We start from the raw sequence: 72,089 nt of genomic DNA on the forward strand, positions 1-72,089 counted from the left end.
ACCTAATAGAGATAAAGTTGACCCTCACTTCAAGGCCATTCTTAGCATACCACTATGTAATGTTCACATATGCACATTGCATGGTCTCTGTTGAATTATTGACAAATTGGTATTTTTGTATATTGGATTTGCTTGGAAACTCCGTCCCGAAAAAAATAGAAAGGATGCTCTTCAAGCATTGGAAAAAGTGTTATCCGATATAGGTCTGCATGGAGGTGATGTTCATATCACAAAGGATTTTAAAAAGTCTACCAACGGTAAGGAGGTACCAATCAAGCCCTCTATTAGTGGTTTTAAGGCAAGAAGATTCTTGTCTCGACCCAAACACAGTAGTAAGCAAGTAAGGCAAGGTAGAACAGTTTCAAGGATTAATTATGGATTGTGGAAGCAAGTCCATAATGCCGTGAAAGATCATGAGGCAGATGGGGAAGCACGAAATGTGAAGGCAGAGGTGTGGAGGTCTCTTGATCAACTCTTCATGTTCTGTGACAATGTAACATGGACAAAGAGTGATTACAAGAACTTTGAAGAGGCAATTAAACATTTTGGGAAGTCAATGAAAGACGCGTGGATAGCCTGCAATATAACTCACTACATGGTAAAGTTCTGTCTTCTTCTTTTACTTAAGTGTGATCCTCTTTTTTTTTATAACTTACTCTGCATTCTTATGTCTCTGTGAAAACAACATATCATCTACAACCACCTTCCCTATTTTGTCAAAAAGTATGGATGCCCAGCAATTTGGTCTACCCAAGGCATGGAGAAATGGCACGTAATGCATTTTTCAGACACACACAACACTACGGAGGGAGTCAAAAGGCAAATAATCTAAAGAAAGTCTTCCAATGGTTTTACCGAGGCATTCTACCCCACAGAGGCTGCATGCTACAAGAAAAGTTGCTAGTTCCAAAGTCAAGCTTGCTTTTATTCTAGCCCAAAAGCAAAGACGAAGACAAACTTTGGACAATTCAATGGCAGCAGAGAGACATAGACAATGGAGGGATTCGAAGATATTTAGAAACCATAAATGGACAAGTAAACATGAATAGCAGTTTGTAACTTATTGGTGTTATGTCCAAATGTTTTCAAACTCAATCAATAGATTTTTATTTTGTGGAACAAGTGACTCTTGGTGTTATGCCTATATGTTTTGAGACTCCATCAAAAGTATTTCTTTTGTGAAACATGTGATCTATATTAACAAGCATCAATACATCCATGAGCTACACACAAAAAATTCAATCAATACTACTTAATTATGCTAGACACACTATGGATCCTTACCAATAAGGTACTGAGTGTCAAATGCTTTTAGAAGCTACTGAGTGTGAGAAGAGTACTGAAGTGTCGTACGGTGATGGGACAAATGCAAAAGGGTACTGATCGTCCGTACGGACAAGGAACTGATAAGGATCAAAGACTCTGTACAAATCAGTTCAACTTCAACATAATGTTTGTGCTATATTTGATGACTAAATCCTATTACTCCCAGGGCCTGCCAATCGGAACTCTCTTTTTGATCTTGATTGGACTCTTTTTCTTCCTTGTTGGCTTGATGTCGACTGTCTGTTTATCAATGCTTGCCTCTGTTGCTTGTCTGGGAGGGGTATCCTTGTCTTCAACTATCTCCACGTGTTCTTCTTCTTGGATTGTGTCACCTGATGCAATCATGGGTGGCTCTCGAAACCTTATGAGCTTGTGTTTTCCATAGCCCTCCAGACATTTGGGCTCCTTAACACCACATGCTAATGCATAAGAAGTGTAAGACAAAAAGTAAGAGGCCCTAGAGGCCTTCTTATTCACATAATCCCCAAATATATCTATGGCAGACAACCTCTCTATTAAAATGATCTTTTACTTTTGCCATGAAAGATCATGTCCACCTAAAACCCTAGACAAACATTTAAAGAAGTAAACAATGGCTTCTCCATTGTTGCTCAACTGCCTATGGTAAATCAAGATCTTAGCACTGCCTAGATCATGAATATAATGAGCTAGGCTTGACATTTTACCAAACCCAGCCGGCCTGCTTCCACTTGTTCTCTGGAGAAATGTGTCATCCTCAATTTGTATAGCTGGCACATATCAAAAGATTGGAGTGAGACAATACACAACTACAAAACATTTAAACACAAGATAAAGTATTTGATTTGAAGTAACAAGATCATACCCTCTCATTTTCATCAGCACAACAAGAAGTTCATCTTTCCAAAGATTTATTCCTCTCCCCTCCAGTCCAGCCTCTTCTTTAAGATTTCCCTTATAGTGCTGAGAGATTCATAGCTTCCTGTGTGAGTTGGAAGGCAGCTTCATTTGGCTCTTGGAACTTTTCAGCCTCTTTGAAACAAATAGTAAGGGCCTCTGCAGGATCAAAAGTTGTTTCCAAAGCCAGTAGAGTGAATGGTCATCCTCTATGCCAACCACCTTGTCAAGCCTTGAGGCCTGGGCAAGGGAAATGGCATAGTCCTCCCTCAAATTGAACATACACTCTATATCATGGAGGAAAACATAATCTTTACCACCAATCAAGACACCTGGAAGCATGGGCACTGCATAGTTGCTGCTCTGAACATCAAAATCTTCTACTGGCTGTGCTGCTCTAAGAGTTTCAGTCCTCAGTTGAACAAGGTCAAGAGCAGCCACTTGCAGCCTCTCATCCTCGAGGTTGATATCTTCTTCCTGCTCTGCCATTTCTGTTGCCATAAGAACATCCTCTTTTTCCTCTGCTTCAGATGTGTCTTCTTCTTCAGCCTCCTGCCCTTGCTCTTCGAGAGAGTGCTGATGGAAGACAATTTACATAAGGAATGATATGGTTTCCTCAAGCGCTCTACACTTTCTGGTGTGCAAGTTACAGTTGAATTTATATTCCTCAGGAAGGCTGTCAAATCTTCTATTCACATAGTACCTCAGCCTGTCAATGGAGACAATATGATTTATATGCACAAAAACCTTTTTACCTTCCACAATTCTTCCTGCCTCTGTCAGTTGTGAACTCCCTGTTGAAAATACTTGTGGTATATGTGGAAGTTCCTCTGAGCCTTGCACTTGTGAAGAAAGTCAAATAGGAGCAAATCTAGAGATTTGTCCTCTTCTGGTTCCTTTTGTTTTGAAAGGGAAGACTCAGCTTTCTGCTCCAGTCTCTTCCTTTTGCCTGAACAAAAATTTATATATCATGAATTCTATATGCTGACATATGCAATCAGGGAATGTATAGGATATCACCAAACAACTCCCTTCATGAGCACACATGACTCACCTGGTGACTGCTGTGGTCTAAGTATAGTAGCAGAAAAGTCCAGCTTCCTCTTGAAAGGAGGGGCTTGAGAATTAACTGTTCCAAAGCAAAAACTTTTCTCATCATCAAGGAAGAAATCCCCAGGGCCAAAGAAAGCAAAACAATGAGGAAGAAGTGAAAACCAAAAGGGACACAGGAATTTGCAAGAAAACGCGATGTAGGGCCATTTGAAAAATGTCAAGTACTCTCCTCGCATTTTGTTGCAAATTCTCCATTTCTATTGATATCCATCTCCAATCAAATGCTAGGGTCATCTCACAGATTCCTGGATAGTAGATGATACTAGGAAGAATTCCCCAGGGCCAAAGAAAGCAAAACAATGAGGAAGAAATGAAAACCAAAAGGAATATAAGAATTTGTAGGAAAACGCGATATAGGGCCATTTGGAAAATGTTAAGCACTCTCCTCGCATTTTGTTGCAAACTTCTAGGTTCTATTGATATCCATCTCCAATCAAATCTTGGGATGATGTACCAAATTCCTAGGCAATAAGATTCAAGAATTCTATGGATGGAAGAAATATATATCAAAAAACATTGAAAAGAATATAGATCTTTGACCTTTCTTTTCCTTTTCCATGCTGTTGGAGTTGCACTGGTGAATCTTCTGCTCTCTTCCAAACTTGAGCTGCAGCCTAGGTAACTTGGAGATCTGGCAGTGGTAGTAGTCTTCAGGCAGGTTGTAGTCTGGATGGAGTGTGTTGGGTAGGAAGGGATCAGAGGGGGAAGGAAAAGGATGATGGGAGGGTGCTGGCAGGGATGAAAGACGGGGAGGGAAGAGTGGTTATGGATCTAATTATGAAATCATGATTGGCACAAGCTCCAAGGCAAAAATTGCCATTCACACGTGCCAAGTTTCAAACTCCAAGAGATCTGGGTCCCATCCACACGTGTGAAAAAACGACTCCATTCCACACGTGTGGTATTTAGTAGCTGCTTTGTTTGTATTTTGCACTAATCTTTTTCCTCCTGTTTAATCTCTCCTGTCTTGGTCCTTCCCTCTCAGCTCTCTTGCCTCTCTACCTCCCTACTCTGCACCATCAGCATCCTGACCAGCAGCACAGGTTCATCACCAGCACAGGGTACTCATCACCAGCACAGCACACCTACAGATAGCTTCCAAGTCAGTAAGACTCTCTATATCCTTATCTTCTTGTTTAATAGTATATTAGGATAAGGTACTCAGTGATGTGATGTAGCTTAGATATTAGGATAAATATTATATGCATTCCTTAGCTTTTTCCACTACAACAACAAGCAGGAAGACTTTTGAATTGGGCTGGTTGATGAGTGAGAGATTGATCACTTCTTGCCTTCCATAGACTCAATCCATCCTGCACCAAGTTGCAAACATAGTGAAATGACTGAAGGCATGTTCCAGTATGCTGCCTCATGAATTTGCAGGAAAACGCGAGGAGAAGGCTTTAGGAATTTTAAACAGCCGAAATCGCATTTTGTTGCAAATATAAAACTGTTGCTTCATCCACCCCTATCATTGTGATTTTGTGTCTTTCCAAGCTATCCATGGCTGTACACTCCTTGCATAAACTCAATCCATATTGTATTTAGTTGTAAAGACAGAGAAATCACTGTAGGAATGTAATAGCATGTTACTTCAGGTATTTGTAGGAAAACGCGAGAGTGAGCTGTTAGGAATTTTAGACTGTCGAAATCGCGTTTTGTTGCAAATTTATAAATGTTACTTCATCCACCCCTGTCATTGCCTTCTTGTATCATTCCATGTTCTCCATGGCTGTAATCTCTTTCCATTGCTTTGTATACAGCTTGTCAGAGTGATGGCAAGAACCAAGTCAACTGCAAGGAGTGCTGGCAAGGGGCCAAGGCTTGTAGCAGCAGCAGCTGGGGCAGGTATCAAGGAATTTAGTGTGCCTCCAAAGGGAAGAGTTGCACATGGCAGGAAGGGGAAGCCAATGAGCCTGCTCCAGCAAAAGGCCAAGAGATTGAAACATGGTGCAGGTGTGCTAAAGGAGATCAGGAAGCAACAGAAAGCTATAGGCTTTGCAATCCCCAAGGCACCTTTTCAGAGACTAGTGAGAGACATATGTGATAGTTGGCACCTTGGTTTCAGGTGGAACAGGACTGCCATTCTTTCCTTACATGAAATGGCAGAGGATTACTTGGAGAAATATTTTGAAGATGCAATGCTGGTAGCAGCCCATGCTCACACGGTAACTCTGATGGGTGGCCAAAGACTTCAACACTTTGACCAGAGTGAGATGGAGGTATGACAAGCTGGTCCATCCTATGGAATGGCAGGACATCAAAATGAGAGACATATTATTAATTCCACCTACAAGAAAGTTGAAGGTAGATGAGGTTAAGATTGTTGAAGTAACCCACTCAAAGAGCACAGAGGGAAAGCTGCTTATGAGGAGTCACTGAAGCAGCAAATAAAAGAATCCAAATCTGTTAAAGATGTAGAGACTGTACAGATGGAGCTGCAGATACAGAGAAGGTTGCAGGAGCTGGGCCCTAACATAGTTGTCCATATTGAGGATGAAACTTCAGTGAATAATTTTGACTTGACAAAACCATGCTTGGCAGCATTGGCTCATAAGAATGAGTATTGCTCAGATACTATCATTCTTGCAATGCTCTAGTAAGTGTCTTTTATTTTACATTTGTTTGCAAAACAATCCTTCTTGTACCTCCTTTACACCCTACCCTAATTATTGTTTGGTCCAATGCAGCATGATGGGGTGAGAAGCTGGCTTAACCACGCTGTACAGCATACATTTCATATTATTGATCTTGCCATTTCCTTCAAGTTAAGAGATGCAAAGGAAACTCCCATGGATATTTCCAATTGGTTCACACACTGCGATTTTGATGTTGTCGATGTTTTGCTACTTCCATACCATAACAAGTATGTGGGTGACTGCTTCTTTTGGGATTTTTCTTTAAGATTGAGAACTCTTGTAGCTTTTGATTTCTTAATACTTTTTTCCTTACACAGTGACCACTGGAGCTTTGCTTCTATTAATATCCAACAGAAGCAATGCTTTTTATTCAACTCTCTTAAAAACACACATAGAGAGCTGAAATTGTAAGTGGTGTGTGTGCTATTTTTAACTTTAAACTTCATTATTTTGATTTAATGCACACTAACTGAATTATATGTATTGCAGTTGTATTAGAAGGCTTCTAGATGCATTGGATCACTGTCCTCCTAATGTCAATCTTTTGGATTCAATAGAGCCAATAGATTTAGAGGTAGAAAGTCGTTCCCTCTACTGATGTCTATTTTCTGCTATGCCTTTGAACTTATTGAATAATTTTATTTTGTTCAGATATTAATAGTTTCTAACATATCTTTCCAACTGTACAGGCACCACAACAAGATGATTCAAGTAGCTGCAGACAACTGGAGAATAAAAAAAATTGTGAACTATACCATGCCAGTATTACATTGAAATAATGATTTTTTCTATTATCCCTTAAAAATCCTCTATTTTTTGAGAGATTGGAGCTTCTCTCTCTCTTCAACAATAGTTGGAGCGTTCTTCTCAACATACTAAACCAATTGATTGGTTGGGGGCTTCCTTCTAAGATAAAGAAGCAAGTCAAATCTAGAGGTAAGAAGTAATTTCATGGTTTTCATTAATATTCTCAAAAGATTTCACTTGTCAACCCCTCTCAAGCTTGAGAAGTTTCAAATTAATTGTTTTCAATGCAAATCAAGCTTTCTATGAGAATTCTAATGATTGATTACAAAAAAAAATTAATCTTTATGCTTAATTAGGATGCTTTTTATGTATATCTCTCTCTCCCCAAAAGAATAGTCATTCCTATGACTAGTTCTTTATCAAATGGATGCTGCTCATTGATAAATTCTCAATTCAAAAATCAAACTCTATGCTAGTTAAGCTAGAGGTTAAGAAAATAGATTTTTTAATGCTTTTATGATAATAAATTTATGGTAAACTTGTGATTTAATTCCATAAATTGGATTTAAGTCTAAGGGTAGTATTCTATCATAATTGTATTACAAAGTCTTAATCTTTTTAGAAAAAGTGAAAAGTATCGGTAATAGCAGCAGCAAAGCTATGGCAAACTTTTTAGAATATAATACATAGCTCATTTTTATGCATAATGTGAAAAGAGGACTTCCCACCATATTCTAGGATTGGTCATCCTATGCTAAAAGAATGATCTTCATCACATTCATGGAAAACTAATTTTTAGTGTTTATGCATAAATAATTAATTTAAGAAAAGAGAAATTTTTGGTAATTTTATTTTTATGCAAAAAGAGAAATTTCCATGATAATGGAGATCCATGTAATTAAATGGAAAAATATAAATTTTAGTATATTAAAATAAAGAATAATTTTAATTAAAGAGAAATTTTAGATAAATTTATTCTATGTATGAGAAAATTTAAATGATAAAAGAGGAATTCCCATGACATTTGGAATTCAATCATTTAAATGGTAAAAGTAGAATTCTTGGCATATTTGAATTAATGGATATTTTTATTAAAGAAAAGAGGAATTTTAGAAGGAATTCCCATGACATTTGGAATTCAATCATTTAAATGCAAAAAGAGGAATTCCCATGATATTTGAGATCCAAGAAATTAAATAGTAAAAGAGAAATTTTTAGCATAATTCAAATTATGAGTATTTATTAAAAGTAAAATTTTTAGCATAATTCAAATTATGAGTATTTATCAGAAGTGGAATTTTGAGCATTATTAATTTTATTGGAAAATATGGGTAGAATTGATTTTTGTAAATCCCATGAATCTTTTACTCAAAAGGAGAATATTGAATATATTTCACTTGAGAAATTTGAGAAAGAATATGAAAATATCCATCGAGAAAAAGTACTAGACCAAGAAATTGGCAGAAATTTAGAAAAGTCCCATCGGTGTCAAAAATAGAAAATGTTACTAAATGTGAATAGATGCGAATGCGATGTGATAAGATGTGAGTGGATATGATAAGATGTGGTGTGATGTAAATGAATGTGGATGGGATGTGAGGTGATGTAAATGGATGTGGATGTGAATGAAGAGATGAGAATGAGATGTGAGGATATGTGAAAGGATGTGATGAGATGTAAATGGATGTGGATATGGATGTGAAAGGATGTGATGTGATGTAAATGAATGTGGATATGGATGTGATGTATTTGGATGTGGATGTGGATGTGGATGTGGATGTGATGTAAAGGGATGTGGATGTGAATGTGATGAGATGTGGATGAAATGTGATGTGATGTAAATATATGTGGATGTGAATGTGAAGAGATGTGAATAAGATGTGATGATATGTGAATGGGTATAATGTGATGTAAATGGATGAGAATGAGATGTGAAGTGATAGATGTACATGTGGATGAATGGATGGATGTGGATAGATATGCATGTGAGTGAATGGATGGATATGAGTAGATGTGCATATGGATGAATGGATGGATGTGGATAGATGTGCATGTGAGTGAATGGATGGATGTGCATGTGAGTGAATGGATGGATGTGAATAGATGTGCATGTGAATGAATGGATGGATGTGAATAGATGTGCATGTGGATGAATGAGATGAGATGTGAATGGATGTGATGAGATATGGATAGATGTGGATGTGATGTAATGTGGATGGAATGAATGAGATGTGATGTGGATGAGATGTGGACGGGATGTAATGTGGATGGAATGAATGAGATGTGATGTGGATATAGATGTGAACGTGATGCAATGTGGACGGGATGTAATGTGGATGGAATGAATGAGATGTGATGTGGATATAGATGTGAACGTGATGCAATGTGGATGGAATGTATGTGATGTGATGGGGATGCAATGAATGTGATGATATCCGAAAGGATGCGATGTGATGTAAATGGATGTGAATGTGATATGATGATATGTGAATGGATGAGATGTGATGTGGATGGAATATCTGTGATGTGATGTGGATGTAATGAATGTGATGGATATGAATGGATGTGATAATATGTGAATGGATGTGATAAGATGTGAATGGATGTGAATGTCACGTGATGTAAATAGATGTGAATGGATGAGATGTGATGCGAATGGATGTGATGTGATGTGATGTGGATCGGGGTAGATGTGAATGGATGAGATGTGATGTGATGTGGATCGGGGTAGATGTGAATGGATGAGATGTGATGAGGATAGATGTGATGAGATATAATATGATGTGACTAGATGAGAATGGATGAAGGATGATGGGAATACATATGATTGGATGTGGATTAAGCAATGTGAATTGATGTAGAAGAATGTGGAATAACGAGAAATGATGTGGAACAATGTGGAAAGATGAGAGTTCGTTAGAAACTGTATTTATGACCTATTTTTAAATGACTGTTTTATGTCAAGAATGCTGGGGAAGCATTTTGACCATCTTGTAAATGAGGTCGTGTGGAGACCTAAGTGATAAAGTTGCAACAACTGACAGAGAGTCAACGGAGGCATAGCAAGGTTGGCCGAGGTTTTGACCAACCTCGGTTCGATTTAAATGGTGAGCTTCCGGTACGGTGGATGAGGGACCAAGGAAGCGGCCTATGAGTGAAGTGCTAGGTGACTTGCTGCCTGCGAAAGATCCTAGAGGGTGCTGACTGTTGAAATTTGAGCATAATGATGAGCTATGGTGGATCAAACACTAGAATCAACATTATTAACAAAGTGATTAGTAAATGATTAAGACGTAATTAGTGAATAATTAGCAAATAGATTAATGTAGGCATGGATACTCAAAAACCACCAAATTCTCATTAGGGCTATGCCTCAATTTATAGAGTTTACATCAAGCATCAAATCCCATTGATTTCTCCATGATTCACTCCCTGAATATCTCCACCTTTTGCCTGATTCTCTCCACCTCTTCTCTTTTCCCTGAATATCTCCCAGAATATCTCCACACTCCTAAATTCTCTCATGCTACCCTTTATTCTCTCCCAGTAGATTCTTCTCACCTTTTCACAGGTTCTTTCACAATTACATCTTCTCTTTTACAGCCTCTATCCAAGAGCTTGTTCCCACACACACCCTATTCACTTGTATTTTCAACACCTCCCCTCAAGTGAATAATCCTAGCACACCTGGACCCTGTATCAAGTTTCCTTCTTACTTGATAGCCCGCGACCAGTGCCTCAAGTCCCTAAACTCCATAGTCCTTGACACTCTCTCTCTCTATGTGTCCAAGGCTACTATAAGTGCCCATGACCTTGACTAAAGTGCTCACACATACATCTACCACGTGGCCTACATCATCAGTGGCTCAGAGGTGGTTTTACTTTATTGGGGCAGGTTACATTGGGTTGTGAGCTCTCTCTCTCTCTCTCTCTCTCTCAGAAAAGATGATCCGACTCCACTTCCCTTGGAGCCTCCATGAAGTTTGCCGATGTCGTTCCTTCTTCACTAGGTTTGCTGTAGCAGTCTCTCGCCATGTGTCCTGGCTTTCCACATTTGTGGCAAGTGAAGGTCCTCCCTCCTACTCTGCCTCTTCCTCGTCCTCGTCCTCATCCTCGAGAGAATCCTCCTCGGGTGAAGAATGCTTTTTCCTCTCCTGCTGTTGAGTCGAGCCCTTTCTTCTCTTTGCCTCTGCTCTCTTGCTCTAGTAGAGCTGCTTCTATCTCGTATATCTTCAATTCCGGTACATTCTTTAGTGTTGCTACAATGTTTTCATAATCTCCTTTGTCCACACTCTTCAGAAGTACAGCTAATGCTTCATCATCTTCTACCTTTTTGCCAATAGCTGCCAGCTGTTGCTTAATGCTTTTATATTTGTTCAAGTGTGTGATTAAAGGTTCACTTTCCTTCATGTCCAATTTGTAGAATTGCATTAATAGATTTATCTTGGAATTTTTTGCTTGTGTACCAAATAATTTATTGAGTTCATCCCATGCATCTTTTGCCCACTGTATCCCTGTGATATGATGAATGATTTCATCATTTAAACTGAGTGCAATAAGTCCCAATGCTTTTTCATTCCTGCTCTTCCACTCATTTTCCTCTCTCTTTGGGCATTCATCTCTCCCTTCAACTAATCCCCACATATTTTTCCTCATCAGCAAATACATGGTTTTTGTCTGCCATGTATAAAATTGTTCCCCATTAAATTTGGCTATTTCCTGTGCTGAACTCATGGTGATGTGAAGGGGGTCTTACCTCTTGATCCAAATTCAAGATTCAAGGGCAGTGTCTACCCTTTTACAACTCAATCTGGTGTTTAATAGATGATTACAACAATTTTATCAGCATAAAATCACCAGAAATTACACTAAATTAAGGGTAACCAATTTGTACGGGATGGTTGGAGTATTAAACTAACTCGGATTTACAATCTGAAGCTTTAGGGATCTGTTTTAGATACCTAATGGTTAATTTGAACCCTCAATTGCACCAAAATATAGTGATTAGCACTGATTAATCGTTGATTAGCAAATTAATGCTCTGTTTTGTGTGCAAAAAACAGAGTATGCGGGGAGTCCAGATCTGGTGCCTTCCACTTCAAATGAGCTCAAATGCTTTCAAAGGCATCAATAGCAATGAGTCTAGTAGAGGATTAAGCCAAGAAACACAAGATTTGACCAAATAATGAAAGCTTAATCTCTGTTTTACCAAAGTCACCTGCAGATTTGATGAAGAGCTTTGATCTCAATGTAGGCTTGATAAAATTGAATTCTGTCTTCACCAGCTTGTAGAGCATGCTTGATTACCCCTTGGGCTAGGAGGAATTGAAGCAATTTGATTTGAGCAAGGAGAAATCTGCAGATTACTCAGAAAAAATGCGCAGACTAAAATCGTAAATTCTCCTGAATGCCTTCGCGGTTTGCAGCGCCGTCTTGATGTGCTTGTAGCCAAAGGAGTTGGCTAGCTTGTGTTAGAATCTTGTGCCCTAATTTAGAGTGTGCAAGGTGCTAGAGATCCTCCACCACTGGCTGGGGGTGAAGGGGAGAAGTGAAAACTTACTAAAAATTTGATTTTTTGCTAATTATCTACTAATCCTCATTAATTAACTAATGGGCTCATAAACCTAATTGATTCTAGGCATGGCTCTGATACCATGTTGAAATTTGAGCATAATGATGAGCTATGGTGGATCAAACACTAGAATCAACATCATTAAAAAGTGATTAGCAAATGATTAAGACGTAATTAGTGAATAATTAGCAAATAGATTAATGTAGGCATGGATACTCAAAAACCAGCAAATTATCATTAGGGCTATGCCTCAATTTATAGAGTTTACATCAAGCATCAAATCCCATTGATTTCTCCATGATTCACTCCCTGAATATCTCCACCTTTTGCCTGATTCTCTCCATCTCTTCTCTTTTTCCTGAATATCTCCCAGAATATCTCCACACTCCTAAATTCTCTCATGCTACCCTTTATTCTCTCCCAGTAGATTCTTCTCACCTTTTCACAGGTTCTTTCACAATTACATCTTCTCTTTTACAGCATCTATCCAAGAGCTTGTTCCCACACACATCCTATTCACTTGTATTTTCAACACTGACCATACGGTGCTCGGGCTCTGGGTCGCCGAAGATACCCACACGTGCATCGAGGAAGAAAATGGAACAAGGTGTTAGAGTTGTTTTCTGAACTCGGCATGGATTTGGTTGATTGACCTTGCTGGTCCTCAATGGATGAGTCCATGGCTCTTTTATATGGATCTATTGGTTGATCTTGCTAATCTTCAATGGAGAGTCTATCTGGATTTTTATAAGTGAATATATTTCTAGGTACTATGAGCTAGGAACTATTGAAAAGGCCCCTGAGTGAACAGGTGGTGAGCGTTCTAGTTGCCAATGATGCCATAGGTACACCGATGAAAGAATAATTGGAAATCAGAATTCAACGTGGATATTTTGGAGGATTATAATTAATGATACTATGGTTTCATTAAAAGATTGTTTTACAGACAGCTGAATCTGTGAAAAAGGAAATTTCATATTGGGTGTGTAAGTGGTGTGACTATCTTGAAGTTTGCATGAAGCACCGGCTAGGGGGGCTAGGAACTCTTTTTCTTAGTACCCGAGGCAAAACATAACCAAATTCCTAAATGGATCCTATCACTACAGTGGTTGGTGGGTGATTGGCTAACCCATGGGACCTAGGCTAGACTGATGGATCCCTAAAAGGAGACTCAATTCTGTTATGGTACGATAGATGAAGTAAATCACGGATAGTCTTTGTTCTATGGAAAAGAATCAACGGTTGTGCCTCTCGATGAGGAAGAAAGCATTGGTCTCTATGATCCAAGTGCAAGTCTTTTCCTTGATTTGATCATGTGACTTATGGGTTTGGTCGGATTAGTTTGGTTAGTTAAGGTTCTTGACTACATTAGAATAAAAATATCCTAGAGGAATCGCTCGTACTCTCTGGGTGAGGGAAGTTTTTTCGGGTTCAGTTTTGGAAGAACCGAGGGATTAGTCTCTTGTCCGGATATCCGTGGGTGGTGGGCGAGGCCCCGAAAGAGAGGCTCTGCCCTGCGCAAGAAGTGCTACTTCCACTGCTAGCACCCCTGATTTTGTTGCGCGGAGGGGGCAGGGATCTTTCAGCTAATATTTGAGAGAATTGGCTAAAGTGGATCAACCAAGAAGCAAGAAATGTCAAAAATTTATGAAGTACCAGTAAAAGATTGTAATTGTGTGATGAAATTCATACAAATTGATATTCAAAATAAAAATTCATAAATTGGTAATTGGGTCTTCAGATGGAAGTACCGCAATTGTATGGAATCCCTGACTTGCTTGAGGCCTAGATATGATGGTGTTTACCTTATAATTCTAAGGACCGTGACTACCCGTATATACCGTGGGTATAGCTGCAGCTCTTTACTGACAATATATACGAGTAAATCTAAGACCTTGAAATTATAAGCAAAAATGCTATCCAGACGATAAATTCGAATGCTGGTTGATATGATTTTTGAATTATGGTTGAGAATTGATGAGTTGATTTGGATTCTGATTGAAAGATGATGATTCCTGAATTCTGGTTGAAAGGAGATAAGTTGAACAAAGCCACAATGAGGATGAATGGGACGAATCCCAGTAATGATGTTAATAACTGGAATGGCGATAATGACTTCAACAAATCACTACGAGATTAGTGGATTGTGCTGACAGATTGCTGTTGTTTGACCTTTGACCTAGTGGATCTAATTAAGGGATGACAAATTGAGTTGCATAACTGAAATTCCCGTGGAGGAATGTTCAGATGGAATTCAAGCTCGATGTCAGCTTGTGCCAGTTGCACTATGTGCTGGTGTGTTAGGTCGTAGCATGTGTGAGACATAAATGACTGTGTCCAGCTGGTCATAGTTGTGTGGACAGTAGCTAGGGTTAGCTGTGTGTGGACACAACACAAGTAGTGTGTTGTAGCTTTTGGATTATGGCATTATGCATTGTGTGAGATGGGACATGGCTTCCCTCTATGGCTAGGGTTTGACTAATACATTAGGGTTTGCTCCTGTGTGTGTGTCTCCTCTCCCTCTACCTATTTTTCATCATGGTATCAGAGCTTGGTGCTCTCTATTAGGGTTTATGAGTGAGTGAGAGAAGAGGGAGAAGAAGCTGTGGAGCTTGCCATTGGAGCTATGAAGCTTGGAGCACACCGATTTTCACTAAATCTGAGAGCTTGGCCTACCGAATAAGGAAAACTAAACATCCTTGAGCGGATTGCATGTGCAAAATCACAAACAATATCAGATTTGAGTTGCCCAAAGCAAAGAAAAATTTTTGTTTTGCAAGCTTGATATTGGTGAATGTATGATGCAAATGGTTGCAAATCTGGCAACGATTCATGTATCTGGCAATAGGAATGTGTTGGAAACTCATGTGCAAGCCCTAGAATGATTTTGGAGCAAGCGTGATGCATTGAAGTGATTGGAAAAATTCTATTTTGAAGCCCTCACAAAAACAATGAATAGAGGATCATTTTTTATGCAATCGGAGCCGGTTTTTTGCAAAATTCATCATATTGATGGCTTGGGTGCATGCCTAGGGGTGTTGTCAACTCCCATATATCATCATGAGCCACAAACAACTCCCCAAATCCACCTAATTGCAGGTAGTGCAGCCTGGAGGCTAAAACAGGGCAGAATTTACCTCTTTTTGCATAGTTAAGGTCTAATACAAGCTTGGGTGGTTGATTATCTTCAGAATTCTCTTAGCAATACTGTGATACACATAGAGGAGAATGATGCTATGTGGTTTGTTGGAGCAATTATGCATTTGGGAGCCAATTATGAGCTGATTAAGAATATTGTAAACTGTGATTAGTGAAGCAGAGGGTCGTTAATCGACTAATTACTCCCTTAACTTTTACAATTGGTCTAATTCCTTTTACATGGAGTTAGTAGACATCATTTCTAAGCTAATGAATGCATGGTCCCTCAATTTGGACAAGAATTGAAGAAATTAGGGTACTTTTTCTACTGGTTTTTCTCAAAACAGAGAAGGGGGTTTGATATTTCTGGTATGTATGCACCTTGGTTGGTGTTAATATGTAACATTGACCTTATTCGGGTGTCAATGCAAGTTATCCACACTTGATTGGACCATTATATTGCAATTTGAAGCATTTGGAAGCCTTGGAAAGTGCATCAAAACAGGGTATTTTGGACTACGTATGCTAGTTCAATTTGAATGCAATCAGTGTGATTTTCTACATCAACAACAGTGAAGTTGGTTGAGTACTTTGGAGTATCTGGGACACTTATTAGAGTGTGATTGAGCTGAGGAAGGCTCATTTACAGGATTAGACGTGTGCAGAAGGTGCATTTGCATTGAGCAAATATGTCAGACAACCCAGTACAAATTGTGGGTGAGAAGTTGGATAGAAAGAACTTCCAGGCATGGAAGTACAAGATCAAAAGCTTTCTGAAAGGAAAAGGATTTTGGAACCTTGTTACTATAAGTGCGGACCCAAAGCCGGAGGATCTACCCCAACAACCTACACAACGACAAGTTGTAGCTCATAAACAATGGTCAAAGAGAGCATACAAAGTTTTGCATTACTTGTCTATATGTATCTCGGATGCTATACTCATACATATACATGATGCTGAGAATCCCAAGGATGCATGGGATACTTTGGTAAAGCTGTTTGATATAAATACTATTGCTCGTAAGTCTCAGTTGAGACAACAGATTCACAATGTGAAGTGAAAAGGAAGGAGTATTCATGATTATGTACAAGAGATTAAGAAGTATGCAGATGCATTGGCAACTATCAATGCCCCCATGCATGATGATGATTTGGTAGACTTGCGTGGTCTTTGCAAGGAGTACAAGTCTTTTGATACATCTATCTCTGTTCGGGGTACAGGTTTACCAGATTTTGATGAGTGGTTTCACTCTTGCTTGTTGAGGAAATCAAACTCAGTGACCCTTTTCATGATGCATCTACTAGCCATGATGATCATGGCAGGAATCAGGCTTTCTATTCACAAAGGGGATTTAGAGGCAAGGGGAGATTTGCATCACGAGGTCGTAGTAATGGTCTTGGATGGCAGGATAGGTCACCACAACAAAATTTTCAGCCTTCGTATGGTGCTAGATATACACCTCAAAGAGGTAGAGGTAATCCTCGTGGAAGAGGACGTTGGCAAGGCCAACAAGCATCTATGCAAAATGTGGAATGCCATTACTGTGGAAAGTTTGGTCATATGGCACATGACTATTACCACAAACAAAATGATTTGAGAGGGGGTAGAGCATAACATGGTGGAAATAATGCAAATAGTGGAAATTTTGCACAACATGGTGGAAATTATGTAAATGGTGAAAATTTTGCATCAAGCAGTCATGATGGTAGTGCAAATCACTTGTTTGCCACGAAACATGTCGTGGGATCTATGATGACACATGGTGACAGTGATGACACTTGGTATATGGACTCTGGAGCATCAAACCATATGACTTGTTATGGCGAATGGTTTGAACATATGAAGCCAATGGATATGAAAGGCTATGTGGAGACAGGTGATGATTCTCAGTATGCTATCACTCATGTTGGGAGTGTACCATTGGTGATGCACAATGGTGAAATGAAGTCTATGTCAGATGTCTTATTGGTCAAATGGTTGAGCAAGGTTTACAGGTTCGTTTCAACGAGCATGGTTGCTTCATTGAGGATTTCAAAAATGGATGTAGAGTCATTGCCAAAGGCAAGAAAGAAGGTAGGTTATTTAAATTGGATGCTGGGATTCCTGAGTTGAAATCGGCTATGTTCTCTAAAAGCTGAAATGTGGTACAAGACATTAAAATGTGGCATAAAAGGATTGGACATGTGAACATACAAAAGTTAAAGAACATGCAGGCAAGAGGCATTGTTGGCGGGCTGCCTAGATTCAAGTATGATGGGAGTATGCATTTATGTGATGCTTGCCAGTTTGGAAAGCAAGCAAGGTTGCCATTTCCTAAAGAAGGCAACATGAGTAGCAGGCCACTTGAGATTGTTCATAGTGATGTATGGGGTCCTGCACAAAATCCATCCATTAAAGGCAGCATGTATTATGTGACATTCATTGATGATTTCAATAGAATGACTTGGATTTACTTTCTCAAAGAGAAGAGTGAAGTGTTGGGAAAGTTTATGGACTTCAAAGCTTTTGCAGAGAAGCAGTATGGCTCTTGGATAAAATGTTTGAGGACAGATGGAGGTGGCGAATACACCTCACATTCTTTTGAGAGCTTCTCGAGAAAGAATGGCATAAGAAGGTAGTTAACTTGCAGGTACACACCTCAACAAAATGGTGTTGCTGAGAGGAAAAATAGAGTCATTGGTGATGTGGCTAGGGCAATGCTCAATGAAAAGAGCACGCCAGACTATTATTGGGCAGAAGCGTGTGCCACAGCGGTGTATGTACTTAATAAGACACCCACAGCTACCATACATGGAAGTACGCCAGAGAGACATTGGACACCTCAAAGTGTTTGGTAGCATAGCTTATGTGCATGTGCCAAATGAGAGAAGGAAGAAGCTAGATCCTAAGGTAGAAAAGTGCATTTTTGTTGGGTATGCACAGGATCGCAAGGCATATAAATGTTACAATCCACATACTAGGCAAGTGCTGATTTCACGAGATGTGGTGTTTGATGAACTTGCTAGTTGGTACAAGGCAAAGGATGAGGGTGTCATTGATTCCATTGATGCTGATGTGCATGATGTGAACTTGCCACAAACAAGTTCTATTTCTATGTCTGGGCCAGCAGTCTAAGAGTAGGACTATATGTACATGGTCAAGACGCTTGAGACATGAGAGTGTGAGCACTGGGAGTAGTGCTATGGATAAAGGGAAAAAGAAGGTTGAAGGAATTGGCATTACAGGTTATGAGTCGTCAAGTTTAGAAAGTTTGGATGAGGAACTTAGCATACCAGTTTTACGTACACCAAGTGCAAGGAAGGATAGATATGTGCCTCCACATGCTAGAGTGACAAGTATTCAGAGTGATCCGCATGCATTGCGGAGATCCCAAAGGGTCAAGTATCCAGTTGATAGGTTGACATATCGTGACTTTGCTATGCATTATGAATATATGACCTCTTTGGTGAAGCATGTGGAACCTACATGCTATGCAGAAGCTATTGGAAAAAGCATGTATGGGAGAAGGCAATGGATGTTGAGATGGACAGATGGTTCCATTGAGTGCCATAAAGCACGGCTGGTAGCTAAGGGTTATGCACAAACCCAAGGCTTGGATTATGATAAAACATTTAGTCCAGTTGCAAAGCTGGGAACAGTGGGAGCAATCATTGCTATGGCTGCAAAAAATGGTTGGGAGCAGTCATTGCAAAGCTGGGAACAGTGGGAGCAGTCATTGCTATGGCTGCAGAAAATGGTTGGGAAATGCATCAAATGGATGTGAAAAATGCATTTTTGAATGTTGATTTACAAGAGGAAGTTTATATGGCACAGCCAGAAGGATATGTAGGTACCCCACTCATGTATGCAGGTTAAAGAAAGCATTATATGGTTTGAAGCAAGCACCTCGTGCCTTGGAGTGATAAGATAAGCCGATATCTTATCTCTATTGGATTTTAGGTTTCTTCAGCAGATTCTTCACTCTATGTGAAGAAAACAGATCATGGGGTTGTCTTGCTTGTCATCTATGTGGATGACTTGATTGTCACATGAGATCATGCTACAGATGTTATGCATGTCAAGAAGGTATTGAGTGGGCAGTTTGATATGAAAGACCTGGGTGAATTGAGATATTTTCTTGGGATTGAAGTGATCAAAGACCATGCAGGAACATGGTTAGTGCAACGCCAATATGCATTGGGGATATGTTGGCAAGATATGGGATGACAGGGTGTAAGCCAATGAGTACACCTTTGGAGCACCTTTGGAGCAGAACGTGAAGCTGCGCGAGCTGATTTTGGTGAAGAGTTGGATGATCCATCTATGTATAAAAAGATGGTTGGCAGTCTTATTTATATGACTCACACAACCGGATCTAAGTTATGTTGTGGGACTAGTAAGCCAATTTATGCAAAGCCCCAGAAAACCTCATTTGGATGCAGTGAGACACATTATGCGCTATGTAAAGACTACTGCACATTATGGTCTTCTTTATGAGCATGGCAAAGGCTTGGATGTACATGGCTACACAGACGCACATTGGGCAGGTAGCTCGTATGATGACAGGAGGTCCACTAGTGGTTATGCCTTTACATTTGGAAGTGCAGTGGTGAGTTGGAGCAGTAAAAAGCAACCTACTGTTGCTTTATCCAGTACAAAGGCTGAATAGAGGGGTGCAGCCATAGCTGCATATGAAGGAGTATGGTTAAAGAGTCTCTTCACTGATTTGGGTGATCCTATTGATGGCAAGGTTGTCATTCATTGTTGCGACAACATAAGCAGCATACAGTTGGCCAAGAATCCGGTCTTTCATGCGTGGACCAAACATATAGAGGTCCACTATCATTTTGTCAGAGAGAAAGTGTTGGATGGTACAGTGGATTTGCAGTATGTGAAGACTGAAGAGCGGGTGGCCGACATCTTTACAACGCCACTTAGCAGGGGGAGAAGTTTGAGTACTTCGGTACTATGTTGGGAGTACATGGGATGAGCTTGAGGGGGAGTGTTGAGAGCTTTGATAGCCCAAGCTCATCTACATCTTCATCTATGGCAGTATATCATGAGCTTGAGAGGGGCTGTTGAGATTCAAGCTCGATGTCAGCTTGTGCCAGTTGCACTATGTGCTGGCGTGTTAGGTAGTAGCATGTGTGAGACATAAATGATCGTGTCCAGCTGGTCATGGTTGTGTGGATAGTAGCTAGGATTAGCTGTGTGTGGACACAACACAAGTAGTGTGTTGTAGCTTTTGGATTATGGCATTATGCATTGTGTGAGATGGGACATGGCTTCCCTCTATGGCTAGGGTTTGACTAATACATTAGGGTTTGCTCCTCTGTGTGTGTCTCCTCTCCCTCTACCTGTTTTTCATCAAGAAGGAGGTGGAGGAGGAGGTGGTGGAGAAGGAGGCGGAGGGGTGGGTTCTTGTGGAGGAGGAGGGGACGGGAGGAGGAGGAGGAGGAGTGGGCTCATTATTCAAAGGGAGTGGAAGAGGAGAAGGGTTTGGCTCACTAATAATGATAGTTATTGTTGCATGCTCTCCACTCTCTCTTTGTTAGATATATTGTAGTAATACACTATCAAGACATGTACTTATTCCATGGGAACTTTTGCCCCACTGGGTTCTTCCCTATGGCCATCCAAGTGTGAACAGGCACACCTTAGGGTTAGCTATTATATAAGCGACCTCATTCATAGTTTAGCATAATTGCTTATTTGTACTTTGTCTTTATACTTGTAGAGAGCTTCATCTCTCTGGTTTGAGCTTCCCAATCTCTCTCACACTCTACACACATGTGTTCTTATCTTTGAGCATTGTATGTGTGTGAGTATAGCTCCATTATGTGTGAGCTAATAGTGGTATCAAAGCAAAGTTTTCCATAGCTTGTTTTTTGGTTTTCTCTACACTGTATTTAAGCTTTCCATAGCTTGTTTTCTCATGTTCAAACTTTCCATAGCTTTCTTTCAATCCTTTCACACAGCTTGTTCCTTTTGGTTTTTATCGAGTGGTTTTAGCTTAGTTTGAAGTTGAAGCTTTACTGTTCAAGCTTCCATTGAATCTTTCTCTCTAAATGGTGAAGGACGTTGTTCCTTCGTCAATCACTTCAATCAATAGAATTGTTGCAAGTCAATTATGTGAGCTAATAGTGGCATCACAAATGATCCATCTCAGTAGCAATTGGCCCAGTTTACAGTAGTTAAATCGTCACATACAGTAGGATTGTTTCAGTAGCGTAGGTGATCCTACTTTTCCACTGCTTCACCAAGCACAACACGATAAAATTGCCCATTTCCTACGATTATTTTTATTTTCAATCATTTTTGGAAACAATCACCTAATTCTACAATTTTTTTCAGATTTACAATCTGCCAATATGATTTCATAAGTCGGATCGTTCAACGATCCAACTTTAGAAATTCCACCTCAACGAGCCTACTTCAGCATTCCAAGCTTGGGCGTTCGACTTTTTTGGATTGATCGCTTCCACTTTTTGGATCGACCAATTCCACTTTCTCACCGTGGCAATCCTTCCTTAGCGATCCTCTGACGATTCTAGTTTCTATGATCGACTTTTCAGATCAACCAATTCTACTTTTTTGAATCGTGCGATTCTACTTTTTGTCTTTGTGATCAAACAATTCTACTTTCAACAATCTGATTCTACTACTAGAAGTTTTGAGATTTTCATCAACACTAGCTGACTTTAGTTCAAGCTTTTTTTTACATCTTTTCACCAACAGTTAGGTATGGCCAACAACTTTTATTTGGTATTCTTTCCAAAGAGGATAAATTAGATGGGTTAAATTACTACCTATTGGAGTTTTATGGTTAGAAATGTCCTTGTTTGGTATTCTTTCCAAAGAGGATAAATTGGATTGATTAAATTACTCCCTATGGAGTTTTATGGTCAGAAATGTCCTTGTTGTTGCTGGCAAAGGGATTATACAGTAGTAGTGACGATCCCCACCTTGGTGTAATTGTTGCTCCTACTACTCCTCAAAGGGGTTAGGGCCAATAGACCCAGTCTCAAGCTACGACTAAGACCAAAGATGGGATTCACATGATGCTCAATCTTTGGCATTGATTGCCTTGTCAATTAAAAGGTCTATTGTTCTGCACATTTGCTCTTATAAAATATCTATGCTTTCTTGGAACACTCTAGAAACTATGTTATAGCTAAAAATGATGCATGCTTTGTTTTTCTCAAAAGGCAACTTGATAATGAGAAAATGTAGGAGGAGGATTCCATGAATGAACACTTAACCAAATTGCAAAACCTAAGAGAACAACTTCTCAACATTGATGAGCTCATTCCTGACAAGGAAATGGTTAACATCACCCTTAACTCTTTACATAAATCTTATCTGGGTTTTAATACTTCTCTCTAGATTTTTTCAGAGGCAATGACAACCCTCTTACCTATCAGAATCTTGTTAGTGTACCATTACAAGAGAGAAACAATCCAGAAATAATGTCTCTAAGAGTTCTTGCAATGGTAGCCAAGGATAAGGGTAAGAAATTTCAATGAAAGACCAATTCAAACAAAATTTTTGAGGCTAAGAGTGATTCCAAACAGCCAAAGAAGGGATTTGCTGGTATTGCAAGAAGCCCGACCATGCAATTGAAATTTTCTTCAAGATTCAACGTAAGGAAAAGAAGAAAAATAAATCCAATGAAGGTTCCATGAATTCTACCTCTTACACAATCAAATATGAAAGAGGACTCTGCTAATGTTGTTGTTCATAAGACTTCTCAATAATGGTTTTTTGCAGTTATACTTTTAAACAGGATATATATCTCAATGCAACTATCTCTAACAGCTTGTTTTTGATAGTGGTGCTTCTAGGCACAAGAAGTTTGGTCAAACATAGACATTGTTCAAGGTGGTTACCCTGTTACATGTGCCAACAATGCATCTTTACCTAGTTAAAAGTATTAGCGAGATAGTTCTCACTACTATTAGTGGTGAGGATCTTTGTCTTTAGAATGTACTTTTTATTCCAAGAATTCAAAAGAGACTATTTTCTATGCCCACTCTAGCAGGGAGGGGTCTTAACGTTGAATTTGTAGATGATAAATGCATTGCCTATGTGATAGAGGATAGGACAAATATATTGTACATACTGGATCTTTAACCAGGGGTGGTTTGTACAAAAATTGGACATATATGGCAAGTGTGATGTTGCTTGTCTAGTGGACATTTCTAATGCAATGAAAGATGCCCAGTTGTAGCATGCTAGGTTTGGCCACACTTCTATTGGTAGTTTGATGCTTTTGCAAAAACACGGGATGCTAGAGGATCTTCCTCAACTTGATCCACCACCAAGATATGTTTGTGAAGGATGCATCCTTGGGCAAACTCTCTCACCAACCTTTCCCAAAGAATATAGCACAGATAGAGCTGATCACAAATTGCAACTCATACACAGTGATGTGTATGGTCTAATGAGGATTACGTCTTTGGAAGGAAACTTATACTTTGTTACATTCATTGATGACTATAGCAAGTACGGCTGGTCTTACCTTGTGAAAGAAAAACCAGAGGTATTTCCTCATTTTAAAGATTTTTTTTCTATGGTTGAAAATCAAACCAACTTAAAAGTACAAACTCTCCGTAGACCAAGGGGAGGAATATACATCTAATGCATTCAAAGATTTTTTGGCACAAAAAGGCATCAAGCATCAGTGTGCTACTCCTTATAAAGCACATCAAAGTAGTGTTACTACTGAGAGATGAAATGTGACTCTCATGGAGATGGTTAAATGCACGATAAAAGGTCAGCAGCTCCCACACAAGTTTTGGATTGAAGTAGTTATTTGTGCTACCTATGTGCTAAATAGGTGTCCCACTAAAGCTTTGAAGACTATCACTCCTTATGAGGCTTGGTTCAATCAAAAACCTAAGGTTAAACACATGCGTGTTTTTAATGGGTTAGAAGCACCTTGCAAGATAGCAAATTGTATGCTCCTTTGCAGAGTAGAACCAGATCCGATACTAGAACCACTTCTTTAGCAGATATTGCTGAGTTTGCATTTCTTAGGTCTCTACATGTAGGATGAAATTCATGCCATCTAGAAAAATGGTACTTGGGATTTAGTGGATCTACCCCTTGGCAAGAAAGCTATCGATACTAAGTGGGTTTTTCAAAGTCAAGAGAAAGGTAAATGGATCCATTGATAAATTTAAGGCCAGACTTATTGCGAAAGGTTATGCACAGCAAAAAGGGATTGATTATGATGAAACTTTTGCTTCCACTTCATGTATGACCATTAGCCGATTTGTCATCGCTTTGGTAGCCCACTATGGATGGAAAGTGCACCAATTGGATATCAAAAGGACATTCCTAAATGGTGACTTGCAAGAAGAAGCTTATGTAAGTCAACTAACTAGTTTTTCCCAAGAACAAAAGATATGCTTATTTGACTAGACATGGATTTCAAAAAAATCATATGGAAAGCACTTTATTCGTGAAAAAGCACAAGCAGGATTTCCATATTTTCATTCTCTATGTAGATGACATGCTAGTGACTGGCACCAATGAGGATTTCATTATGGCTTTCAAAGCTGGCCTTGCCTCAAATTTTGAGATGTCAAATCTTGGTCTTTTGCACTACTACTTGGGTATGCAATAAGATGATAATATAGTCATTAAGCGGTCATCAAACATCAACACAGCTCAAGAGGTTCAATATGGAAAGTTGCAAACCAATATCTACACCAATGAAACTTGGTATAAAGCTTAGTCTATATGATGCCGATAAACCATTCGATATCTGCAATCTGTACACTATGCACCAAGATTTATACAGTAAATCACCAATATCTTGCAAACTACCAAGAATCTAAAGAAACTAGGTAAATGTTGAAAAAAACTAGGATTTATGAACAGATTTGATGAAGGAAACCACTAATCAAGAAAATTTTGCACTAAACTCAGAGAATAAATTTTTTGAAAATAGTGGTTAGTATGTATCCAAAAATGATTAACACTCATCTCATTGTTAATCCACACAATTCAAGATAAAAGAAATTCTAAAAAATTATGTAAAACTTAATTAAGCCCTAGATTATGATTCAACAATAAAATTTTCATTCCATTTATCACTTATAAAAACTGGGAGTATAGAAAGGCATCACATTTACAACTTGGATTATTAAAAAACCACCACGTAGAAAACTTGGATTTTATAAAACACGCAGCTTTTATACAAAATTCACATTATAAACCGTTGCATACATTTTAAAAAATAAATAAATAACCATCACATATAATCACGTACAAAACTTGAAACTTCCAACAAATACACCGTCCACGCTTGATGGAAGGGGTTTGGATTTCTGCTTTTTGCTTGTATCTTTTTGCTCTTTTTGCTATCTGTCAAAAAAATACCTCTTAAACTAAAATGTAAAACTAAGTAATCTCAAGCCACAAATAAAGCTTGCTTCTACCTTGGGACAGTGCTCCTCTACCATTAACTACTAGTGTCATGATTGTGTCAAGAGATAGATGTGCAACAAAAGACGAGCAAACACACATTACACAGTAATAATCCTCCTTGTATCATGAGCAGAGCCCAACTCAATATTCATTGCAAAGATGATCAATTTTATATTGATCTCAACCCAAGTTGTGTTACAAATCCCGGATCTTCACGTAAAAGCTACCTGCCAAATCCTCTCTTTGCTCTCCAAATGCTTGTGTACTGGCGCGCTAAGAAGCTCCTTGAGATACAGAACTGTGATGATTTAGATGAGATGTGAAGTACCAATTTATAGACAAAATTCATGTCCAAGGGGCCACCTTTTGCAAGCCCTACGATGGTATGTCATAAAAGTCACTCAAATGTGTTTACAATGGGCTAAATAGGTGCCCAACCCTTTGCTCCTTGGCCAAGCTTCATGCTTATGCTACCCAGAACTGGTCCAAAACTCCCCACATTGTGTCCATGTTGCTACTCATACAAGCTATTGTCCAAACGAGCCCTGGTTGATATCAGTCCACCTTATGCTTGCATGTCGGTTGCATTCTCCCCTTACTAACACTACAATTGTTGTCAACTATATGGCGTCCAGAAAAAAGCTACCCACAAACAAAAAAAACAATCCAATCTCCCCCAAAGAACTAACTGGCTTGAAAGCTAAGTGATTGTTCTTGCATCCACTTCAAAGGCTAACATTCATCTACACCTCTTCAGCACCAACACTCGTAAACAAAACTCTTCACAATGCCGCTAACCAATCTCCTCTTGAAAAGGAAGGTACTGGTCACTGGTTCAATACCTCCTGCTGGACTGTGGACACCTCATGAGAATCGTCCCGTCAAGAACCCTCCTTATGTTGCTCCCTGAAAACACTGAAGCACTTCCATCAAGCCACTTTGCATCACCAAGACTCATTGTGCACTATCTAAAACAATCCAGTAGATGAAAAAGTCTGCAAGATAACAGCTACTCTGCAAAACTGACGATTACAGCCTATTTCCAACTGCATCTCCTTGGCCCCATATGCTCAGACCAACATCTCTCGACTCCAAAACCCAATATGCGCAAACCAACCCCTCTCAACTCCAAAACCTGATATGCGCAAACCAACATCTCTCAACTCCAAGACCCAATATGTGCAAACCAACATCTCTCAACTCCAAGACCCAATGTGCTCAAACCGACATCTCCAAACTCCAAGCCGGGTTGCATGACTTGATCCCCTCTTTGGACAACTTGTGGAGCATACTCAAGAAAATAAACTCTGTAATAAAAGCAATGATCATGGCACGCATCGCCTTACCAACATCCAAGAAGACTGCTTAAAACTCATCAATAGTCGATGAGCACACATCCACTGACATGTGCTCTAGTGATCTCACTATGACCAAAGAGACCACCAATGGTGGCAAAAACTCCATCATGCTTTAATGAAAAACAGGACTAGAGCCATCCAATTGTTTGGCCTGGAATGCTTCTTGAGACATTTGCCCACTGGAACTATGCTGACCCATTATGTAGGTTTGTCATCATCTTGAGAATGCTTCTTGAGACATTTGCCCACAGGAACTATCCCATTATGTATAGCCCCTAGGTTTGTCATCATCCTTGTCCTTGTGCTTCTGGTAGCGTGTTCCTTGAGGTTGCCGTCCCTGCCAGACCACAGAAAACTCCAACATGTACACCATCCAATTGTTTCGCTTGGAATGCTTCTTGAGACATTTGCCCACTGGAACTATGATGAACCATTATGTATGTGTGACATGTGAGAGGTTAAGACCGTAGTAATCACAACCTTAGTCTGACTAAACTGCACTTAATGATGTTTAAGAGATAGACAGATATGTGTCAATGCAATGCAGCTATATTATATGAAGAATGCGGTTACAATGAGATCCAAATGGATCTGTACTGCTGAATATGCTGCCTATATGCTGAAAATGCGGGATGAACTGCTGTCCACTCTTTCCCTTGTCTCCTGGGAAGGAAACGCTGAAGGGAGGCTTTGGAACAGACGCTGAATGCTGATGCGTTACTGATTATGATGCTGAGGATGATGCGTTAACTGCGACTGCTGCTGATGATGATGCGTTAACTGCAACTGCTGCTGATGATGAGCCTGAAACGCTTGATGATGATCCAGATGAGGATGCGCTTGACTGATGGGCTTGGATCACTGAATGAAGAGGCACCTGAATATATAGGCCAACATGCTGCTGGTCGGCCAGCACTAATCCACCACTTGCTGTCGGCTGCCCCATAAATGCCTGGAAAATGCCTATTAAATTGCATAAATGCTAGTAAAATACCTGATAATGTTTGATGATGCTAATGATGCCCTAGAATGATGCCATGTCACTTTACACCTGACTGGTGTGCACGTGACATTCCCCGCTGCTAAACTGTTGCTGGGTGATAACCTGGCAACCTTCGACTCCTCTGCGATCCTTCTCCTCCGAACCACTGCCCCCTTCTGTCTTCTGCTGGGACTGAGGCCGTCTGCAGGAGTGAAATCCTTTGAGCCAAGACTCTATGTACTGCAGGAACTGAATGGCAAATACCTGAGTCACCCCTGACCTGCCTGTGGAAACCTTTCACCTACCATCTCCGTCGTACCTGAAGCTCTGAACCTCCTGAGGCGATGTTGGAGCAAACTTCCGTCTTCTGTGGAAGAGAAACCCCCTGCTGCTGCCAGTTGAAGCCCAAAACTTATGTCCTCCTTTGAGTCCTTCTTCCCTGAGAGTTCATGGGCAACATGTATGCAAGACTGACTGCTAAGATGACTGCTATGCAAGCCATGTGCAACCCTATATGCTGTGCAAGAATGCAGATGGATGGGTTACTGATGCAGACCTAAGGGAAAATCCCTAAGGGTGGCTGGTAAAATTTTGAGAACTGGGTTTAACTGTGCGGAAGCGATAAAAATGATGACTGACTGAATGACTGATGGAATGAACATGCTCTAAGGCTGGTTACCCTGTAACGCTCTGATACCAATGTGACATGTGAGAGGTTGAGACCGTAGTAATCACAACCTTAGTCTGACTAAACTGCACTTAATGATGTTTAAGAGATAGACAGATATGTGTCAATGCAATGCAGCTATATTATATGAAGAATGCGGTTACAATGAGATCCAAATGGATCTGTACTGCTGAATATGCTGCCTATATGCTGAAAATGCGGGATGAACTGCTGTCCACTCTTTCCCTTGTCTCCTGGGAAGGAAACGCTGAAGGGAGGCTTTGGAACAGATGCTGAATGCTGATGCGTTACTGATTATGATGCTGAGGATGATGCGTTAACTGCAACTGCTGCTGATGATGATGCGTTAACTGCAACTGCTGCTGATGATGAGCCTGAAACGCTTGATGATGATCCAGATGAGGATGCGCTTGACCGATGGGCTTGGATCACTGAATGAAGAGGCGCCTGAATATATAGGCCAACATGCTGCTGGTCGGCCAGCACTAATGCAGTCGGCCAGATGTCATGTCCACCACTTGCTGTCGGCTGCCCCATAAATGCCTAGAAAATGCCTATTAAATTGCATAAATGCCAGTAAAATACCTGATAATGTCTGATGATGCTAATGATGCCCTAGAATGATGCCATGTCACTGTACACCTGACTGGTGTGCACGTGACAGTATGGCCCCTAGGTTTGTCATCATCCTTACCCTTGTGCTTCTGGTAGTGTGTTCCTTGAGGTTGTCGTCCCTGCCAGACCACAGAAAACTCCAACATGTAGGCCATGTTGGACAATGGCAGTCATATGCTCTGCCTGTGGTGAGTACGCCATGTGCTCCATCATATGCATTGAGACCGCCATACGGTCTTCTAAATCATGTTGAAAATTTGAAAACTTCAACTCTGCAAAGGTATCGAAAACTGATGCTTTCCAAACCCTAATTAGGTAGGCAAATCACATGGAATGCTGGAAAAGATTGCAAGCATCCTAGGCAAACTAATACAAATCTAATCTTTTCCCAAAGTTGATTGTGCTTTCCTGAAGCTACTAGGGGCTTAGACCCTAGTCAATCAAGCAACCAAACAGATGAAATGCTTTTAAAAAAAGCTACTAGCTAAACTCTACTAATACCAAGACTACTAGAGTTGTAATTGTGTTAGCGACATGTGCAACCAAAGACAAGCAAACACAAAACACAGGCTCGTAATCCTAGTGCTAATCCTTGCATTATGTACAATAAATGAGAGCACAACTAAATGTTCTACATACAAAGGTGAGGAATTCCCTACTAGCTCAGCCCAAGTTATTGCAGAGCCAGATCTTCAAGCAATCGCTAGCTGCCATATCCTCTCCTTGCTCTCCAAATCTGTGCTAGTTCATTGAGAAGCTCCTTGAGATAGATAATATTCAATGGCTTGAATGAGGGGCTAACAGACAAATTCCTATCCAATTGGCTTGAATGGCTTGAATGAGGGGCTAACAGACAAATTCCTATCCAATTGGCTGTGTCACAAAAGGTACTTGATATTTCATACTAGGCTGAAAAGGTGCCCAACCCTTGGCCCCTTGGACACGGTGATCTTAACATGCTTAAGCTGCCCAAAACTGGTCCAAAACTGCCCTGTGGGCTGCCCACGCAAGCCCTGGCTGCAGGCTGCCCACACTGCTAGCTGCTGTCCGCCCTGTACTTGGAGGTGGGTCACATCCACTTTCTTGAAGTCTCCAATCCTCCTTAAGGGTGCCCTTTACTTCCTGTGTTTTGGATAAAGTTTGCGTATGAGGTGCAGCCTCTACTTCTCATTGCATTCGTGTGGGTCTCCACTATTGCAAGGTGCTCTTCAAAGTCAATATTCCTTTTGCAAGCAAAGAATCTGTACTTGGAGATGGATAAAGCATACATTGACTTTGTCTTGTGTTGGAAGACTTCCTTGATGAAGGAGAGCTGCTTTGCCCCTTTCCATGAGCCGTTCAAGGCTTGAATCATGTCCTCAAATACAAAAGGCAGACTCATAAGGTGTTGCTTGTCAAGCTGAAAGCTCCCCGAAGCAGTGTGGAGCTTGCAAACCAGCTGCAGAGCAGGACCCCTTGGAGGACTGGATTCTACACAGGCTGCAGTATGGCTACATGGTGCAAGCTGAGCCGTAGACGAGAAGCTTCTCAGCTCTCTACCCCAAAGCTCAAAATTATGGGGCTGTGCCGAGAGAGAGAGAGAGAGAGAGAGAGAGAGAATAACTATTAGTCAATAAAATAAGTTATGCACAATCGGTTATGTCCAAGAGTATACATAAGTATATGTCTGCATTCAATTCAAAATCACTAGTAATTCAGCTGTTATTTTTAGAGTTCAAGGGGAAAAATCAATAATACATGCAGCCACAGTGTGTGTACAAGAGCTGGCATGAAATATATACAATTATAGTAAAATCCATACGCTTGCACTGTTTTATTTGTAGGTGAAACCTGCTTAAGAGGCGGCTGCAGATACCCCCCTGGTGGATGTGATATCCATAGGGTAGCTCCCAAGAACTCGTAAGAATGTTGCAAACTCCTGATACCATTTAACCATAGCCACATTATGAATTACATTTCATTATCGTGCAAAGATGCTTAGTGAAAGCCCACAACCTTTTAAGAGGGTCAATAAGATCCATAAACACCATGGTACGGGATCGGTTGAGAAAGTGTGCTCTCTGAGAGGCTTACCTGTAGCTGTCCAAGAGCGTTTTGTGCCTTTGGATCAGCCATGGAAGCCTCAAAATCAATGTAAAAAAGGTAATCAAAATACCTGCATGTGTATCCATGAAAACCTTGGTTCATATGGAATTTTTCACATACCCAAATAGATCCATTAGCATGTTCACGCTAGACAGATACGTAGCTTACTTTGCAATGCCGTTGTTGCTGTCGTCCACCACCCGCATCGGTTTCTTTCTCTGCGGGCGGCTTTCAATCTGGGACATTGAGGAAACAGTACATAAAACAAGTAAAAAGTGACAGTGTCAGCAAAACAAGGATTATGACCAAAACTCAATTAGGACACAGATTATAACCAAAGCTAAATCGTGAGATAAGACCTTTGTAAGGTTAATATTTCGTAAAGAGAAAACTGCAAGAGCCTTGAACAGAACCCCCGGCCCTTCCTCTAGAGTGAAGACTATACTTGTCTGGGATTAAAAACATGAAAAAAGAGACATCATGACAGGGCATCATCCTAAAGAAGTGACTATAGACATCATGTAAGGCATCTTTGTAGCTTAGTCTGTGCAGAAGCACTACCTTGAAAGCTCTATCAGTCCGTGGAATGATGGGCTCCCGTGCTAGCATGAGGAATCGGGTCACGTTATCCACATCATCCTGCATAGATGCAACCAGCAAATTGTCATTACTGCCCCGATCAGGCCAAAACAGCTTCAAAGCATCCAATGATATACATTTCCTGTGCTCTGGCTTGCAATAAGATCCTCCAGACACAAAAAAACACACACCCCCACATGAAAAATGGATTGATCTTCAAACCTGAATGCCCTCAGCAAGTATTTCCAAGCCATAAATCTCTGCGGCTCGTGCACTGGCAACAGCTCCCGTTTCAGTAAGGCCATGCTGCGCTATGAACTGCCAATTTGTATTTGTCCCAGTTAGAAAAGCAGTCAATTCCTTTAATACTGCCATGCAGAATCAGGCAATTTCTCACACAAGCAAGAAGCTCAGGCAATTTCTCACACTTCTGGAAATGGGCACGCATGCAAGCGCACACCTACTCGCATGCACCCACAAGCGTGCATGCACATGGGTTTGTTGAGTGCATGCTCGTGTGTGTGTGTGTGTGTGTGTGTGTGTGTTGGGGGGGGAGGGGGGGGGGGGGGGGAGGGGGGTTTGTTGGAAGCGGGAATTTGACTGATATACCTGAGCAGCACCAGCAGTGTCATCAACTGCCTCACGAATCACACCAAGCTTCGAGAGGGTTCCCTCACACTGTGCCAGTGCCTAAAGTACAGGGAAAGTGTGTAAGCAACCCCAGAATATACTTGCAATACAAGAAGGCATGGCATGAACTATATCCCCTAAAAACTATCAGGAACAGACCCATATCACAAAATACCTGTTGGTGGCTGACGACTCGTTTCAGCTCCTGTTTTTTGACTCCAGGCAATGCAAGGAGGCAGTGATGAACAGGAAATTGAATTTCTCCAACTATGTGAAGCCTGTGGCGAAGCAACAAGTCGTAATTCCTGTGTATGCTTCCACCCAGTGAGTTCTCAATGGGAAGAACTGCCCGGTCCACAAGCCAAAGTTCCACTGCCTGTGTCAGAAACCATGTGATTAGGTTTAGTTGGAGTAACAATGCTGGTTTAAGGCCACCTGAAGTCATCCACCCCATGTTACCTGAAATGCTGCTTCAAATTGCTCGCAAGGGACCGCTTCGCACTGCGGAAATGCTTTGGCAGCTGCAGCCTCGCTGTATGCCCCAGGGACACCCTTTATACTCAAAAACAAGCCCAAGGTTAAAGGTGAAGAAGGGAACCCATTGCTCCCTAAGAGCCTCAATATGAGGGAATAAACAAACATGCAGAGTCCCTGAATCTGTATTTCCAATTTATGTCAAATGAAGGTCAATTACTGATGGTGAAGGTTTTCTAAGCAGCCAGACAGATTGATTAAAGAATGATACGTGATTTGCACCTGGTAAGCAACCCGGACACAGGATCCATGGGACGGAGGGGTTGTCAGATCCGTCACAGACAATGGCTCTGCAAAATTGCATGAATTCTCAATCATATCAGTAAAATCCATCAGAATCTGCTAAGCACAAATGCATCAAACCAGCGGAATAGGCACACTTAAACCCATCAGAGCCATATCTAGCAGCTTTCCCATGAAACTAACAGAACAAACACCCCATCTGAACCATATCCAAATCAAACCAGCAGATTCCTCATTAAAATATTGGTAGAAGATGAATTAACTAAATCTCAGCAAACTAGCATTTGACTGCACTTGAACCCATCTAAACCCCAAACCTGCATCATCAAACTCGCAGATTCCTCAATGTTCCAAAAAAAAAATTGCATCTCTGCCCACCGGAGCCATGCCCACACCAGCTGAAAAGGAAAGGGATAATGGAGAGGAACAAACTTGGAAGAGTAAGCAGACTTCTTGATTAGTCTATGAAGTCATAATTCATACACAACTGAGCCAAATCCACATCATCAACTAGCAAATTCTTCAAGAAAACACCAGTGTCAGTGCATCTGTACCCATGTGAGGGAGACTCGCATCATCCAATCTATTAGATTTCTCGCATTTTATAGCCATCAGAGTCATGCCTGCATTATTAAACTAGTACATTTCTTGCATTTACGCCCATCAGAGCCATGCCCACATTATCAACCAAAATGTTTATTGCATTTACACCCATCAAAGCCATGTTGGCATGTTTCTACCCTTGTGAGCCAAACTTACATAATCAAACTAGTAGATATCTTGCATTCATACCCATCAGTTTCCTCTTTGAACCATCAGTGTTAGTGTGTTTCTAGTTATATGAGCCAAAGTGACATCATCAAACTGTCGCACCCTGCAACAGGGACCAACCTGCATCCAGAGCACCAAACACATGCACACATACGCAACGAAAACAACGCACACTCAACAAAAACAGTTGATGGATTTATCAACCCAACTACAGGCCTCACTGCTTTAGAGCACCCCAGATGTGCATGGGCGAATACACCTCCAGATCATAGACCACCTTGCCCACAGATGACCTGTACCATTGCTGCCGATCACCAAAGGATTTGGCAGTCGTAAATCCAAACCCATACCCTACTCACTCACACACAGTGCTTTTGTGAGATGAGGTCCTATTAGTAACCCTGCTTTTATGAGGTATTAACGAACTTTCCAATAGTCAACTACTAACCCAAGTTACACCTTGCATGACCCATAGTATTAAACCTAGACAGTCCATGCCAAGGATGTGTAACACAAACTAGTAGATTTGTTTCATTTATTGCTCACATCATCAAACTAGCACATGGAGGTGTAACATCAATGCCATGCCCATATCAGCACTAGCAAATATCTCATCATTTGTACCCATGGGAGACATACCCACATAATAAGACCAGCAAAATTTTTCAGTAATTGAGCGGTGCAAATACACTCGCATTCATTGAAGCCACACCCAAATGATCAAACCAGCAAAAACCACCAGAATTTTCAACAATCATTTGCACCCATACCCACATCATCAAACTAGCAATGCATTTGTATTGAATGGAAACACCCCCCCCCCCCCCTCCCAACACACAAAAAGAAAAAAGGCAAAATCCAGTTGAAAACTTGTGCTCAAAAGCAACACACGCGTGCGCATGCACAAAATTGAGAGGAGGAGAGGGACAAACTTGGGAGAGTAAGCAGATTTGTGGAAGAAGAAGTGGTGACGAGAGCCGGGTTCTGAGGGTCGGTTAAAGCATTTAGTTCAAGCTTGGGGGAGGGCTTGTCGACTTGAGTTGCCCACTGGCTCGTGATCACGGCGCAGACGCTTCTCCATTGCGCTCCACGGCCAAGATAATCCGTAGTATTTGTTGTTGATGCTGATGATGGGGGATGATCGGCCAATGTATGGCCTGGGGCTTGCCCCATCTCATAGGAAACTGCCCTAACTTGTCCTACCCTATACAAATCCCTACACTGCCTACTGCTACCTGTACAGTCCTCTAACCTTCCCCAGTGCCGCCGTGTTCTAGTCAGCTTCCTAAGATCTTGGTTTGTGATTATGTCCCTCATATTGAAGACCCTGGACAGCGCAGTGGAATCGGCATTATGGACGGTGGCCATTTATGCTATCTGCTTTTTGCTTTTTTCTTCTTACGATCTGGTTAGAATTATGTGTGCGCAATGGGATGGAGATGAAGCCTCCAACCTCGGATTCAACCAGGAAACTGCAGCGAAGGAGATTGGGGATTCTGATGCGGAAATTACGGTTCCTGCTGCAGAGAGAATTTGATGCTTGAAGAAATAGAGATTCGGATGGGAGTGGGACGGGAATACACTGGAGAATAAGGGTTCCTGTTGCAGGCGACGTATGGGCAGTAGGGTTTTCTGCTGCGGAATGCGAGAGCTTCAATGGGGCAAATGCGATCGTGGGCGATGGTGAGACAGACTGTTCTATGATCACCAAGGGGAGTGGGGGAAGGTGAAGGGGGGCCTATAAGTAGGCAAATGGGGGTAGGAAATGTGGCAGTGGAGGTTGGTGATCCTCGCCCTCCCTCCAGAGAGCAAACAACAACAGCAAACAACACGACCTGTGTCACACACGCACGTACAGTTGGACCTCCACTGAGAGAAAACGAACCCGGGCATGGGCATTTACGGAACACCATGACTCACCTAGAGAGAGACGAGAAAATGAGTTGAAAGGGGCACGTCAGCGAGCTGTCGGCGGGGCACACCACATGCGAAACTACGCTAGCAAAACGTAAGCATGAACACAGGCTTTACTCGAGGAACTTGAAGGAGGAGTGAGCCACCAAAGTAACCGAAAAGGGGGGACGTCTGCAGCCTGTAAAATTCCCCCAGTGCCACGCTAGGTTAAGGGCCAACTAAAACAAGAACCCATGAGGTGACTCTATTCACACAATGGTGGCCACTAGCCACTGGTGGGCAAGGGCGGTGGCTTGATGTCCAAAGAGCACCTACAACATCTCTCTCTCTCCCCGTTGGTCGTATATGCCCCACCATTGGTCATATATGCTCTCGTGTTGCATTCTACCGGCGTTAATACCTCTCTCTCTCTCTCTCTCTCTCTCTCTCTCTCTGTCTCCAAGTGCTCCTGTCTTTCGCCCTCACAATTACTAGGTGTCAATTAAGGATACCTCTAAGTAGTGGAGCATACAAGTCCTCAGCTACTTAAACAATGGTATGTACAAGTCTTTAGCTCCTTAAACTAACGAATGGAGCATACCTGTAAACATAGGGATATACAAGTCCTTAGCTCCTTGAACTAAAAAATGTAGCATACCTGTAAACAATGGGATATACAAGTCCTTCACTCCTTAAACTAAAAAACGTTGAGGACATACACCTTGGATTCATCGCATTCTAGGCTACCCAAGAATATGCATACGAAAAGTTGCATCATGAAAGCCCATACTTGTTATGGGAGGAGGGGGTTACAAATTAGGTGGGCAAGTGGGTGGTTGTTAGTTGGGTTGATTGAAAATGTTTTAACCAACTAATCATGCAATTATTATTAGGCTTATTAATATCACCGCAAGGGCTTGCATCCTAATTGCAATAAAATACATTGTTAATCACAATAGATTCTCTCAAGAGGCAAGAAATGTTCTTGGGAGACCTAACCTAAACTAATGGACAATCTAAGTTCCTTAAAGAAACAATTAATACATTGTAAGTTTAAAGGAGCAAGTACTACAAAAGTTAGCTTTTATATTGCCTTACACCTTAATCTATCCCATTACTTTCAAAACATAACAAACTACCATCTATATTCTAAAGTTAGAAAGCATGTCCTAAACTTACACACACCATTCATCACACTTTGCACCCCCATAAATGCTAAATATAATATAATAGTACTTGAATAAATATGTGTTATTCCAAACATAATACTTGAATAAATGCTAACATAAAGATAAAAGGTAAGATTATATCCTTTAAAGAGAAGGGATTGAAAGTTTAAATAATATCCAAGTTTCAAGAATTTAATATTTGTGGGTTGTGGGTGTTGGTTTACTATGTATACAAGATTGTACACATCGAAGCTCTAGCTATTGTTTTTTAACAAAGCACTTTTTTTGTAGGGTTTCACACTCAGTCAAGAGCTCTCTCTCTCTCTCTCTCTCTCTCTCTCTCTCTCTCTCTCTCTCTCTCTCTCTCTCTCATGATATTGTCTTGTTTACCAAGAATGTGGGAGATGCCCAATGGTTGATGGGATAACTTAGATCATCTTTACCAAGTCAATGTGGAGAAAACAAAGTCGTGCTAGTTAAAACTTATGAGTGACATCTCCCTTATTGAGGGCAGCACATAGAGGTAGTTGAGTTCTTTCAATACCTAGATATATCATTTGGTCACATACATAAATAATTGCATTAAAGTTGTTTGGAGGAGCTACTATGCTTTTGAGAACACAAAAAAGGCAAGGTTAGATCTAGTGCAAGATTAATCTTCTTGATGCCTTGGTTACACACATATTATCATTAATAGAGCTTTGGGGAGGGAACATATTCACCTTTACCTAGAATGAAATAGAGAAAACACATAAGGGCTTCCTCGTAAGTTTTTTGGGGATCAAGGAGCGTACTACTTCATACTCAATGTTGTTACTCAATGTTGTTACTCGAAACAAGTACCATGCCTCTAGAGATCCTTAGTATGGAGCAATACTTGGCCAGGGTTACTTGTCTAGTAAAGTCCTTCAGTGAGACTAGATGATGTGGACACCCTAAGGTGTTGGGAGACTCACACCATAGTATCAGGGGACACTTGGATCTTAAGATTTCCTACATAGAAGCCTCCCAACACCCTGCGGTGTTGGGAGACTCACACCATAGTAGTAGGGGACACTTGGATCTTAAGATTTCCTACATAGAAGCCTTTTACACACATTTATACATGCATAGTGCCACAACAAATGTATTCACTATGCTCGTTTGTTGATATACCCATCTTTCCTTAGCACTTTTAGGACCGCCAAAAGGAGTCGTACCTATCCCTAACTTCACGAACATGTACCATGATCACTCCATTTGGGGTCACATAATGTGATGGGGCAAGATGGTTGTTCTCTCTTGGGGGGCAAAAAACTTTTCTGTTATTGCACCAAGATTGCAAAGTTTAGGGTGATAGCCGTAGTAGCAACATATATATCCCTCTAATATCATAGACAAGTGAGATTGGATCGTAGCTATTGCATGACATATACTTCCCTGCATATCGTAGCTTTGCATGTACCTCCTTCGAACACTCATATCACTACAAGCAACATTTACTGTACCACTAGTTTTAGCTACTCATGCACATGCACAAGATGTTGAATTTTGATCTTATAGGCATTGTTTGGGGAAAAAATTTAAGTGAACCTGAGATGAATCCTTCTCACCAATTTCAAACAAGTATTTCCTTCATACTTTCATCCAATTACTAATATTTTTGAATAAATGGAAGTGACTTTTTTCCGTTTTCTCTTAAGATGAGGTGGATTTTCTAGAAGGTAAGCAAGCTCCTCCACGATAAAGTGAACTCATCTTTTCCTAAACCTTGCCCATAGGTTGTATTTGACCTCCCGATGATATAATCACATCATTGTCACATCTCTCTCTCTCTCTCTCTCTCTCTCTCTCTCTCTCTCTCTCTCTCTCTCCAGGATATCTTGACTCGTGTTTCACACCACTCTCTACAGGGTGTAGCCCTCCTGGCATCTTATTTTCGTCAGGTTGTCCAACTCCTCCGTTGTCCAACGCAATGGACTGTTGCTTAGGTTAGCTTATGGTACATCCTTGCCCAACTCAACAAAAAATTTTCTCACTCAATTCGATTGACACGACATCACAGTATCAATAGACAGCAGGCTTGGCATCAGATAGATTGGCATTATAGTTCTTCTATTAGTATATGTTTGAACATTTTCTTTTCTTTTGTTGTACCACATTGTTGTCTCAATACCTCTATGGTCTTCATGCTATGTATTTGTCTCATAGGTCATCTTGGCCTTTCAAAGGTGTTAATCTCTCTCTCGCTCTCTCTCTCTCTCTCTCTCTCTCTCTCTCTCACACACACACACACACATGCATGTATACATGCATGTGTAAATATTCGTGTGTGCGCACATGTGCATGTATACATACACATGTGCATGTATACATGCACATGTGTAAATATTCGTGTGTGCGCACATGTGCATGTGCATGCACATGGCATATGTGTGTATTATGCAAGTGTGCATAGCCATATTACTATGTATACACAATGAGTATCACGTGTTGAAAAGTAATAAAGCTTGCATTTAGTCCCAATAATTGCCTTGAAGGAAAACATGTAATTTTTCAAGGTCCAAGTTATAACTTTTTTTTTAAAATAATGACTTGTTACTTTTCCTTGCTTGTGAGAAATAATATAACATTCCCTTTCTCTTTGAAAACATGTAATTTTTCAAGGTCCAAGTTATAACTTTTTTTTTAAAATAATGACTTGTTACTTTTCCTTGCTTGTGAGAAATAATATAACATTCCCTTTCTCTTTGAAAAATACATGTACCTTCTACTTAATCATAGGATCAAAAATACATGTACCTTCTACTTAGTCATGGGAACAAGTAACGTGATATGATATGTCATCATGAGACCTCCTAGCTTGGTGCGATTTAAAGGACTAGTTGGTGACCTTTGTCATGTTCAAACATATGTGGTGGAGTATATCTAACCATGCTGAACAGCACATCAACTTCCACTAATGAGAACCCAATTGGATGTGAAGATATGGAATAAGAAGGAGGCTATGGAGGAGCAGACTATTGGTAGCCGGTTTGCAGCTGGGGTACCATAGAAAATGGTATCAATCATCTTTTGTGTGGGAACATTAGAGGTGGGACCAGATTTGCGGGCTGTTAAATAGTGAAGATCGATAATGGTCTAAACTAAATCTGTGGCATATGTAAAAAGGTGGAGTGTTGTATATGTGATTGGATAGTATACTAATATAAATATATTCATATTTTCCCCAAAAAAAATATATGTGGTGGAGTAGATCAATTATAAACAATTATGTCAAGATTTAAATAGTAGACACATTATAGGCTTAATTAATGGACTAGTCATGTCTCCACGTATAGTCTTGGTCTTTAAAATGACCTTTAAGGAACCTTAATGGTCTAAAAGGGAGTATTCATACTATAATATCGGATACATAACTCACATATGGATCTTTTCATGAAACTTTGATCTATATTGTTACCTAGAATTAGAGAGTATTCAATCATGCATAAAACTTTGATTTTGTAATTGAAGGTGATATTGTAAGCAACCACCATCATAAGATGTAACATTATGATAAAACTTTGATTTTTATAATTGAAGGTGATATTGTAAGCAGCCGCCATCATAAGATGTAACCTGATGATATGCATAATCATAATAATGACTAGAAAATAAATAATCATCGAAGATGAAGTGTTATCATTTTTCAATATATGGTGGTTACAACATGCAGTCTCTCCTTGACTTTGATGTATATGAGGGTGAGGTTACAAGCAGGTTCTTGGTCCCACTTTGAAGTTTTAAATATCTAGTTGCATTCTTATGAACCTTGTTTATGTGAAATATTGGACATTTTCCTTAAAAAAAGATATGATCAATACCATCACACACATAAATTATTGTAACTATCATAGGCATCACTTTAATGTCTACAAAAGAGCGTCAACAATATATTTGCAATATGAACATGATGACACACACGATATCAACATTATATTTGCGATATGAACACGATGACACGCACGATATCAACATTATATTTGCCATATGCACACGAAGACACACACGATTTCTCACAATTTAGAAGCCGATTGATTTGAATTTAGCCATATTTCCTTTGTCTCTTCTTTCTTTGGATTTACACATTTATGATCACATATTCTCATTATGTGTGTTTATCAATCCTAAGCTATGAATTTAATTTAGTCAAAAGCATAGCACTATCTTTTGATTATTTTATTTAAAAAAGCTTCCTATTAGAAGAAGGTATTGATAAATTTATTTTGCAAAGGCCATTTTCCACCACCAAATGAAAAAGGTTAGAGAGGTCTTTGGATGGTGCTTAGTGTAGGATAGTGTTAATACAATATTGTCATAGTATTTTTTCTTATTAAGTGTTCAAGTCAAGAGCTTACCTTGCCTTTGTTGAAGCATGTGTCATTGTTGGGAGTTCGTAGAGTCGCAAAATGCAACTTCCCGCAGTTGTGGGTGTGCTACCCTATCATTCGCATCCTCATTCCCCGTTGTCATACCACAGAGCTTCTGTTAACTCATTCTTTATACCCACCTGTAGCCTAGGAATAGTTCACATTTATGTATGGCCATGGACCCAATAATGTATCAAAAGCTAGCCATAAGCCTCGTATATATGGGTAGAGATAGGCAATGGGCACCCACTTAAGTTGGGCAGTCGGGCAAAGCCCAATTGTATATATAGAACTTTTGATAATGTGAATGAGAGAATTCAATCATTTCTTAAGTGTGCAAGGCTTTCTTCTTCTCTTGAGGTCTTACCTTCTTGCTTGCTTAGTTGTAGGATGCATGCTATGTGTGTGCTTAGAATGTGTTGAGTATGCGTGCTTGTTAGCGTGATTAAGAGTAACACAGTTTACGAATGAACTGGGTAACTTGTGAGGTTACCTAAATAAAGATTCCCTTAATTTTGAGTTGATATTTTATGTTTTTAAGAAGTAAAGTGTGTATCATTATTTTATTTTGAAAAACATATATATTCTAGTGATTTCTAGTGTTTTTTAAAAATCCTAACTCTAGAAATTATAAAGATATGGTGATTTTTATAGTTTTATAAAGCTTTATAATTATGATTGTTAATTTATGTCATTAATGTGATTGTAGTGTTTTGGGTTTTAAAATTCTTAAGATTTTATAAGATTTAAACTTATTTTTTAATTATAATCTATTCTATATTAAACTGATTTTAGATAAATATATATATATATATATACTACATACATACAAAAATCTATTCTCTATTAGATTGATTATAATCTATTCTCTATTAGACTGATTTTAGAAATATATATATATATATATATATATATATATATATATATATATATATATATATATATATATATATACTACATACATACAAAAATGTATTCTTTATTATAATCTATTATCTATTAGACTGATTTTAGACAAAAAATATATATATATTACATACATACAAAAATCATTATAATGAACCCAAACACGCGCACAACACAACAACAAAATCTATTTTTTTTAAAAATATTCTCACACACAATTTCACATATCCAAAAGAGTTACATATATATTTTGATGTACATACATATATATTCTCACACACAATTTCACATATCCAAAAGAGTTACATGATTACATATATATTTTGATGTACATACATATTTGTAGAAAATCGGCATAAAGCTTGAGTGAAAGCATGGAAGCATGAATGGTGGTAAAGCATTGCACATTCAGCGGAAGCGAAAAGAGAGGCAGAGCCACAAAAAAAGAAGATAATTAAGGTACTTAAAAAGTGCACACATAAGGTTCTATTAACTTATCAGCCTTAATAAAAATAAAGGCTCCTTGTGTGTAATACATGCAATACACCTGTAAGATTCCTCCCCAGCCCTCAAGATGTCCAGTTTCTTCCCCTGTAATCAATTCCCTTTTCAGAATAATAAAATATCTTGAGAGAAAATGTTCTAGAGAGAGGTAACTCAATTTTTAGATATCTTTGGATGGAAAAATATCATTTCTTATTAAAATAAATTCCCCCGAAACAGAAATTTAAAAAGCATTTCCTAAGGTGCATTAGAAATAAATTACAATATACTCAAAAGAAGACCTTAGCCTAAAGGTCCAGATTTTCTGAAAATTTTAGATTAAGGTTCTGAGGGACCAATAAGATTAATCCAAATGTAGGGAGGAGATAAATGTAGGGAGGAGATAAATTGAAGAAATAAAGAAAAATCTCCCAAAAATGAGTAAATACTCACATAAGATGAAGAGTGGACTAAGGACCAAAGGAAACATTAAAAAAATAAAATTTTGACACCTCAGAGTGGGGATCCCCCCTCATGAAGGAGGCACTTTTTTTCTCATCATTGCTTCCCATTTTAAATCAATAAAATGAGATATTTCATCTCTCCTCTCTCCTATTTCAAGTCTAGTTCAAAAAGTAAGCTGAACTGACTCAAAAATGGTCAAAAATTGACCAAACTCATCTAGAAAATTCTAAAATCGATTTGCTTGGTTCGAGGCTCACTTTTTTCTATAAATAGAAGCCTCCTCCTTTGTAAAAGCTTAATAGTGTTTATGCACTGTTACTCTACTCCTACTACCTAGAGCCAATTACATTGAATTCACTTGATAATTCAATTATTTTTGACTAAATCCTCTACAAAGAAATTGGTGGCCACTCTTGATCCAAACAAGAGTAGAATCCTCAATCCCCTCAAGCCAAAGGAAAGCTCACAAAACTCCATGTAAGCTAAAAGTTCTACTTTTGAATTTCAAATCTATGGTTTTCTGATTTCTTTGTTTTTTTAAGGTTGATTAAAGTGAATCCTGATGTTATGCCTTGATGAAAAGGCTACCCCCTTCTCTTCCTTAAGAATTCAACCTTTCTTTATCCTAGAATAAGTAACAAATAAATTGATTAAACTTTTCTTATTGTTTACTCCCTAGAAAGTGAAAATTGAGTAGATTAGAGTACTTTACTTCAAATTGGGATTAATTTTAAATTGAAAATAGAATGTTAAAAATTGAAAAATGGTCAGCCATACAAAGGAGGTTATGGCAAAATTTTCTTGAATTTTTTTATATTATTCTAAAAGAGTAATCCCCACCGTTTGTGCATTCTAAAAGAAATATTTTTATTTACTCCATGTACATATTCACCTATGAATATGCATGGATATCACTGATATTAATTATTGAAATTAATTTCTATGCATGGAAAGATGCATAATAGAAAGTTTTTTATTATAAAGGCGTTATTTTCATTGAATTTAATTTCTATGCATGGAAAGATGCATAATAGAATTTTTTTATTATAAAAGTGTTATTTTCATTGAATTTAATTTCTATGCATGGAAAGATGCATAATAGAAATTTTTTTATTATAAAAGTGTTATTTTCATTGAATTTAATTTCTATGCATGGAAAGATGCATAATGAAATTTTTTTTATTATAAAAGTGTTATTTTCATTGAATTTAATTTCTATGCATGGAAAGATGCATAATAGAAAATTTTTATTATAAAGTATTATTTTCATTGAATTTGATTTCTATGCATGGAAAGATGGATAATAGATTTTTTTTAAATTATAAAAGTGTTATTTTCATTGAGTTTAATTTTTATGCATGGAAAGATGCATAATGGAATTTTTTTAAATTATAGAAGTGTTATTTTCATTGAATTTAATTTCTATGCATGGAAAGATGCATAATGGAAAATTTTTTAATTATAAAAGTGTTATTTTCATTGAATTTATTTCTATGCATGGAAAGATGCATAATAGAATTTTTTTAATTATAAAAGTGTTATTTTCATTAAATTTGATTTTTATGCATAAAAAGATGCATAAATAAATTCTTTTTATTTTAAAGGTGTTATTCCTATTAAATTGATTTTATGCATAAAAGGATTTTCTTTTATATAAAAGTTTTATTTTCATTGAAATTGGATTTTATGCATAAATAGATACATAAAGAATTTTTATATCAAAATTAGATTTCTCTTTAATTCTATGTTTAATTTCTACGAGTCTTTGATAAATGAATAAGTAAATACTCTAAGAGAGAAATTTCTATGGTTTTACATTCACTTGGATTGTAAAGAGAAAATTCAGAAAATCTATCGAAGTTAGAATTTCAGATAAATGATTAATCCCTCATTGGAATTCGTGTGATTAATTTAGAAATCAGTTAAGTGAATATTCAATGAATGAAATTCAGTAAAATAATAACTGAAATATCACCCCCTTTTCGAGAGATAGTTCAGGAAAAACCTTATCAGACTCGAACCCTGAATCAGACTATGACCAAGACCAAACTCTTTCATTAGTTTCGAGGAAAGAAGATGTGACCAGTTCAGGAAAATACACTCAAATCTCCCACCAAATCTGAAACTAAGTTAAGGCCCTTTGAATTGATATGAGGATCAAGGTTACAGAATTCGAAGAATTCTGTTTTGAAATTCAGTATTATGATTATAAAGTTTTGGGGATACTGATTTAAGATATACTTATTGTATTCAAAAGAAAATCAAAATTGAAAACTTGCATAGAAACCTTGTTTTCTTAAAGGACTGTCTTACACCAGAATGCTGGAGGGAGCATTTGGTATGTGTTTTTCTAAGGGAAGTTTGGTTGCAACAGCTGGCGCGGGGAGTGTTCAAAGGACAGCTCACGCCGTGGCAAAGCCTTGGTACAGTTAAAATGGTGCGCTTCCGGTACGATGGACGAGGGCCGATGAAGCGTTTCCTGAGTGAAGTGCCAGGACACCTAAGAAGGATCCTCGAGGGTTTTGACAAGGAGATGCACGGGCTCGCGGTGCCTAGGACACCCATGCATATGTCGTGGAAGATTGTATGATGGACCAATGATTATTGTAATCTGTTACTGGATCTCGTTGTTGCTAACCTCAACGGAGAGTCCAGAGTGACTATTTTTTTTTTAGAAACAAGGATTGGATGGAAATTTTGAGTTATGACATCTGTAACCAATAATTGTTTGTCAATGGATTGCTTTATAAGTTAAGTTTTAAAGAGGAGTGTGTGTGTATCTGTGTTCGAAAGCAAAAGTTAAGAAAGGCATTCAATTATGGGTGGGTGAGTAATTGTCTGCTTCTACCGATTCTAGTGGTTGGGTGGTGGCTAATCCATGGGTCGGATGGGGTTAGGCTGGAATCAGTAGAGTTTTAATAATGAAATTGATTAATAGGAACACTCTTAGAACTCGACTAGTTAAATAAAAACCTAAAGACTTCTCAAATGAATAGATCAACGGCTGTGCCTGATTTAGTTAGGAAAAAAACGTTGATTTCTTCAAGTTAAGTCTGTAATAGTTTTCCTTCAATTTGGTTTAATCAGATGAAGGTTAGTTTAGTCTCTTAACCCCGTTAAAAAATACATTAAGGAAATCAAAAAGGTGGAATCGTCCCCGTTTTTCGAGCAAGGGAAATTTTTTCGGTTTCGGTTTCGGAATGACCACCAGATTAGTCTCGTGTGTCCGGACATTCGAGGGCGAGGCCCAGAGTGGGAAACCTTGCCCCGCGCTGCTAGCAATCGGGAATCCGGTGCGCGGAGGGGTCAGTGGGATCTCATAGCTGATTTCAGGGCGCTATTGTAAACTTATGAAACAACAGCAAAAATCGCCTAAAATTTTAAAGTAAATCCGCGAAAAAAATATTTTCACTTGCTAAGATTATGTTTGAGATAAATTCATAAATTGAATTGGATTTTTAGATGGATACCCCAAATCTGTCTATTATTCCTGGACTTTCCCAGAGTCACGATATGATTCCCTTTGCCTTTGAAAATCTCATAAACTCTGCTACTGTTGGAATTAGGGTTGCAGGAAAGCACACAAAGCTTGGAGAAGAAGAAGCAAGAATGCACACAACACAAAGCGTATTAGATTGTGTCAATGTACAAAAGATAAGTTAGCCCTAGAAGGATGGGCATATATACAAGCCGGGGAAAAAACCTCCTAAAGAGGGAAAAAGTGCCCCGGCGGTCCTAAGTGTGTTCACACACATCACTGCCTATATATATATGGCAACAAATCCCCCCTGGGAGTGATGGTGTGAACGAGAGCTGGCACTTATGTATAGGGGAGTGCCATGCCCGAAGTAGATCAGTCCACAAAGGGGAGCAAGCCCAAAGCTTTGCGGAAAGCTTCGAACTTCTCACGAGGAAGCGCCTTTGTGAAAAGATCGGCGAGGTTGTCCTGTGTTGGCACATAGGCCAAGCTGATCTCTCCTGCTGAGAGTCTCTCCCTGACATAGTGATAATGCACCTCAATGTGCTTTGTGCGAGCATGAAAAATTGGGTTTCTCGCAACTGCCAATGCACTCTGGATGTCAATGAAGATAGAGGTGGCAGACTCCTGTCCAACACCCAAGTTAGCCATAAGCCGTTTAAGCCACACACACTCAACCGTAGCTGTGAAAGCTGCCCTGTACTCAGCTTCACAACTAGAAGTGGCCACAGTAGGTTGCTTCTTGCTCAACCAAGATATGCATGAGCTACCGAGCATGAAACAAAAACCACTTGTGGACACTCTTGTGTCATAGCAACCAGCCCAATCTGAGTCCGAAAAAGCATGTAAATCTGGCGGCAATGATCTCCCCTTGGGATAAAACAACCCAAGATGTATGGTGCCACTCCAGTAGCGAAAGATGCGTTTAACTGCCTTCCAATGCTGAGACCCTAGGCTATGCATAAACCTACTCACCTGTGAGACTGCAAACTGAATGTCCGGCCTCGTAATGCATACATAAATGAGGCAACCAACAGCTGTCTGATAGAGTGTGACATCAAAGTGATCTCCAGCATCATGAAGACTCAACTTCAAACCTGTCTCCATTGGAGTAGCAATAGGCTTGCAGTCTTCAAGGCCAAATCTCCGCAACAATGTCTCAATATACTTTGTCTGACACAAAGCAATACCTCCATCACACTACTTAAATTGTATCCCCAAATAATGATGCAAATGCCCCAAATCTGACATCTCAAAAGAGGCATTCAAGTCAGCCTTAAAATCAGCAATATGACTCTCATTTGGTCCTGTGAGCAGCATGTCATCGACCTAGAGAGCAATGATTAGATGTACATCATCCACACGTTTAATATACAAAGTGCTTTCTGTTGGACTATTCTGAGAACCATGTGCAATCAAATATGCATGTATCTTTTCATACCAAGCTCGTGGAGCTTGCTTTAAACCATATAAAGCCTTTTTCAACCTGGACACTTTGTTTTCCTGCCCTCTTTGAACAAAACCACGAGGCTGCGATACATACACCTCCTCATGCAAATCTCCATTCAAGAATGCAGTCTTTATGTCCAACTGATGTACATTCCAACCATTATGAGCTGCCAATGCACAAATGCTACGAATGGTAATCATACGATAAGTGGGAGCAAAGGTCTCATCAAAATCAATGCCCTTTTCTTGAGCATAACCCTTTGCAACAAGTCTAGCCTTATAGCGATCAACACTACCATCTGGCTTTCGTTTCAACTTAAAAACCCACTTATATCCAATGGCCTTTTTACCAATAGGCAAATCACACAAAGACCATGTACCATTCTTCATTATAGCATCATATTCATTTTGCATTGCAGCCAACCAATTTTCTAATTTTTGTGCCTCATCAAATGAAAGAGGTTCTTCCTCTTCACACATACTAGACACAGCCAAAGGATAACAATTTGATGCATATGAGGCATGCTGAAAACCTGAATGAGTATGACTAGATATAGGTGCATCAATTTTACTATCACGCAAGGTTTGCACCAGCCATTTAGGCAAACATCTAGCCTGCTCATTTTGAGCCCTATCCTCAGAAATTACATCCTGTAAATCTGCATCAGAAATAGGCTGATCTATGATGTCATTTGAAATCTGCATAGGCTGAATATTTGCCTCATTAGGACTTACATTTGAATTCCCACCTGTAAAGAGAGACAACAACGTATCAAATACATCCCGTGAGCTCACACCTGTCTCTTTGGTACATGATAACAAAGGCTGCACAGCATCTTCCACAAAAACAACATCTCGACTGATCAAGATATGCTTTGACTGTGGATGATACAATCTGTAACCCTTGCTCTCAGCACTGTAACCAACAAAAATGCATTTGACAGCCTTATCATCCAATTTTCTGCGTTGTTGCATAGGCACTAAAGCATAGGCCAAGCAACCAAAGACACGCAAGTGACCAATAGAAGGCTTCCTGCCATGCCAAGCTTCGTATGGAGTAATAGACTGCAAGGCCTTAGTGGGACACCTGTTGAGTACATATGCAGCACACATGACAGCCTCAAGCCAAAATGCATGTGGCAAAGCTTGGCTCTTGACCATACATCGTGCCATCTCCACCATAAGTGACCTGTTTTTTCTCTCAGCAACACCATTTTGCTGAGGGGTATATGGCACTGTACATTGGTGTTTTATCCCACGACTAGCCAGAAATGCATCAAACTCTTTAGACATGTACTCCCCCCCTCGATCAGAACGGAGGGTGTCCACAGTACAATTGGATACATTTTCAACCATAAGAAAAAACTGTTTGAAGCACAAAAACACTTTGGACTTTGCCTTCAGTGGATATACCCATGCATGCCTTGAGTAATCATCAATGAAAGTCACGAAGTACAAGTGTTTAGGAGTTTGCATAGGCCCACATACATCACTATGTACAAGTTGCAATTTGCGAGTGGCCCGCACAGAACCATCCTTTGGAAACACAGAACGCTGCATTTTGCCCAAAATACAGCCTTCACAAACATGTTTCAATGGTTCCTCAAGAGGGGGCAATGAAGCAACCATATCAAATTTCTGCAAACGCAGCAAACTAGCAAAGTTCAGATGACCAAAACGAGCATGCCATAGTTTTGCATCTGAAACTGTCTTTTCATCAGAAACTGCATTTGCTGAATCTTCCACACACTTGTCATAAGAATTGAGCCTATACAGCCCACGAAACAAGGTGTCAGATGCAATAATCGTATCACCAGAAGTCAAATCATGATGTGAATAGTACATCTGTCATCCACAAATTTGACTACAAATCCAAGTCTAGCAAGCGCAGAGACAGACAATAGATTCTTCTTTATCCCTGGCACATACAAAGCATCTGAAAGTGTGAAAGCGCTGCCATTTTCAACAGTAAGCATAATTTTACCAATGCCCTTCACTGGGTAAGAAGCATTATTGGCACATGTGACAGTATTCCCATTAGAGACAGCCTCAAGACAAGTGAACATATCACGATGCGAGGTAATGTGCTTTGTAGCACCACTGTCAAAATACCATACATTAGAGTCAACAGAAACTGCCAAACATGCATCATGTACAGATGGGTCATACTGGCAATACACGCTAAACGCCCATTCTGTATCCTACACAACATTTGCAGAATCTGCATTTGTAGAAGCATCCGCTATTGTGGCTGCATTTGACTCTTTCTTCTTTGCCTCTTTAGCCTTTAGCTTAGGGCAATTCTTAATGACATGGTCATTTGCCTTAGTTGCACCTGGTCTTTTTCTTGTCTTTATCAAGAGCCTTCTCAGACTTATTGTTGTTACCTGTGGAAGGAGAAGAAGTTACAGACCTACTAATAGGAGAAGAAACAGTGGAAGGGGCTGCCTTACCACTTATGGGCAGCAATAAATGCTTGATCAACTGCACGCTGCCTGGCCCTGTTTTGCCTAGACTGCGCTTCTTGCAAGAGCTTGCTGACTAAAGTATCATACTTGACAGCATCAGGTCTGTCCTCAGTAAGAAGTCTCCACGTGGAAGCAAAAGTCTGATATGTCTCAGGTAAAGCATCAAGAACAGTCTGCACAAGAGAATGATCAGGAATAATCTCACCTGCAGAAATTAATTGTTCTTTGAGATCTTTAATCTTAGCGAGAAAAACATTCATGTCATCATCTTCTTGCATAATCTTCAATTCTAGCTCTTTATGCAAGTAAGCGATTTTTGCCTCGTTATGACCTGCATACAAACCAGCTAGAATATCCCAAGCTTGTTTTACTGTTTTAGCTGAACGAATATGTGGGGTGATGTTACGTTTGACAGAAAGTGCAATCAAGGCATGAGCCTGCGCATCTTTACCATCCAACGAGCTTGTTCAGCAGTGGGTAAAATAGCAGCAACAGTAGAGCTGCTAGATCCTGCAACATCCTCAACAGATCCTACATCCACAGAACCTGGACGTACATCCATACCCTGCACAATGTTCCACACTCCTTTTGCAACCAAAACATGCTGCATCATGTATGCCCAAAGTGGGTGGTTGCTGTCTCCATCCAGTTTGTCTTCAGCAGACAACATGCGAAATACATCATTGCTGTTATCAGCCATGGCCACTAACTGAAACTGATGCAAAAGCTACCTGTAAAAATGAAGCAAAGACTGAACAGAAGACAACTTGTGCTATGTAGCACGGTCCACAATAGAACACGTATGCCTGTTTTGTAGAAAATTGCACTGTCGAAATTTTTGCAGAAAATGACGAAAACACCTGTGCAGAACTTGAAATGCAAAAACGGAGCCCGAAACGACCTCAGATGCAAATTCTGAGAACGCAAAGCCCTGCGGGCCTATTTGCAAAGTATAGGGACCTACAAGCGCTCGTGAAAGCTCACCTCAATCGGAGAACGTGAGTCGGAGGGTGCTGGCGGTGTAGCCCTGGGAGCCGATGCCTGCTCTAATACCAATTGTTGGAATTAGGGTTGCAGGAAAGCACACAAAGCTTGGAGAAGAAGAAGCAAGAATGCACACAACACAAAGTGTATTAGATTGTGTCAATGTACAAAAGATAAGTTAGCCTTAGAAGGATGGGCGTATATACAAGCCGGGGAAAAAAACCTCCTAAAGAGGGAAAAAGTGCCCCGGCGGTCCTAACTGTGTTCACACACATCACTGCCTATATATATATAGCAACAGCTACAACCTGAGAAAGTAGAGTGAGGCTCGTTCGTCACTTTGAGGATCTATACTTTCCTGATCCAGTAGAGCGATGTCAGCACATGTGGTTCTCTGGAGGGTGATGCATTAACGTCGATACCAATCAGCTTCAAAGACTCATGCAGAATATCTCACTAGCCATGATCTTGATAAGGCTGGGAGTTATTCATTATGTCCAACTCTTTAATCATTCGCCCCGGAATTTTAGAAATTCTTGCCGAATTTTGACACTTCTAAGCCACTTTATTCCTAGAAGTAGAATTATAGCACCCTTATTAGTGATGAATCGTGTATATCATAGCATGTCCCCATCGCAGTATCGCCTTTTTACGCAATTGAGGCAGTGACTTTTGGAGCCGAGACGCTCTATGTATATATCAAAAACTTTTGATAATAAATGATGTTTTGCAAAAGATTCCAAATTGATTTCGTGGTTGTGAATATTGGTTAACAAAATTATCAGAGTGAAATCTTATTTTCAAGAATTATGATGGAATATTTAATTGTTTAAGAAATAAATCTCAAAAATTAAATTGTCATAAATCTGATGAACGAAGTTAAGTTGACAAAAATCTCGTTTTGTCATAATCTTGAGGCGCGCGGCCCGTGTGCTAGGCAGCCGGATCCTCTTTTCGATGATGAAGAGTTAGATCCGGATGTTCGTAAAGCCCTGCACTGATCCCAACCTGGTCCATTTAAGGGTGAAGGAGAACAGTTAGGAGAAACAGTGGAAAAATGGATTGAGGCAATGGAAGAGTACTTTGATGTAGCCAGTTATAATGAGAGGAGCAAGATGGCTCTTGCCAGATTGAAAATTATAGAAACGGCCATGGTCGCATGGAGAAACCATTGCGAGACGAACTGTCTCAACCGAACCTGGTCAGATCTTAAAGCTTACCTCAGAAAGCCTCCGAGCTTCCTGGAAACCAAAATGAATGAATTCTTGGAGTTGAAGCAGGATAGCTTGACAATTGAAGAATACCATCATGCATTTGCCCTTCTCCTCAAATATTCTCCACTTTTGGATGAAGAGCAGTTGATGGCCAGATTCATTCGAGGAATAAACGAGCCATTGGACACTTTAGTGAAAAATGCCAAACCAGTCTTAATGGCAGAAGCTGTCAGAATGGCAAAGGACTTTGCCAAGGCATTTGTTGTCAAGGTCCCGCCAAAGCCTGCACCCTCAAACTTTAAAAGGTTTCAAATCCTGGGAAGTGCTTCAAACTTTCCACCCCCAAAGATGCAGCAAGGCCCTAATCAGAATCAAGGTGCTGGTAGATTCAGAAGTGAAGGAAGACCCTTCCCTCAGAACACTTTCTCAGGAGCCCCACCTTTTTCAAGGACTCGGAGGGATGATCTTAGAAGTGAGAACAGATGTTTTGGATGTCAAGGTTTCGGTCACCAGCTTAAAGATTGCTCGACTACTACCATGTCAAGAGGACAAGGAAGTCAAATAACAGCTTAAAGACTGCTCGACTCCTGCCATGTCAAGAGGACAAGAAAGTCAAGGACTTAAAATGCAGAGACCAACCCCTTCCTATCAGTTACATCTCATCAAAATCAGGGCAATCCCAGAAGGAATCTAGCTCAGCCATCTGGCTCTGTTCAGAGTAATCTCAAAACTCCCTCCCAAAACTGGGGTAACCAAAGAGAGAGAGTTCCACCCCAGTCTCTACAGCAACCAGAGCAGTTACAATAGCAGATGCAATGGAAGAGGAAAGAGGTCAGATTTATGCGGCAATTGAAAACCAAGGGCCAAATCGTCAATTCTCTGTCATCCATACTCCAGCTGAGTATAAGGTAAGTCAATTCTCTGTCATCCATACTCCAGCTGAGTATAAGGGTAAGTCATTCAAACTTTTGATTGATTCAGTTAGTACTCATTCATTTATTTCCCCTGGATGCTTGCGTAAGCTAGTCTTAGAACAGAAACCAGGGAAACCTATGCAAGTTGAATTGGCCAATGGGAAGATCCTTTTCACTCACCATGAGACAGAACATATTCAGTTTAATCTAGATGGGAATATAACTGACTGTCAGTTCAGAGTCTTACCTTTGGGAGTTTTCGATGGGATCCTTGGAATGGATTGGCTCCACAAAAATCAAGCCGACGTTCACTGTCATAATGGAACCATTTCCTTCGTGACCTTCACGGAAACAAAGTTCAAGGAACCGGAATTTCAGAATCCCCAGGTCTACAATTAGTAAAAGCTTCTAAGCTATTGAAAGGACTTAGAAAGAAGCAGCTCATTTACGTTGTCAAAATGAATCCGGTAGACACAAAGGCTAAAAAACTAGAATGGTTGAGTATAATGATTTATTCCCAACAGAGATAACAGAGATGCCTCCAATTCGGGAAGTAGATCATGTGATAGAATTGACCCCCGGAGCTCAGCCAGTAGCCCAATGCACGTATAGAATGCCAGTCCCTAAAGCCATTGAACTTAAGGAACAGCTTGGGCAGCTGTTAGAACAAGGGTTTGTAAGACCCAGTGTTTCACCTTGGGGAGCGCCAGTTCTCTTTCAGAAAAAGAAAGATGGAACGCTAAGACTCTGTGTGGATTACAGAGACAATTAAGAATAAGTATCCTATCCCCAGAATTGATGAGCTTCTGGACAGGCTAAGTGGAGCCCATATCTTCACAAAGATAGATCTTAAATTAGGGTATTACTAGATCAGGATTAATGAGCAAGATATCCCAAAGACAACCATCAATACTCGCTATGGGCACTATGAATTTATAGTCATGCCATTTGGATTGACAAACGTCCCAGCTACATTCAATCGCCTAATGATGCAGGACATTCTCAGAGAATACTTGGATGATTTGTTCTTGTTTTCTTTGATGATATTCTAATTTACTCAAAGAATGCAGCTAACCATGAAGCTCACGTTTGCACTCGTGCAGGAAGGTCATGCAGTGGCCTATGAATCCCGAAAACTCAGAACGCATGAGGAAATTATGTTGTCCACAACCAAGAGCTACTTTCAGTAGTATATGCCCTGAAGTTGTGGAGACATAACCTACTGGGTCAAAGATTCACTTCAAGGCATATACTACTTTCAGTAGTATATGCCCTGAAGTTGTGGAGACATTACCTATTGGGTCAAAGATTCACTTTGATGACAGATCATCAGAGCTTAAAGTGGATCTTCACTCAGAAGGATCTCAACATGCGCCAAAGAAGGTGGATGCAGACCCTGCGTAAATTTGATTTTGAAATCAAGTACCGCCCAAGCAAAGAAAATGTGGTAGCAGATGCCCTCAGTAGAAAAGCCTCCTTGCTTGCAATCACAGTGGTGTCAAATCCATTGATTAATAAAGCAAGAGAGAAGATCATGTAGGATAGATTCTTTGGCCCTATTGCTACCCTACTTATGCAGGAAAGCGAAACTCCTCAGGAGTTGAATCGAGTTCAAGGGTATAGCCTGGATGATGGAATTATGTATTATAATAGCAGGCTCTGCATTCCCAATGAGATGAGGCTATGCATTCCTAATGAGATGACAGCCTCATTGCAAGACATCCAGGTTTTATCAAGACCCACATGTTTGTAAAGAAAAGCTTCTTTTGGCTTGGACTAAAAAAGGATGTACTTAATCATGTACGTCAATGCCTTATTTGTCAGAAAGTCAAGGCAGAGAGAGTAAAAATTCTTGGGAAGTCCCCAGATGAAGTGGGAATGTATCAGAATTATTACTAGACTACCTTCAGTGCAATTAGGTTACAACTCCATCTTCGTGGTAGTTGATAGACTAACCAAAGTTGCCCATCTGATTCCAGTAAAAGAAACCTACACTGCAGTGGATGTGGCCAGAGTGTTCCTCAAAGAAATCTTCAAAGTGCATGGCCTACCCAGGAGAATAGTAAGTGATTGAGATCCCAAGTTCACGTCAAGATTCTGGACTGCATTTTTTGAAGCAGTAGGAACTTTCTTGGATCTCAGTACAACTTACCACTCCGAGATCGATGGTCAAACAGAAAGGGTGAACCAAGTAATCGAAGATATACTTCGGTCATGCTATTGGCAGGGAACCCAAGAAGTGGCTAAGCTATCTGCACCTAGTCGAGCTCGCCTACAATGCCTCTTATCACCAGAAGCATCGGGATGAGCCCTTTCAAAGCTCTGTATGGACAAGACTGCCTAACGCCATTAACTTGGTCTGACCCATTAATTAGGATCGAGATGTTAACGACATGGAGCAACATATGCAATCAATTCGCATAGATATAAAAGCTGCCTAGGATAGACAAAAGCAGTATGTAGATAAGAAGAGATCAGTCAGAAAATTCAAAGAAGCAGATATGGTCTTCATTCGAGTACGCCCCAAAAGAAGTTCTCTATCTCTTGGGAAGTACAAGAAGTTATTTCCCAGATACTGTGGGCCATATTTGATTACAAAGAAAGTAGGTGACTTAGCCTATGAACTTCTTCTGTCTCCTCATCTCAAAGTACATAATGTATTTCAAAGAAAGTAGGTGACTTAGCCTATGAACTTCTTCTGCCTTCTCATCTCAAAGTACATACTGTATTTCAAAGAAAGTAGGTGACTTAGCCTATGAACTTCTTCTGCCTCCTCATCTCAAAGTACATAATGTATTTCATGTCAGCCTACTTAATGTACCGAGCTCGAATCATGTGCTTAATGAAGAACTCTTAACTTTTTCAACCCAAGGGCTGATGGAACTCTAACCTGAAGAAATCCTTGATGTTCGAGAGAAGGTTCTCAGGAAGAGAATTCTAAGAGAATTATTAGTCAAAGTTCTATCCTTTTGAAGATGCCACCTATGAGAAAGAAGCAGAACTGATGCGGGATTACCCCCAGTTTGCGAGATGAGGACATCTCGCGTTTTTCAAGTGGGAGAGAATGTAAGATTCCTTCCTAGCCCCTCAAGATGTCAAGTCCCTTGTAATCAAATCCTTTTCATTTCTAAAAGAGTAATCTCCACCGTTTGTGCATTCTAAAAGAAATATTTTTATTTACTCCATGTATATATTCACCTATGAATATGCATGGATATCATTGATATTAATTATTGAAATTAATTTCTATGCATGGAAAGATGCATAATAGAAATTTTTTTAATTATAAAAGTGTTATTTTCATTGAATTTAATTTCTATGCATGGAAAGATACATAATAGAAATTTTTTTATTATAAAAGTGTTATTTTTATTAAATTAATTTCTATGCATGGAAAGATACATAATATAAATTTTTTAATTATAAAGGTGTTATTTTTATTGAATTTAATTTCTATGCATGGAAAGATGCATAATGGAATTTTTTTAATTATAAAAGTGTTATTTTCATTGAATTTAATTTCTATGCATGGAAAGATGTATAATGGAAATTTTTTTATTATAAAAGTGTTATTTTCATTGAATTTAATTTCTATGCATGCAAAGATGCATAATAGAAACTTTTTTATTATAAAAGTGTTATTTTCATTGAATTTAATTTCTATGCATGGAAAGAAGCATAATGGAAATTTTTTTATTATAAAAGTGTTATTTTCATTGAATTTAATTTCTATGCATGGAAAGATGCATAATAGAAATTTTTTTATTATAAAAGTGTTATTTTCATTGAATTTAATTTCTATGCATGGAAAGATGCATAATAGAAACTTTTTTATTATAGAAGTGTTATTTTCATTGAATTTAATTTCTATGCATGGAAAGATGCATAATAGAATTTTTTTTAATTGTAAAAGTGTTATTTTCATTAAATTTAATTTCTATGCATAAAAAGATGCATAAAGAAATTCTTTTTATTTTAAAGGTGTTATTCCTATTAAATTGATTTTATGCATGTGCCTGATTAAGTTAGGAAAAAAGCATTGATTTCTTCAAGTTAAGTGTGTAATAGTTTTCCTTCTATCACTCCGATTGGGGATCCCCACAATGGGCTCCTCTTACTAGACCTCACCCCTATTAGAGACTTACCTAAGGCTAACCCTTATTGGAGATTTGTCTAATACTCCTCTCGTTGAATTTGACCAACCATTCAATATAGATTTGGACAATTAAAAGAACTTTTTCTTTACTCCAAGCTTTTACACTTACCCTATTGAGAGAGTTAAGCATCATAGGTCGATGGTATGTAGATGCAAGCATCTTTTTAATATTTTTATAGTATAATGGACGTTTAATACAACCTTATGTGTTAGCTTTTTAAGTGGTGTACCTCAATTATCTTATCTTTTTTTTTCCTTTTTTTTTCTTTTTTTTTTTGGCTCTCCCTATTATCTTTTGGCTTCCTTTGAACGTACAATGCTCTACCACCATTCATGCTTCCATGCGTTCACTCAAGCTTTATGTATCAGAGCCTCTAGAGCAAGGTAGATCTTCTCTTCTTGCCTCCCTCTTCCTTCTTCCACAACTATCTCTTCTCTTGGCAATGAGAGTAGTAGTCTCGAGCAGAAGCTTCTGAAGGAAGAGTCATTTCAGCAAAGTAGAGGGGTATGTGGGCGCTCCGACAAACCTGTTGTCGGCGTTGGGCTGCCGGAAGAAGTATTCTCAACGCCCGTAGTTCACCTCAACCACCTTGTCTTTTTAACTGCCGGCTTTCTTTAGCTCGACATTCGTGCTTGCAACGCACAACTTCAATTGTGCTGCCTGCGTTTCAAAACCAGCTCCAAGTTCTCACCTTTAGTAGTGGTCCAATGGCTAAGGACTTGTCAACAATTGAGAAATTCAATGGAGAAGGCTTTCACTCATAGCAAACTCAAGTGCTTATGTTCAAAGGGCTATGGCCGTATGTTAGTGGGAAGAGGGCAATGGATCCATCAAAAGAAGATGAAGTCTAAGATGATGAACATGCCCAAGCAATTATCATGCTTCATCTCAACAAAATCTCGATCTATCACGTGGGAACGAACTCACAACCACCAAGGTAGTGGGATGAATTGGAGAAGCTTCATGGTGCTAAAGGTAAAAATTCTAAAATTGCCATAAAAATTGAATTCTTTGGTTTAGAATTTACTCAAGGTGACCTTGGCACCTTTATCTCTTGAATAAAGGGACTCAAGGTGCAACTTGCATCGCTAAATGCTAAGGTAGATGATGAAGATACGATTGCAGTATTACTCAAGTCAATAGCTAAGGTTTATGGTACCTTGGTCACCACCTTGAAGAATGTTCTAGATCCAACACTAGAGGGCATCGCCCCGTCCCTCTGCATCACCAACGCCATCGCCAAAGCTTTCAATTTTTTTTGCAGACAGTAGGTATGCCCATCTCTATCTTTCCCTCCCTCCCTCTCTCGCTCCGCCACCATGGAAACTAAGGTTTCACTTGAAATCAAATTTTCTAGAGTAGTAGTGGGTTGCAAATGTGTTAATATAAAGGCCAAGTAAGTTTATAGGCCTTTAAGTTGAAGCTTAGGGTAGGCCTTAAATTTTCAAGCCTGGAAGACATACTATTTCAACTTACAAAATACAACTAAAATACAACTAAAATACAAAATATGCCACTTGTATGTTTTTTATTTAATATATAAAGGCTTCATCTAAAAAAAAAAACTTATTGACCCCTTCAAGCCTCTTTAAATTTAGGGATTAGTACCAAGCGGTGACGGGCTCGTGAATTCCGCGTGAGCCCTCTACTGCTTGGTACACTGACCCCTCTTTTTTTGGTGCTAGTATACCAAGCGACAGGGGGCTTGCATGTGTATCCAAATCTCCTTATCGCCAGGTATTGACCCCATGTATAATAAGTGTGCATGTTCTAATTGATTGAAATGTTTTTTTAAGGCATGTCTATGAGAGAGTTGGACATTGTCTACGAATTGGATGACGAGGCAGAAGAGTCTTGTGCAGAAAAGCTATTTATGTTCTTGTACAATGCACAAGCCCACGAGCGTTTGCACGAGTTGTCTTCAATGTTCAACAAGGAACTTTCTCTTGGAAATGTCATTAATTCTTGTAGGATTGTCTCGGCGTAGAGGGGAAATGCTCAATACACTCAAAGAAGTGTCGCCGGCTCTAATCTAGTTATGGTTTTCTTTGTTTTTTGCATCTTCTTACTGAGGACTTAGAGCTCGAGACAGTGACTTTGGCAAGCACTCAAGTGCCAATCGAGGATGATGGGGTTGAGGAAGAGGTGGCTATAGACCCAGTAGAGGAGAGGGCAAAGGCCGAAAAGAAACCTTTGAGGCTAATGCATCCCTTATCCCCTTCGATGCGCAACACCTTCTAGTGAGAATGAACAGGGGGAGTTGTCACTACCTTCTAATGAGAATGAACATGGGGAGTTGTCACTACGTTCCTTGCCTAGCTTTACTATGGCAGCCCAAGCTGATTATGTATTATTAACAAACATTATGCAACATTTCAATATTCGTGAAGACTATTGCTTGGCTACCTTAGCAAATTTTAGTGAAGCACACATGGCTGGGATAGAGGAAGGAGTTGACAATTATCTACTAGAGCTGATTTTGTAGTCCAGGACTCCGAGTACCTGCCTGGCAAGGAGATATTAAAGAAGATGTTTGATGAAGCTAGGACATATGAAACCCAATTGCCTTCCAAGGAGCAGGCTGCAGCAATCGCCGACCGTCTTGGTTTGGTAGATATGGGTAAATTTTAGGCACCTACTATGCATGAAGACAGTAAGTCCACGATCCCTTTGTGGGCAAGATCCATGCTTGAGGGTGATGAAAATCAACAGGTAATAGAGCCGAAGATTTTTCAAACTATAAGAATTTGATTTACGTGGACTTTGTCGATTGTGTCAATTAAACATATAACATTGGTACCAGGTTTTTGTATATGATGATGATTTCCTGAAGAGAGTAGAAGGCTCAAGACCATTCAGAGCTTCCACTTCAAAGTCAACAGGTCATCGAAAGGATGTTTCTCTCACTCAATATATAAGACATTTGAATCATCAAAAGGTACGTGAAATTTATGACGCTTAAAATTGACAACAAGCAGTGACATGAGTCATGATGATTACAATTTTAATACGTAGATCATTATATTTCACAAGGAATTCTCAAAAGACAATGCAAAATTTTCTTTATTCGCATTCAAAGTACTATCTAGGTTTTGTGTGGTGGTGGACATGAAGTGCCTTTAAATGTTGAGAAGGTGGTGCTTGTCCAGAAACAGTTTGCACTGTGGGTGTTTGGTCAGGGGTATGTTGTGTCTTTTTGTTTTTCTTTGTGAATCAATTTCCTGTAAGTCCATTGATGTAACTCTAAAAGACTATTGGCTCGATTCTTGCCTCCACCATGTCTAGTGTGCTTAAAGCAACCTATTCTTGCCATATAATGTGACTTCTCCATGCCTTGAGTTGACCATATTGACAATGAACCGTATGTCTTTGTGAAATATGGTGTATGATTATATAGTATATACTGTAATCAATGACAAAACAGAAAAAAATAAGATGTATGTATTAGTTGGTCTCACAGTATTGAGATTGTAGTAGTTTTTAAAGTTCTTACCATGTAATGAGTTACATATGTTGATCAATCCATCTTGCAATGAATGCCTTCCTCCAAGTCTCTAATATGTTTTCAAATAATTTTATATCACTATTTCTCTAGCTCTTTTTCTCCATGAATGCAAAGATCTTGTCAAGTGAAATCCACACATCTATGTAAATGGATGTGGAATGATGCAATGTGAATTAATGTAGAAGAATGTGGAATGATGAGAAATGACGTTGAATGATGTGGAAAGATGGGAGTTTGTTGGAAACTATAATTGAGACCTATTTTGAAATATTGTTTTATGTCAAGAATGCTGGGGAAGCATTTTGACTATCTTTTTGAATAAGGTGGACCCAAGTGAAACAGTTGACGGAGAGTCAATGAAGGACGTCTCGCATGACAAAGTCAGCCGAGGTCTCGACCGACCTTGGTTTGATTAAAATGGTGAGCTTCCAGTACGGTGGATGAGGGACAAAAGATGCGGCCTATGAGTAGAAAATGAGTTGGAGTTGTTTTTTGAACACGATCATGGATCTGGTTGATTGGCCTTGCTGGTCTTCAACGGATGAGTTCATGGCTCTTTTACATGGATCTTATTGGTTGATCTTACTGATCCCCAACTGAGAGTCCATATGGCTTTTATGTGATTAAACTCCTAGGTACTATGGGCTAGGAACTATTGAAAAGGCCCCTGAGTGAGCAGGTGGTGGAGCGTTCTGGTTGTTGCCGATGATGACATAGGTACGCTGAGGAAGGAATGACTGAAATTGGATCTTAGGGATGGAAAGTGAAAAAGTTGGAAATTGGATCTGGAAATGGAATACTAAGGATTAGGAAGGAAACACTGTGGTTTTATTGCAAATCTTTTTTGGAAATAGTTGAATCAGAGAAAAGGCAATTTCATATTAGGTGTGTAAGTGGTCTGTCTATTTAAATTTTGCATGAGAACTGGCTAGGGGGCTTGGGAACTCTTTTCCCCGGTACCTGAAACAAAACATAACAAAATTTTCATAATGGATCCTATCAATATAGTGGTTGGCTGGACTGATGGATTCCTATAATAAAATTCAATTCTGTTCAAGTTATGATAGTTGAAGTAAATCACGGATAATCCTTGTTCTATGGAAAAGAATCAACGGCTATGCCTCTGACGAGGAAAAAAAGCGTTGATCTCTATGATCCAAGTGCAAGCTCCTCCCTCAATTCGGCCATGTGACCCGCAGGTTCGGTCGGAATGCAAAAGGGCTCTCGACTATGTTAGAATAAATTTTCCTGGAGGAATTGCCTATGCCTTCTGGGCGAGGGAAGTTTTTCCGGGTTTGGTTTTGGAAGAACCGAGGGATTAGTCTCTTGTCCGGACATTTGTGGGTAAGGCCCTGAGTGGAAAGCTCTGCCCTGTGCAAGAAGTTGCTACTTCTACCGCTAGCACCCCAGAATTTGATGCGCAGAGGGGCAGGGATCTTTCGACTACGTTGAGGGGTACTTCTTGAATGAAACTGTTTTTAACACTTAGCAGGTTAAGGTTGGTGTTGGGATTAGCTTCATGAGCCTTTCCAGTTGTTCCTGGTCTTAGCGGGTAGTCATTATACATATGATTGATACCACATCCAACGCACAGTGGAGTCGTGGGCAGGAGCACTTGCAGGGGCACTCACTGTTCTATTTCTATTGGGACACTCAGCCACTTGGTGAGGTCCACCACAATCATAACACTTTATGGGCAGTCTTCTTGTTGTTTCATATTCCTAGCCCGTGATATCGGGTTGCTAATAAGTACACAGGGTACATTTGATCACCCTTCATGACATAGCGACTGAGAATTTGTGAGGGCGGGCTCATGGGATCTTGGGCTTCATAAGTGGAAGTCTCTAGGATTTTTCCCTCATTCCCATCCTCGAATAGTTCTGTTAGGGTTATTTGATGAACTGGTGTCACTCTGGGTAATGGGGGTTATGGTGGGAGATTTGGGGGTGGTAAAGGCATTTCTGGTACCCTAAGGATTCCTCTTTGGGCCACTTCTTGGCTAGGTTGAGGAGCGTTGTGATGTGCAGGAGCTGGAAAAGCCAGCGGTTACTTGGGGTTGCCGAGAAGTACCTGAGGCATAGCTCGAGCTAAAGCAGCCTTGTGATGGTAGTAGTTAGAGATCTCGTGGTTGCCCCACTTCACACAGTAGAGGTATAATAGAGACTTGGGCGGGTTCTCAGATGATGACATCTAGTGCCAGTATGGTTTTCTCGACAGATCGGGCACCATACGAGTTCCCTTCTATGATAAATATGTGGATGGCCCCCTCCATCCTAGCCTTGGTTGGTTCTCCATTGCTGGGTCATTTGCTGCATTAGGGTAGCGGCGGCCCAGTTGCTCCACACTTTGTCTAGATGTGGACTTCTTACCCTTTTCATTAGGCTTTGTGTTGGTGGTCTTGAAGGAGGATTTTGATGCGCCTTCTTGGAGTTGTCGGGAACGTGTTCCTTTGAAGTTATCCTCAAATTTTAGAGCACTCTTGCACCATTGTTCAAAAGAGGTGTGTCCCAAGGCAAACAAGGAGTTGTGGTGCAGGGGAATATCTTCAAGGTCCTCCAAAAATCTCCCAATTAGTCTCTCATTAGAGAACTTGTCTATAATACTACAACATGAGTGGAGATATTTGACTCTGTTTATGTAATCTCTGATGGTTTTGCTCTCATTTTGTTTGACATTGTTGAGCTGTTCAACATGGCTCCATTGGGTACCTTGATGAGAATACCCCACTTTGAAAGCTTCTTTTAGAGCCTCGAAGGAAGCTTTATCTTTTGCTTTCAGAGATCTGAACCATTGGCCAACTTTACTATCCAAGGTAAGGCCAAAGGCACTTATCTTAGTTTGATCGTCTATATGGCCAAATGCTTTGTAGATCTGATTAAACGTCTCTAGGTGAGTAATGGGGTCACCTGTTCCATCGAAGTCTATGATCAGCTTCAAGATGTTCACTAGTTTGGTTTGTTCCTGCCTAGGTTGAATTGGTGTAGGGGGAGTAATGCCAACGGCTACCCCTTGCCTATTTCCATGGCAATCCTTAACATTTCAGGTGTCAACCTTGTCATGGCAGGAGTAGGTGGTTCAAGTTGGGGAATAGGTTGTGGAGGAGTAGAATCGAGCAAATAACAGACCAGTGGGGGTATTAACCCTCTGGGAGGACAAGGTTGTGGCCCATGTGGTCCCGTTTGGTACATTGGGTGTGCCCCTTGAGGTGGGTACTGCTGATAGACCGGCGGGCCTAGTTGTGGCGATGGACCTGAGTAGACCCGTTCTCTTTGGTATGATGTCTCAGGCCTTTGGGAATATGGACTTGATTCTTGGTTTAACAAGGTTTCTAGACCTCTGAATGAGTCTACCACCCTTGAGATAGGTATGGCTCTCCAGTCTGGTAGTTGGGTATGGGTTTGATGGCTCTCGCTCTGGCCTAGTTCCACTCTAAGGTCTAGAGAAGGAGTGGGCTCACTTTCTTGAGGTTGATCCATATCTCTCACTATGGGTTGTGGTTCTACAGACTGTGTATTTCCCAGCATAAAATTGTGGAGCCTTGATGCAAGGCTTCGCTGAGAATGAGTTAGAGAGATAGGAGCAGGTTTCTAGATCGATGGTATGTCCATACACTATGGTTTGGGCTCTTTTGCCTCAAGGTTTGGAGTCCCTCGTCCATTGTTGGGGAGGTCCTACCATTCCTTATTTTATTTTATTTTTAAAACTCTATTCTTTTCTCAGAGGGTTCTACACACTACTTATATATTTCCATGCACCTACGCTCGGGTAGGTTGGTGAGAGAAATAACCCTCTCTTCAATGACAAAGTGAGCTCTTTAGATGCCCCTTCAAAAATCAGATCGGACCCATCCGTGTGGAGTCAAACGGTGCTCATCTTTGACAGTACTAGAAAGAGCGGGTAGTATGCTTGTGTGAGTGTGAGTGAATGGGCGTACACTTCTCAGTGAGAGAAGGAACGGATGTTTGCTTCTCGACTAGCACACGGTGTGCACTTCGAAGAAATCAAGATGGAACGGGCATATGCCTCTCAATGAGAGAAGGAACTGAGGTTTGGAATGAGATTGCAATATAGAATGGGCGTTCGCTTCGGGCGGGAAGGAACAGACGTTTGGAATGAAGTCGATTGGAATGGGCATGGCAAGCTGATGCCGCGGACATTCACTTCAAGATTGGCACAGGCATTCGCTCTCCGAGAGCAGAAGGAATGGACGTGCGCATTTATGGGCTGTGTGGAACGGACGTGGCAAGCTGTAATAGAGAAACACAAATGGGTGTTCCCTCCAGGATGAGGAGCGAATGGGTGTGTGACTTGGAACGTATGTCCATGGCACTGTTAGGCAGGGAATTTTCAAATCTGATTGGCTTAGAGGTCTGATAGCCACTCTGATAGTACAAAATTCTCCTAGTTTAAATGCACTTCAATGTAAATGAGGCCCAATTAAATGTAATTAAATGAGGCATTCACTTCAAGATTGGCACGGGCATTCGCTCTCCGAGAGTAGAAGGAATGGACGTGCGCATTTATGGCTGTGTGGAACGGACGTGGCAAGCTGTAATAGAGAAACGCAAATGGGTGTTCACTCCAGGATGAGGAGCGAACGGGTGTGTGCCTTGGAACGTATGTCCATGGCACTGTTGCAGGGAATTTTCAAATTTGATTGGCTTAGAGGTTTGATAGCCACTCTGATAGTACAAAATTCTCCTAGTTTAAATGCACTTCAATGTAAATGAGGCCCAATTAAATGTAATTAAACTAATTTTAATGCCGTTGCCAAATTTAGGTAGCAAATCTACTAGATTTGGGTTGTAGGCACAGAAGGAATGGGCATGGCAGAGTTGGAATGGGCATTCCTTGAATTTTCCACAGGCATTCGCTCCTCAAAAAATCCTGGCAGAATGCAATTTTGCCTGGGAACCTCTCCAATCAATAGCAACTAATTCAGGCACCCTTCCGAGGGTTTTTTGATGTTTTTGTTTTTACAAGGAGCTAGAGCTAGTCTCTAGCTACTTATTGATACCTACAATGCATGGTTCTAATTGATGGATTGAAATTAATTGAGTGATTAAATAACAATGCAAACATGAAGAAAAACACAAAAATTGAAGATTGCTTGAATGTTGATATGTATGTGTACACACACACACACACACACACAATATATCAAAAATAAAGTATCATTCTCACAATTTAATAGGAATACTAACGTTAGAATTATTAATTTTTTATTCAATCATCATTGCACCAACAAAGTTTTGCATTTACTAAAGACTACCATCATTAGATTATTCTCTAAATTTCCATTGACTACCAATCCTTTCTTGAGACCTCAACCAATTTGCATGGTGTTCTCTCACTATTGAGTTCTCATAGCATGCTTTTTTGATTAGACATCTTGCTCTATAGACCGCTTCTAAATCATCAACTTCTCATCATACCTTATCTCTATCCTCCTATACCACCATTCAAGTAATTGTCTCATGGGATTAGCATCATGTATTCCACCTCCATGAGTTATTGCCTTTTGAAATCCGCATCAGGCGCTTGACAATGTGATCACTCCATGCCTTGTGTAGACCATATTGCTAAACTTCCCTCGTTAGCAAAGTATGGACCATGAGCCTTCAAGATATGTTCCAATCAACATATGCATACTCAAAACACTGAAAAACAAAATGTATACATTTAAAATACTAGATTTAGAATGACTCTTACCATGTAATGTGTGATGCTACTTGAAGTCCAAGCTTGTACCACTCAGTCGTAAAATGTAGTAACAAACTTGATGTAAATTATTTTGTATCATTCGATGTGAATGTCATTTTTTGCATTAAAGGTGCCAATTTATCGAGTGCAATCCACACATTAGCCTTTGCAAACGCATCATTTCTCCATTACTCTGATCAGGAAGAACAACCATATGCAACTTCTTCCATCCATCATAGTTCTCTGGTTGTCTCACTAACACTTTCCTGCTTTCATTCTTTGGTGCAGAAAGAAATTTTCTTGCCTTTGATCCATTAAAACATGGTTTACATGGTAAATTCCCATTTGCGCCAGAGTTTTTATTCTTCTTGATTTTTACTTGGCCTCAATGTAATCTAATCTTTGATAAAGCTTCTTCTATTTTACTACATGCGGCTTGAGCACTTGAAGCAGGTTGCATCTTGTAAGCAAAACACACATACTGAAACACCGATTTCTCAACAATTCTCACCATGGCATGCAAAGTGCAAAAAATGGACTCTGGTCAAGGGAATGTTAATAATAGGATCCCATTTTGGATCTACTCATACCATTATTCTGTCTCATGATAAACAAGCTGGTCATGGTTTGAGACACCATATATGCATGTCTCTTCACTCCTATGTTTATTTCCATTATTGTCTTTTTTTCTTGAGCACATACAATACTAACAAGGGAATTTTGCATTAGAACCATTTGACACACCAAACATGCACTTTGAAGTTTTTAGATCTCCTACAAGATGCCATTCTACTAAAGTACTCACCAAAATCATCAAGCTTTAAAAGTTCCCTACCACTTTAACGTCTCACAACTTCTAGTATCTCTGTTAAATTGAAGAAAACCTACAACCGATCTTCAAAACAGCAGTACAAATAGCTTGAAGAACTACTGCGACCATCAGAGGACTCAGAAAAAGAGAAACGTTCTAAAAAGAATAAGAATCATCTCACCCTATAGTAGCAGGTAGTAGAAATAACAAAAGGATTTTCTTGGAGCAGAGATGAATCTCCACCCAGGCTGCCAGTCAAGGCAAAAGGGAAATTCTAGAGCAACATAGAAGAAGTGACAAAACTTAAAGTAAAATTGGCTGAACAATCAAAAGAACTCAGATAGACCTACTACTACAACCAGGCCATAATGGATAATCAATCATCTGCCTAGGATAATATGCAGCTGAAAGAAGAACTTGAAAAGTAGAAAAAAGCACTTGCTAGACAACAAGAAGATATCGACTGTCTACTAGAAAAGAATGGTGAGCTCCTGCCCAAAATGGAGTTACTAAAAATTTAATGCACAAAAGAACTAGCCAATTTCTTCGAAAACAGTATCAAGATGGTCAGTAGCTCTCTCGAAAAAGCACTTGCTAGACAACAAGAAGATATCGACTGTCTACTAGAAAAGAATGGTGAGCTCCTGCCCAAAATGGAGTTACTAAAAATTCAATGCACAAAAGCACTGGCCAATTTCTTCAAAACAGTATCAAGATGGTCAGTAGCTCTCTCGATCAAATAATTCTTGGAGCAAGGATCAGAACAGAGATCACCAACAATCAATCTGCCCCCCCACATGTTCATCGACATTGGCGCCACAATAAGCCTAATCAAGCCAGGGCTCATTCGACCTAAAAGGATGAACACATGCAGAATAGATGTCACTTACGCAAATGGCACTAAAGGGCTAATCATGGAGACATTTGTCACACAGACATCGTGATCAACAATCTAGCACTTCCCATCAGATTGTATGTCCATGAGAAGCATGACTACGATATCCTAATCGCCACCCACCAACTTTTTGCACACCTTCAAAATGTATGCAATGTATCCCGAGGTTTCTAGACGTCAAGGTTGCACAAACGTACCTTGGATGTCTCAACTATGTCTCTTGGATCTACCCCCTCAACCTCTCCAAAAGTTCTTGACTCACAAGTCCAAATGGACTAGCAAACAAACATAAGCGATCAAGAAGATCAAGGAAAAGTGCCTCTCTCTGCCAAAGATGCGTCTCCCCACTACAAATGGACATCTTACAATCTATTCAGATGCCTCTTTGACAAATATTGGGGTGGCATTCTCATAGAATCAAAGGATGGGAAGGAAGAAATTTACAGATATGCTGAAGGAAGATTTTATGGTGCAGAACTAAATTACGCTTCCCTCCACAAGGAAATTCTATCTCCCAAAAATTGTTTTGAGAATTTTTGACTATTTTTACTTCCCATGGAATTCACACTAAAGACGACAGATCTTAATAATTTCATGGGATTTCTCTCTTCATCAGAAAATGTGTAAAAAATCAGTAGCGGTCGACTTCTCCACTGGGCGAGATGGTTTGCGTGCTGGAAGTTCAAATGTGAACATGTTAAAGGCACAAACAATTGCGTTGCTAACAATGCTGACTTGCAAAGGGTCAGTAGAATCATTATATGCACATTAATCTAAAATTGATGTAACGTAGCCCACGTGGCTTGGGTGAGTGGTTGGTAAACCACAAAATATAAAAATGCTATCTATCGGGCTTGTCGATAGAGTATGCTACAAGTTACAATAATGCTATCTACTGAGCATGTCAGACGCATACACCTCACTCCGAAAGGTACACTTTTTGGACTACACCCATGTGCACATAAAGGTAGTGCACTTGTAAAGCTTCTCTTTACAAATAGTACCTGGCTTGACCCGCAAACAAGGCATCCGGCTTGGGCCTCAAGGAATCTACCTTGAATGACAAGACATTCGGCTTGGGCTTCAAGGCATCAAGCTTGGGCATCAAGGCATGCTTGGGTATAAATAAGTGCCCTCACAAAGAGAGAAAGACACCTTAGTGTATGTATTCTCTAGTTGTGAGCCTTCCTTAGCCATCATCCCCCTTCACTCTCTTGTACATTGAGTTGTAGGTTTTCTCACTCTTAGTCCAAAGTTTTTCTTGCCACCATAACATATGATTATTGAGATCATTGTGTTCATTTCTCTCATTATACTCTGGATAAATTTTTCTTTTACAGCCTCTGTTAACACAACTATTAGGATTACCACTTTTTTCGTGTAAGCCCAAGTTAACGTCTCTTATCCACAAATAGCTCCATTAGGGCCGCGTGAGTGTGTGAAACAGCTAAAATCAATGGATAAATTGGTCATTGGAGGTGATCAATGGAAGCATTGAATCAGAGCATGCAAGAACATTGGACAAATGTTTTACAATCTATATGATGAAGTTGATATGGCAATTTCAAAAGTACTCACAAAAGGCATGGTAAATTTTGTACTCCAATCTTCTAAATTTAAATCAATCTCTAAGGACAGCCATAAATTGTTTGCAAGAGGTGAGAAAGTCTTTCACACCCAATGATGCTCAAGGTATTTATGATAAAGTGGGGATCAGCTCACAATAGTATGGTATGATTTACAAGGAATCGGATAAAGAGTTTAAGATTGTGTTAAAGAGAAAAAGAGTTTTACCTTTTCCAAAGCCCTATCATGTACTACAGGCACAAAATTTGTTGAATGATAAAATCTTGGAGCTCATTGGTGAGCCTATACATCTCTGTCACATACACACTTGTAAATTAAGCTCAAAAGCACACTCATAGACAAGTGTAGGGATAAGCTCAAAGGCACCCTCCAGGAGGGCACCCTCAAAGGCAAGCTTACAGGAGATCAGCTCAAAGGGGGCAGCCTCAAAGGAGGTAATATTCAAGCTACATGAAAAGAATAACTTTGTGTTGGATGCATACAAAGTACAATCTGCAATGGTTAGATTCTATAATATGACAGTTGAAGAATATGGCAGTGTGCTATAATTTGTTATTAAGCTTGATGAAAGTGAAATTGTAAAGGGACAGAAGCTAGAATGAGTAAGCTTGACCCTCATGAGAACAGAGCGTTGAATCGTAAAATCTTGTCAGATCATTCAGATTACTTTATTTTGCAGAGTGAAAATGAAATATGGTGGCTTGCTGTATTTGAGGTACCAAAAGAAGATCATGAGATATTGAAGGATGGTCTAATCGGTCTTTTGTGGTTCATTGATCCTCCTGGAAAGCTTCATCTTTTGGAACATATCCATAACATTCTCCCATTTTTCTTCTGTAGCTTTGATGCTAGCCTTTTGTTACCAAATGTCATCTTCCCTGCTGCACCATTTCTATACTGAGCAAGGATTTGTGGGCTGGCGAAGATGGCTCGTATGTCTGTTGAGGATATTTCTCTTTAAGGATCTTGTTTAACCTTGCCAAATTTTTTGCAAGTGAATTCTTCACTTCGATGTGGTTGAAAAGAATCCTTTACTCGATTTGGTTGAGTCTTTAATTTGCTTGCATGATAGCTTGCCTGTTCTGTATTGCCCTTTCATTTATTGCAGAAAGAGCCTTGGAGTGCCAGTTTGAAATAGAGAGACTTGTGTTTACTGCTTGATTGGTTGGTTGGTTGGTCTCTATATGGTGCATATACCCGTAGGTATCCTTGCTTCATGCCTTCCTGGTCAGGGACTATGGTGACATCTAGGCTGGGGAATAGATTTTTGGTGTCAATTTGTTGTCTACCAGTAGGTGTACTCA

General features: G+C 39.8%; 2 protein-coding genes across 2 annotated transcripts; both read right to left on the bottom strand.

The window, feature by feature from the left end:
• Positions 1–25,949: 25,949 nt before the first annotated feature.
• On the bottom strand, positions 25,950–30,825 carry LOC147635988 (uncharacterized). The gene is made up of 4 exons (XM_086802055.1): positions 30,636–30,825; positions 30,448–30,523; positions 29,551–29,710; positions 25,950–29,399 (listed from the first exon to the last, which is right to left on the bottom strand). The coding sequence occupies exons 1-4, from the start codon at positions 30,823–30,825 to the stop codon at positions 29,151–29,153; spliced, it is 675 nt and encodes a 224-aa protein (XP_086658181.1). The 3' UTR covers positions 25,950–29,150.
• Positions 30,826–31,063: 238 nt separating this feature from the next.
• LOC147635989 (arogenate dehydratase 2-like) lies at positions 31,064–36,232 on the bottom strand. The gene is made up of 11 exons (XM_086801419.1): positions 35,246–36,232; positions 33,522–33,589; positions 33,225–33,317; positions 32,941–33,141; positions 32,745–32,825; positions 32,358–32,453; positions 32,118–32,195; positions 31,916–32,005; positions 31,725–31,792; positions 31,545–31,626; positions 31,064–31,389 (listed from the first exon to the last, which is right to left on the bottom strand). The coding sequence occupies exons 1-11, from the start codon at positions 35,679–35,681 to the stop codon at positions 31,306–31,308; spliced, it is 1,377 nt and encodes a 458-aa protein (XP_086657545.1). The 5' UTR covers positions 35,682–36,232; the 3' UTR covers positions 31,064–31,305.
• Between the last annotated feature and the right edge of the window lie 35,857 nt (positions 36,233–72,089).

This window comes from Cibotium barometz, chromosome 8 (genome assembly GCF_041138505.1).
Source record: "Cibotium barometz isolate CiBa-2024 chromosome 8, ASM4113850v1, whole genome shotgun sequence".
NCBI classification, from domain to species: domain Eukaryota; kingdom Viridiplantae; phylum Streptophyta; class Polypodiopsida; order Cyatheales; family Cibotiaceae; genus Cibotium; species Cibotium barometz.

Excerpts from the sequence above, each read along its gene's own strand:
- LOC147635988 (XM_086802055.1), bottom strand. The coding sequence starts at position 30,825 with ATGATTCAAGCCTTGAACGGCTCATGGAAAGGGGCAAAGCAGCTCTCC. Across the intron at positions 29,711-30,447 it reads CACAGGGCAGTTTTGGACCA|AAGACCGTATGGCGGTCTCA; the intron begins GTTTTGGGCAGC and ends AACATGATTTAG. Across the intron at positions 29,400-29,550 it reads ACACTACCAGAAGCACAAGG|GCATTTATGGGGCAGCCGAC; the intron begins GTAAGGATGATG and ends GGCATTTTCTAG.
- LOC147635989 (XM_086801419.1), bottom strand. The coding sequence starts at position 35,681 with ATGGCCACCGTCCATAATGCCGATTCCACTGCGCTGTCCAGGGTCTTC. Across the intron at positions 31,793-31,915 it reads GAAATATTAACCTTACAAAG|ATTGAAAGCCGCCCGCAGAG; the intron begins GTCTTATCTCAC and ends TCAATGTCCCAG. Across the intron at positions 31,390-31,544 it reads ACGCTCTTGGACAGCTACAG|GAGTTTGCAACATTCTTACG; the intron begins GTAAGCCTCTCA and ends AAATGGTATCAG.